Here is a 72,089-nt window from a genome sequence, read left to right as displayed (position 1 = left end):
GCGGCTCATATTCTCTCATTGGAGGGTAACTTGCTACAAGACTTCCTGGCAACTCAACAGGTGGACTCGGCTCTGCCTCACTCCATCACCACGCAACAATGGCGCCCACCTGAGTTTAACTACCACAAAGTTTGTTAGGACATATGTCACTTGTTTAGAACATATGTCATTCTTTTATGTAATTGGCTAATCTTTTGACAAAACGCACTTTAGTTGTAATTAGGTAGATTTAGGATGAGTTTTATGCTTCAAGAAACTGTGTTTCAAGATCAAGTGTAGAAGTCATCAAGTCTGTCCAAGAAACAAGCTGAGAAGTGCAAGTTCATTAAAGCTCGACAGCTAGCATGTGTTGAGGTTTAAAGAGCTGTTCTAACCCCGTGGCCCGACAACTGCTCGACAGCATCTCGACACCTCTATTTGTCGAGGTTTAAGAAAAACATATTTTAAGTTTTGTTTTGATTCCAATCCGTGGATGTGTCTTTGGGCTTTCTTTTCTCCTAACCCTAGACATATAAAATGATTATTTTAAGGGCCGTCAAAGTGTACACAAGTTGCACAAGCATTGAGAAATCATTGTTCAAGCAAATCGTGACTAGAGACAAAGTTCTTGCCCTAGTTCATCTCTCTTGTGAAGAAGCTGTTGTGTAATGTGCACCATAGGGTTTTGTAACCAAGCATCTTCTTGATCTTCATCGAGTGGTTGAATTGAAGAGTTTTGCAGCCAACAATCTTCTCTAGTTGGTGATTGAAGTCGCGTACTGGGATCCGCGCAATTGGTTAGTCACGTACTTGAGAGCCGTGCATTGAAAGGAGAAATTGTCACTACAGAACAAGTCCAATTGGATATTGGGATAAGAGTTCAACTATAGGTTGGTAAGGTACTTGAGATTCATTTACTTATAACCACTTGTTGTGATAATAGTGGAATTTCGGGAGTGGTGACCTTAAAATCACCTAGTGGGGTTTTTGCCGTGTAGGTTTTCCCCATTTGTAAACAAATCACCGTGTCATTTAATTTTCACTGCATACTTAGTTTAATCGGTGATTTGTTTGTGCTACCAGACAATTTGCATATTAATTTGATTAATTGATAACTTGGCTAATTAATCAGTTAATCCATCACAAGGGGTCAATACGTTTTTGGCCTATCAAGTGGTATTAGAGCAGGCACACTCTGATTAGAGTTAATCTTTGTGTGTGATCCATTGACCCCTGTTTGTCATGGATAGAGGTCAGTCTCTTATTATACCTTCATCGTTTGATGGTACTAACTATGCATACTGGAAAGTACGCATGAGAGCTTTCTTGTAGTCTCTAGATGAGAAGGTGTGGCAAGCTATGGAGATAGGCTGGACCAAGCCTAAAGAAGCACCGGCCGATTGGGATGATGCTAAGATCAAGGTGGCAAACTTCAACAGCAGAGCTTTGAATGCCTTATTCAGTGCGGTTACTAATGAGGAGTTCAAGAAGATATCATCCACTGAAACTACTAAGGAAGCATGGACCATCCTCCAGACAACCTATGAGGAAACAAAGGCTGTCAAAGATTCGAAGTTACAAAGGCTCACTACAAGCTTCGAAGAAATTAATATGGACGAGGATGAGTCGTTCGATGAATTCTATGCCAAACTCAAGGACATAGTGAACTCAGCCTTCAATCTTAGGGAAACTATTCCTGAACCCAAGATTGTGAGGAAAGTGCTCAGATCTCTGCCCAAGAGATTCCATGCCAAGATCATGGCAATAGAGGAATCAAAGGATATTGACAAGATTCCTCTGACAGAACTGGTTGGTAATCTACAAACCTACAAGCTAGGGTTGACAAGAATTGGCAAGTCGAGTAAAGGCAAGAGCATGGCACTGAAGGCCAAGAGCAGTGAGACAGATGAGTCATCAGACGATGAAGACTCTAAGATGAAGTCCTACATCACTAGGCAATTCAAGAAATTCATGAAAAATGACAATGGAAAAGGCTTCGACAAGGACCGTAGGCAATCCAGTTTTTCTCAGTTCAAGAGCCAAGATAAAGGGAAGAAGAATGCTAGGGATGGCGGTCAGTACACTGTTCCCGAAGGACCTAAGTGCTTTGGGTGTCAAGGTTTCGGTCACATGAAACAGGAGTGTCTCACATATCTCAAGAGCATTAGGAAAAGCAAGGCACTAGCTACTACTTTGAGCGACACTAAGCCTGAGGATGATTCCGACAACGAGGATGACGAAATTTTGAATGCCTTCACTGCCACTGTCAATCCTACTGAAGGGATTGTTGAAGATGTAGATGAAGAAGAGGAATTGGTGGAATCCAAGTTTGAAAAGATGGATGATCAAGATGATATCCATACAGCCTATAAGAAACTGTACAAGCTTTCTGAGAAGCATGAGAAACTCTATAGGCTGGCTACCAAGAAGCTCAGTGATGTGAAACTTGACCGTGAGGAGCTTTCCACTAAGTTTAATGAAGCCAATCAAACTATTGGAGCACTGAGATTCAAGAACAATTTATTGGCTGAGAAGACTAAGAAGCTTGAAGCAGAGTTGTTTCAAGTTAGAGCTCAATTGGAGAGGACATCAAGTGTGAAGCTGGATGAGATGCTCAACATTCAGAAATCTGCTTCTGATCGAACCGGTTTGGGGTATGAATTATCTTCTTCTAATATTGCTTCTGCTTGTACTACTTTTTCTGTTTCTCCTGCTAATAACATTAAAATTGAGAACAATGATGTTAAAACTGAATTAGCAAGTGATAACCTGGACAAGGGTAAATCCATCTTAGGAGCACCCCCTAAGCTTGAGAAAAAGGAAACTAAAAACCCTAGAACTAAAAATGCTAACTCTCAAAAGCCTAAACAAAAGAAGCAACATCTCTGTCATCATTGTGGTATTGTCGGTCATACTCGACAAAATTGCTATAAGTGGTTAGCCACTCAACAGAGCAATGGCATGATAGCATTTGGGAACCAGAATCAGCTTCAAACCTCTCTTGCTCCTCTTGGAGATCTTCTCAAAGCCCTCATGTTCCTTTCGAACTTGAACGGTTTCAATTCTTCCCCCTCATCACCGGTTCAAGGGTTTGCAAAAAGGAAAGGTTCTTCTAAGGTGTGGAAGGAAAAAGGGTTCCAAGTGATTTATTCACTTTTTCACTCTCTCCCCTTCTTGTTTTTATTTTTGCATTACTTGAGTGTTTTGCTTTACTATTTTGAGTCAGTCTAGTTTTATGCATTGTTTTGCTTTGTTTAACATGTTTTTGTTTGCTTACTTTCAGTTTTTGTTTTATTTTGTTTTTCAAATTAAAATAAATAATAATAATAAATTGAAAAATACAAAAACAGTGTGTGTTTGTGTACATTGGTTCTTGTGAACCTTAAAATGGTCATTGAAACAGAGTTTTCTAAACTTTGTATCTCTTGTTGCTTACATGAGCATTCTTATGCACAACTAAGCAAGTGAGCTTTGTGGCTCTTTGTTTGTGATGAGTAAGGTTAAGTGATCTCTTGTACTTAACACTTGTATTACTCTTTTTGACGGGTAGGACTAGAAAATCCTAAGAGAAATGCATAAATAACCATCTCACCACTGTTACCCGCCAATCATGAATTGACATCTGTATACTTTGGTATAGCAAAAGTGCAATGTCAATGACATATGTATACTTCAGCATAGCAAAAGTGCAATGTCAAAAGCTTAACATAATTGTGTATTTCTTCTCTCTCCTTTATATACCCATGCATGGTTTGCTTAATAAAAAGAAAATATGCAAAGAAAATAAAAGCAAAAAGAACAAAATACTTTAAATATGATTGCAAGCGTGTTTTCTATGAGATGTGAGAGTTATAGGATGTACCTCAAAGGTGATAGTCCCCATCAAATAGTTATGATTGTGTGTGAGTTAAAGTGATTTTCTCATATCTCAAATCATCATAACATAGAGACACATGTGCAGGTACAATGTGATTTGACCATCACAAGGTTTACATGTGTTGATGTGTACTCACTAAACTGTCTTAACTTGTGTTTGAAAGATAAAATTGGTTAGACTTGTTTAGTGTGTGTGTGTGTGTGTGTGTTTTGGGATCCATGTGCTTAAATTTGCTGTTGAAAGATGTTTTTGAGAGTCTAATATGTTGATTGGTTCATTGGTTGAGTTGCATACGTGATTGCATTCATGTCTGTGTTTTTCCCTTCTCAAAAAACTGCTTTTAAAAGCTGGCTCAACACCTCCTCAACACCTCTTCGATACCTGGCTATCTGTCGAGCTTCTTAGCTTTTTCTTATCGCAATCTCGACAGCTTCTTGGCACCTGGTGGATCGATCGAGCTTCTATTCTCATGTCTTTACTTTGTTCCTCGACACCTTCTCGATAGCTCTATCTATCGACGTTGTTTTTCTCGACACCTTCCTCGACAGATGACTCGACACCTCTCAATACCTGTATCTGTCGAGATTTACTGAACCTCTATTTAAAGGTTCTGTGTGATCCGGCTTCTCATTTCTCTCGATCTCTCTCTCAATAGATTTTTCTTTTCACCTTCCAAACCTCTCTCTCTCACTCCATACCTCTACCCAAGGTTTCTTCATTTTTTTCAAGCTTTCCTTCACTTGGTAAGCTTCTAATCTGCTTCATTTACATGCATTTCATGTTTTGAAACCTAGGTTTTGGGGTTCTTGAAAAATTTTGGGGTTTTTCAAAATTGATGAGTTTTTGTTGCAATTTTTGGGATGGGTTTTGTAGATTTGATCTTAAAAACTCCATGCATTGCATCGCATTCACATTTTAACAGTATTCTCATGCATTTAGATGTGTGCAAACTGTTTGTGTGCTGGTAGGTTTGGATTGGGCTGAGCCCATGATGCTTTTCATATTGCATGTCACATGTTCATGCATTTCCCATGCATACGTTCTCTCTTTTCAATATACTTGTTATATTTGAATTGTTTTGGGACTTTTCTGAGTGTTTCTTTCTTTTCCCTTCTCTTTCTGTTTACGTTAGTAGTGTCTATGGCACCAAAACGTAAGTCTGTTCCGTCCCAGAACCCTCTCCGTTTTAGGGCCTCTTCGATTTCTGATCCTACTCCCCCCATCTGTTCCGTTCCGTGATAAGGATGCCCAAAAGGACTTCTCGGAGAACTTTTCTAAACGAGGTGTTCATTCGAAACGCCAAGTTATTTTGGCGAACTTCACCGACACTGACCTTCCCGATGTCATTCACAAACGGGAATGAGAGTCACTGTGTGACATCCCAGTCACATGTCATTCCGTGCTAATCCAGGAGTTCTACTCCAACATGCATGGAATTGATACTTCAATACCTCTCTTTCACACTCGCGTTTGAGGTATGCGCATAGTAGTCACACCGGAGTTAGTATCCGATGTGCTTCATATTCCGAGGGTTGCGCATCCTGACTACCCCGGTTACGAGCGTCTACGGACTGTGTCCAAAGACGAGATGATCTCTGCCTTCTATGAGCGCCCAACTGTTTGAGGTGAGCGTCAGTTTACACCATGTTGGCCTTTTGCTAAAGGTCCTCGTTTCTTAAACATGGTGATGACTTTTGTGTTGTATCCTCTCTCTCATTACAACTCTATCACAGAGCATCGTGCTCATTTTCTGTTGTCTCTTCTTGAGGATCTTTCCATAGATTTTCCCTCACATTTTATCTTTTCTATCATAGATTTGTATAGGGATACGGCTACCGGTGATAAGCTCATATTTCCTTCCGCTATCATGAGGATTTTACGCCATTTTTCCATCCTTTTTCCCGTGTCCGACCCTTTTCATGTCATGTGTGCCATAGACGCCGCTATCGTAAAACGTAGTGAGGCACAGTTTAGGTTGCGACAGACGGTTTCAACAGCTCCTTCCTCCCGTTCGGCTCCATCTCGATCTGCTCGAGCCTGATCCGCTCCCTCCTCTTCTACGAGCAATGTGTCACTAGGAGACATCATGGCGCAGCTTTAGCGCATGGATGCTTGCCTAGATACGCTCTCTACGGAGTTGTATCAGGTGAATGTTCATATTGGTCGCATTGCTCGGCGACAAGCGACCATGGGTGGTTTTGCTCCTGAGGTTTCTCCTCTACCACCTCCTATGGCTGGTAATGACGATGATGTTTCAGATGATGATGATGGAGATGCTAGCTCTACCGATGAGATGTCTACTTGACACTCTACCCTTTGTTACTCATGACAAAAAAGGGGAGTAGTTTTGGGCTATGAGAGTAGTCATACTTAGGGGGAGAGCTTGTATAAGACATTTTTGATAGGGGGAGTGTTGTTGTTTTGAGGGATGTAGTGAGGATTACTTGTATCTTTTTCTTTTCTCTACTTTAGATACATTTTCTTCTTGTACCTAGGTCTTGTGACTATTTTTACATACATTGTGCTTACCTTTGATATATATGTGATGATGTATATTTTCTTCACCTATCTCTACATGTGTTGTTTCTTTTCTCTCTTTATACACATGTTTCTTTATTTGTATGCAATCTATTATTTCTGCTTCACACAAATATGCCTTGATGTGTTTTGTTTAAAGTGTTTCAGAAATACAGGTTGTCAAAGTCTTCCATGCCATGAACTCTCTTCTTGCAAAATTTTTCAAGAGTTTGGGTTAGGATAGATTTTATTGTATTTAACAAGTAAGTATAAGTTGAGTGATTTATGACTTCTCTCATATGTTCATTTGTTTGTTGTGGTTTTGTCACGGATTGCCAAAGGGGGAGATTGTTAGGACATATGTCACTTGTTTAGAACATATGTCATTCTTTTATGTAATTGGTTAATCCTTTGACAAAACGCACTTTACTTGTAATTGGGTAGATTTAGAATGAGTTTTATGCTTCAAGAAACTGTGTTTCAAGATCAAGTGTTGAAGTCATCAAGTCTGTCCAAGAAACAAGCTGAAAAGTGCAAGTTCATTAAAGCTCGACAGCTAGCATGTGTCGAGGTTTAAAGAGCTGTTCCAGCCCTGCGGCTCGACAACTGCTCGACAGCATCTCGACACTTCTATCTGTCGAGGTTTAAGAAAAACATATTTTAAGTTCTGTTTTGATTCCAATTCGTGGATGTGTCTTTGGGCTTTCTTTTCTCCTAACCCTAGACATATAAAAGGATTATTTTAAGGGCCGTCAAAGTTTACACAAGTTGCACAAGCATTGAGAAATCCTTGTTCAAGCAAATTGTGACTAGAGACAAAGTTCTTGCCCTAGTTCATCTCTCTTGTGAAGAAGTTGCTGTGTAATGTGCACCGTAGGGTTTTGTAACCAAGCATCTTCTTGATCTTCCTCCTATGGATGAATTGAAGAACTTTTCAGCCAACAATCTTCTCTAGTTAGTGATTGAAGTCGCGTATTGGGATCCGCGCAATTGGTTAGTCGCGCAATTGGTTAGTCACGTACTTGGCAGCCGTGCATTGAAAGGAGAAATTGTCACTACAAAACAAGTCCAATTGGGTATTGGGGTAAGGGTTCAACTGTAAGTTGGTAAGGTACTTGGGATTCCTTTACTTGTAACCGTTTGTTGTGATGATAGTGGAATTTCGGGAGTAGTGACCTTAAAATCACCCTGTGGAGTTTTTGCAGTGTAGGTTTTCCCCATTCGTAAACAAATCACCGTGTCATTTAATTTCCGCTGCATACTTAGTTTAATTGGTGATTTGTTTGTGCTACCATGCAATTTGCATGTTAATTTGATTAATTGATAACTTGGCTAATTAATCAATTAATCCATCACAAGGGGTCAATATGTTTTTGGCTTATCAATTTTCAACTTTGATGCTGCAATATTTAGGGACTCAAACTTGGCTGGAATTGGAGTAGTAGTTAGAGATTGGAGAGGTGAATTAGCTGGCGCATTATCTTCCTCCATGCTGCTGTCCCATGCAGTTGCTAATATAAAAGCCTTAGCGTGCGGCAAAGCTGTTGAATTTGCTACTGAAATTGGTATGCAAAGAGTAGTTTTTTGAAGGGGATTTCGCAATGGTTATCACTGCCTTAAACCATAATAGTGCTGGACTATCATCTTACGGAATCGTCATTGAAGATATCCGCATTGAAGCTCTAGTCTTTCAGTCCTCTGCTTTCAATCATATTAGTCGGTCTTGTAATTGTGTGGCTAATGCCTTAGCAAAAAAAGCTAAAGGCCTCAAAGGTGCTCAGGTGTGGCTTACTGACCCTCCTAAGGACATTGCTTCTTTATTGTTTTTTGATGTTCATTGAACTCTTGTTCATTCAACTCTTGAAATGAGCTAATTATAAAATTTTAGAGTGCCTATTAACTGTGATTATGGGGGTGGAGAGAGCCAGACACTACAAAAAACGCGTTTTTGGGCCGCGTTTTTTAGCTGCGTTTTCGTAAAACGCAGCTACAAGGGGTAGTTTGAACCGCGTTTATGAAAAACGCAGCTCCACCCCTGGACGTATACCCGCATTTACTAAACGCGGCTATAGACCCGCTCTGAAGTCGTGTTTTCGGGTGTTAGGGCTGCGTTTGGCTGGGTAGGAGGGTGGAGAAGAAGAAGAAGATTGGCTGGATTTGGAGGGTGGAGAGACTTGTTTAATGTTCCATCACTTATTTTTAGAAAGATGATGAGATGACTGTTAGTGTGTTTTTAACCATTGAATTTAATAAAAATCAATGGTCTAAAACATGTGTAACTCTTGCAAAGTTATATCAGGTGTAATTGGAAGTCTCTCTCTCTCTCTCTCTCTCTCTCTCTCTCTCTCTCTCTCTCTCTCTCTCTCTCTCTCTCTCTCTCTCTTTGTATTTATTTATTTATTTATATTCTTGTTGTTTTATATATGTGGACAAATGAGGCAAATATTCTGATTTATAGAACTTATTCAAAATTAATGAGAATTATAATCCTTTAAAACCCCTGCACCTTTTCATTTACCAATTAACAACTTTAATACAAACATCTTCTTAAAAAAAAACTTTAATTCAAATAAATAGCATAATTATTCGACAACAAAAAATTTTATTAATTGAATTAACTAGAACTCACTAATTCTTTTGGACTTAAATTATTCATTCCAATATGTAATATATATCCATACATATTTCTACTTAGGCTTATTTTCTTTTTTTTTCTTTTTTTTTAAGTCAAATTTTAAAAATTTAGTCCATTTAGTTTATTGGATTTGACGTTGTTATTGTATGGCCACTGTTATGAAAGATTCTTCTCTGGCCAGTTTTTAAGTGGGGATGCTTACCTGCTTTACGAAATAGAGGAGAGACTTCCCCTCCTTGTTTATACTATTATACACTTGCTTTAATCAGAAAAAGTTTTATCCTTTTCTATAAATAAAAAAAGTTTCATAAGACACAGACCCTGGTATTGAATAATAGGCATCCTAATAAAAGGAACGGTATGACTAAAGTTGGCTACCTCTTCTTGATTCTTATTCCTGGGTATGTTTGTCATTTTAGAATGAATGAAAGAGAACAGTGGCAGACAGTTGGTATTGATTTATGTAAAAGTGGAACAGTTTCCATTTTCGATTAAACATGGAATAATGGCTAATCAATTAGTCCAAATCTAACCAGATTCGTTATCAATTTTAAGGAATTTCAAAAATTATATAACCATACCACTACACAACTTTGGTGTGATGGTCACTCCACAAGTATAAGTGTTTGTGGGGTGTGGAGGGCAGGGGATGGAGTTCAAGTTTCTAGGATAGAGTTTCACACATATATACACTTAAATTAGGCTAGAGTAAAATTATATCTTGTATCAAAAAAAAATTATATAACCACCACACACCCTTGGTGCGATGGTCACTCCACAAATGTAAGTGCTTGTAGGGAGTGGGGACAAGAGCTGAAGTTCAGATCTCTTGGAAGAAGTTTCACTCACATATACACTTAAATTAGACTAAAGTAAAATTTATATCTTGTATAAAAAAAATTATATGAAAATAGTTGATAGGGATTAGTAACTTAAGGGGTTAAAGCTTAAGAGCATTCGGATCAGTCCCTTCATCAGTTAGCCAAATTTGGTCTCAAATGCTTTTTTAACTAGCTCAATTATAAATACTAAATACTCTTTACATTAGACGCAATATTTATTTATTTTACTCTATTTAAATATTATTTTTTCTCTAAAAATAAATGTATAAATAATTTTTTATCTCTTCCCCAATCCCTTTCACAGCAACGCCACCACCAATCCACCATCAAACAGTACCTCCATCAAACAAGATTAAACCACATACCCAGGTGGATCCAAAATTAACCCTAGTCAAACAAAACCATATGAGAAAAAAATCAAGCACAAAAACCAAAATTGAAAATCAAACCCAAATGAAGAAAACGTTAATAATTGAGAAACCAAGACAGGCCCAAATGAAGAAATTGTAACAAAACAAAAAAAAATACAATTTATAGTGGGAGGAGAAGGAGCTAGAGCAATTGTGGCCATGTCTGCCGATCTGTGCAAGAGAGAGTTATTGTAAATCCACCACCCAAGCCACCGTCAAGAACTTGTGACTTCAAATTATGATTTTAGTTGTTTTAAAAATTTGTATATAACAAGTTTAAGCCAAAAAAAAAAAAAAAAAAAGATACATGGTATGCAGAGCAAGGTTTTTTTTTTTTTTTTTTGATGAGGTATGCAGAGCAAGTTCGTAAACGTGGAAGAATTAAAATTGTCAGTAAACCAATTAATGCTAAGGGTCTATTTGGTTGGGAAAATAGAAAAATTGGAGAATATAGGAGATTTTAGTTTTCTCTTTTTTTATTTGGTTGGGATCAAAAAGTAGAAATATGTAAAACTCTTTTATTTAGTTAAAAAGAGAAATAAAATTATAAAAAATGTAGATTGTATAAATTTATTCTTTTACTCCTATGTTAATTATTAGATAAAAAATAAAAAGTAATACATTATTTTATTATTATTTTAAACTTGTGTATAAATGGCCACTTCATTTATATTATATTATATTTTATATATATATATATATATAAAAGAACCCAAAATAAACAAGTGGGAAAACAGGATAAACCCCCCCCCCCCCCAAATAGATGAAGAAAAAAAGAAAGATGAACACGCCTTGAGAGAGAGAGAGAGAGAGAGAGAGAGAGAATTGTTGAGAAGTAATAGAAGAAAAAGATAAAAATGAAAGAAATGACAAAGCCAAAAAAAAACAGCATGCTTCATGGGGGGCAATTTTGTCCAAGACGGGGGAATTTTTGTCCCACAAATTTTCTCTCTGGTTTTCGTTTCTCCTTATTTTCGGGAGATTTCATTTTTGTGAGTTCGGGAAGAAAACACTTGGCTAGTTGGCCCTATCAAATTTCTCTCGCATTTTCTTCCCTATTCGAACACACAAAAATGTCATTTTCTCCCAACTTTTCTTTCCTCTTCCATCCCTCCTAAAATCACCTCAACCAAACTGAGTTTAAAAGTTTTGTAAGTCAATTGATACTTTATAATATTTCCAATGAAGACATTCAAAATTTAAATCATTATACTCCAATTATTGATGTATAAAACAAATAGTAAACCAATATTAAAAAATAAAAAAAAAAAACCTCGGAAGTGGCATAATGGCGACGATAAATCTGTAGGTATATATTTGAGTAGTGGGGGCATTGAAAAATTTCATCGAATTTTTCACTCCACTGTCACGAGCTTTCATTTTACCTAGGCTCTATTACAATACAAAGGTGAGAGCGGAGAGAAATTTTTTATTGAAATTATGGGTATCTCCAGCAATTTTCGTTAAAAAAAATTCATGATTTTTTTTATTTATGAATCGATGTAAATCTAAAATTATGGGAAAATTTATGAAAATTTTGGGAACAAAATTAAAAGATCATTAGCCGTATGATGACTGATGAGTGATGACCCTACCAAGACACAAATGACACAATGCCCATTCTGTTTGAAGTTTGGAGCCCACTCACCCACGTGTGCTGCAGTCCCAAAAAACCAAACAATAGAGGGTTTGGAGAGAATACGGATAAAATCAGTGAGGACTCATCACTATCAGTTTTAACAAATTGAATGGGACAGATTCTCAAAAAAAAAAAAAAATTTGAATGGGACATTGTATTTTTTTTTTTTGGGTATGAATCTAGAAGAGCTGCTTATCTTCTAGGCAAATGTAGGGAACCCCTACCCCGACAATGAGACCACAAAAGGTGATCACAAGCATGTAGCATTACCCAATATATTTTAGTTTAGGATAACACTTTCCTCCACATTATCTTCAAAACCTTTTCATATCACTCAAAAACAAATCAAAATGAAATTGTTTTCTTAATGGATAATTAATGTTAGCCAAATAGAACAAAACAGTTTGATAAAATGAACTAGTCATATACTCTATTTGATCTTTCTTTGAGTCTAAGAAATTATCAAGTCCATTGAGAGGGTTGTTAAAATGAATAAGTAATCCTCCCAATAAATGAAACAATATCATCTATGCAAATGTGTGATTCAACTTCTTAATCAACAGAAATAAAAAATAAAAAATACAGAAAATATCATATTTTCATAAGTGGCAGCGTTTTATTGGTTGGAAGGATTAGAAATGACCACTTCAAAAATCCTATAGTAGTAGACTTAATAATTTCTCCTTATTTGAATTATTTGATTCCTATGGTTATGTCGTGAAATAATTGCTTTTAACCCTTTATCACTCCAAGGACAAGATTTTTTTGTTTAGCTAAAGCTTTAGCATTTGAAAAATTAACTTGGTGGACCCAAGTAGGGGACCTAATTGAAAGCTAATTTGAACTTTGAAATAGCCTATTCAGTAGAGCCTCCCCTACAATTTTAGACTTGTTGAAACCAACTGGTACCACTACAAAACATTGCACAATGTGAGTGGACGAAATTTCTTCTATGTCAAATTCCTCTCCATTGAAATGGCCAAACAATCACTGTAATTCAAACTTGCATCAAATGTTAAACTGATCAAGAATCATACAAGAGTATGGAAATTTTTTGGTCCATGTACCATGTGAAATGTGGTCCTTTCTTATAGAGGGCTGGACCAACTGACATAAGAGGTCACTATAGGTAAAGATTAAATGTGACTAATCGTATTGATTACGAAATGCTTGTAAGAATGTGGGTGGCCATGGGCACTATATACTTGACTTGTGTCCTAAAATTAAGCGGTCCAGGGGACTAGTGGGCTTGCTGTGGAACACATGAAATCCCCGTGATTTTCTTCCAATCACTCTCAAACTATTGAAAGAAACTGCGTATGTGATTTGGTTTATTGGGGGCAACATTTCTAAGTTGAATTTTTTGGAATTGTGTCATTCACGTAGGCAAAAGTTGGACCTTATAAAAACTATATTGTATTGCATTTTATTATAATGAAAGTATCAAACGTAACCCAAACAAATCACATAGGGAACATGTGTTTGTTAGTTTTTGTAACATTAATATATAATTTATAATCTTTCTGGGGTAGACATAGGAACACATTTGTTGTTGGTTGCTTTGTTTAGATTCTCTCTTTCTCTTGTCACGCACAAGCAATACATTTTTAAAAACATTACCAAAGATACGGTCTCGTAAACAATTGGATTTTAATTGCTTTTGTAAGTCCTTGTCTATGACTATGTGTACTAGTCCACAATGAACATGTTAATAACTTCCTCATAATATGAGTCATTTTTAAACATTTCTTTTTAACAAGATTGTCCAGATGTCTTCAAACACTAAATTATTCTTCTAATTTTGTCTAATTTTCTCATTTCATACACATGAGATATACCTAATTATTCTTATGGGTTTGTTTACTTTTCCCATTTTATACACATAAATTAATTATATAAAGAGAAATTCATTAGAGGTAAGTCGAGAAAGTGGTTGTCCAAAACTCTTCAAAGTTCAAACACCTAATTATTCTTTTGGTTTTGTTTAATTTTTCCATTTCATACATACAAGATTCACCTAATTATTTTTTTGGGTTAGTCTATTTTTTTATATTATACACAAGGAAATTATAAAGAGAAAAATCCATTAGAGGTGAGCCGGTGAGTCCAAAAATATTAACCATAAGTTTTTTAACACAATATCTTCATGAGATCCTAAGAACTATTAAACTAGCTCTTAAGAGGTTATTAGCAATTTATAACCAACGGTCAGATTGTGTAATTTATTTGACAAATAAATCTAAGAAAATACAAACGAATGCCCTTAAGACAATGATTAATAATCCATTTAAGGAAAGTTTTTATATGAAAAAAATAAAAACAATTAATTTTTTGACAATTTTTTTCATTTCCTATAAAAATTATGTCAAAACTTTCATAAAATAAATTGTCCATTATTACCTTAAAATACTCATTAGCATAACCCATAAATCTAATCAAAAGTCTTTGATAAAAAAATACCACCTACCAAAGAGATTTTTTTTTTTTAGGTATAAAACCATTGGGCATGTAGTCTAATCTGAATGTCAATCATGCCATTAATCTCCTGTTGATTACAATATGCAAATAGGAGTCGAAAAGTCACGCTTCATCAACCTAGGAGAGAAAGTCTTTAACCCAATCACTAGAGTAAGGCATGTCCAAGACTTTGGATACAAACCATGTTAAGTGGGTCGGACCCACCCGGCTCCCTTGGGTTTGACTATCAAGGCAGGAGCTATATTGGGGAAATCTGCTGTACAATCTAGATGTCTTCAATTAATTTGGTGGGCCCTTAGAGAGACACAGAAAGAAATGACAGTGCAGTTTCGCTCTTACATCGGGAGCGTGAAGAGAACGATAAAACTTTTTTTTTCCCTTTTTTTTTAAGTTTTGTTTTCTTGTCCTAAATTTAAGGCTTTGATTTTTTTTTTTTTGAGAAAGTTAAGGCTTTTATGTTGATTGTGTAATTAGTTGCTTATTTTCATTTAATTGAATTTATTTTAAAAATAAATTTGTATAAAGTTACATGAAAAAAAGGGGCCTTTGGAAAATTATATATAATTTGGTCGTTTAAAATAAATTGTATTTTAAGCCAAAAAAATTTATTTAATTTTCAAACCATTCTTTTTTTTTTTTGGAAGAATATATATAAGTTTTTTTTTGAGAAAGAGAATATATACAAGTTGGTTGTTAAAGAATGTTGAGATTTTTGTTTTTGTTTTAAATATTACTCACATTACTTGATTTAGATAAGGATTGCTTTGTCAAGAACATTATAGCTGTATTAACATTTTTTTAGTGTTTTAAATTTAGATCTTCAGGATTAAGATTTCCCTTCCCTAACTATTGAACTATAAAAAATAAAAATAAAAAATACTATTGCTCCTGTTATGACAATATAGACTTCTTAATGCTTTTAAATAAATTTACTATTTGACTTCCATTTAATGAGATTTTGTAAAAGCGTATGTTAGAAATTCATGTCTAAGAAGTAGTAAATTTCACTTTTTTATTTTGGAATACTAAGTATTTAACTCACACAAACATGGGGAGAGAGGAAAAGTAAAATGTCACATTGAATTTTAATGGTAAGAGTGAATGATTAATACTATAATATAATTGAACCGAAATTGATAGAGTTAAACTTTTGAGTTCAGTATTGTGATTCCTAACATGTTATATAAAGTCTTTACAAAAATTGGTTTCCAAAAAAACAAAAAAATAAATAAAAAAAAATTATAAATATATTTATCACGATGTTAATATCTAATTATAACAAACAAAGTTCCAACATTAAATTTATTGAAAGCATTTTCCTTTTGAGTTTTAACAAAGCTTTCTTAAAAAAAAAAAAAAAAAAAAATCATTTTAAGTTTACAATCAACAACTCAAAGGAGAGGAAACTAGAAATCCATGATGCAAAAATAGAATATTTTTTTAAGCCTTTCAACATAAAATTGGAAAATGGAATATAAACTTAGAGAGGGATATAAGAAGAGAAATCCTAACATAAAAGGCAAATGACAAAAAAAACAGTCCAACTTAAACAAAACACGATTATAGTGAATAAAGTGGCAGCTGTAAACTCAGAACAAAAGCACCTATAAAGTGATAACCTGTAGGGTCCTTCCGGAGTAAAATAGTGAAGGCCAAGTACGAAGAATAAAATAGTGAGTGTGCACAGTACGTGGGGTGAATGCGCGTGAGTAGCTTTAAACAGGATATTGTTGGGGGTTCAGAAAACAATGAGCAAAGCCAACAAGCAGGCAATTGGGTCGGCCAAAAGTGGAACACTGATACGGACTCTTGGCATTTCTTTCCAACACTATGTCCCACACTCGCCCAGCCCACCTTCCTATTCTCTATTCCTTGTCTCTCTTTTGCTCTCACTCACTCACTTCCATTTCATATGTACTATATATATTAAAACTCCCTTCCTATAAACAAACCCAGATCCCCTAAAAAACCCAATAGTCTTTTAGTTTTTGCTTTCACACATCTTTGTTAGTGTGTATTTTTTATTGGGTAATTCCTGTTTTCTAATTGTTGGAACTTCATGGAACTTCAACTGGGTCTCGCTCTTCCCACCAATCCTACTTCCGAGGCGTTTGATTTAAACTACTATGGTTTTGAGGCTAATAATAAGGAGGTAGATCGTGTTATTGGTCCATGCTATACTTCTAGCTATGAAGAAGATATTGATGACATCATCAACATCGACAACAACAAACGCAGTTTTGGCCAAGCCTTTGAGAATAGTACTAGAGATAGAGTTGTGCCTCGAACGCTTCCTTTGTTGCTTTGGAACAACAACAACCATCCAAGCGAGGAAGACGACCCTAAAGACCTCGAGAATCATCACTCTTTATTCGCTGCTAACAAGTATGTATATAATTGTATATTGGGTACTTTTTGTTTTTTTCTGTTTTGGTTTGATTAATTTAAATTGTTTTATAGGAATGTTGGAGATGGAGATGGAGATGGTGTTGTCGGGTGGCCACCAATTAAGTCATGGAGAAAGAGGCTTTGCCATGAGAACCAAGTTGTTAGAGCATGGAATAATCAAATGGTTGAGAATGGCTATGTTTGGGGAGGCAGAAGAGCATCAAACTCCATGTACGTGAAGGTGAAGATGGAAGGAGTTGTAATTGCAAGAAAAGTTGACTTAAGTCAGCATCATTCTTTTGAAACACTCACTGACACCTTAATGGACATGTTTAGGAAATGTAAGTTTGTATGTAAAAAAGTTATGTGTGTGGCACTGTGCGTTGAAAACGAGGAACAATGAGTGAAGCATCAAATTGACAAGTTTTTTTTTTTTGGGTTTTGTTCTAGGGTCGGAAGCTTGTGAGAAAAATTCGAACAATTATAAGCTCATTTATCAAGATAGGGAAGGAGATTGGCTCTTTGCTCAAGATGTACCTTGGAGGTTAGTGTTTGAATCCACAATCTGTATATATGTTAGCATAGATTTTAAAAAGACTCGAATTGGCGTCAAGAGAAGTCACTTTTGTTATATGAATTCAATTTTTCTTTTAATTGGTTATCGCACACTGTTTTTTACAATAGTTAATTCAAATTTTTTAAAGCAAAAATTGGAAGTAAGATGTGGACTTATTAACTAAAGAATTAGTGTTGATTTTTTTTTATAGGCTAGTGTGTTCAATTGATTGTATAAACAAGTCAACCAAAATAAGTAACATATGACAACTTATAAGAATGTTCCAATGTTAAAATTTTGTACGCGATGCTCACTAGTAGAGCAAAGGATGATTGCCATTTTTTTCCTGAGTGTGCATAGGTTGAGTTGAGAGAATTTTTTAACCTAACCCACTATGGTGGGTAAAAAAAATTCAACCTAACCCATCACATAAGTCCAATTTAATCCAATCCATCCCACATGGGTTGGATTGAACCCATGGGTTGAACAAATTATTATTATTATTATTATTATTATTATTATTATTATTATTATTAAATTGAGTAAAAAAAATATAAATATAAATATATTTAAAAAATCCAAAGATTAATATCAATATAACTCCTTAAAGGCAAATAACACTAATGACTAAACAACAATAGTAATTTACTAGGGTTTATATGAGCTAATTTACTTTTATATAGAATAGAAAGAGCTGGTTATTTTAAAAAATTTATTAATTATATAATATATTTCAAATATATATATATATATATATATATATATTAAATATATGAGTGGGTCGGGTTGGGTTTGGTGGGTTTGAAATTTTATGACCCAAACCCAACCTGATCCTCTATCAAAAAAAATTTTGTAACCCAACCCAACCCGACCGGGTCGGTTTTGACGGGTTGACTGCACACTCTATTAACCCTCTTAATAAGATATAATTTGTTTCAATTATAAAATTTTACTTTAAATTAAGGCCAAAATACAAAAATTTGTCCTGAAGTTTGGGTCAATCACAATAATAGGGATTTCAATTCTCCCGTATAAATCCTTGAGGTTTCCATCCCATCAAATTGACCACAAAGACTGGTTTTCGTTAACTCGATCTTATAGATAAAAAAATGACGTAACTATCACGTCACTACAGTAAGAAGACTAAAGAATTAATTTGTGTCACTTATTACATGATTTTACCATTCATACAAGTTAATGGAAGTTAATCTCAAAAATCAATTTAGTTGATATAAAAACTTTAGGAAGTTAAAAGGAAGAAATAAAACTTTGAGGGTGTTTTTGCAACTAACCCAAATCTTAGGGGGGTGTATATAAAAAAATTTATTAGTTTCGTAGCCTTTAATTTGAATGGCAAATAAATTCATAAATTGTAATTAATCCTACGAACGTACTTAAAATTCTCATCAGTTGTCATTGAATAGTAATTTTGAATTAAAGTTATTACATAAATTATAAATAAATAAAGAGACAAAGACTGGAGGATAATGACTCTTTTCTTAGTATTGTCATCAAACTGGAAGAACACAATTAATCATAGTTTATTTATAGCCAAAATGAGCATTTGACCCTTTTGTCTAAAAGATGTAGCAAAATGTCCATGTTCTGAAACTATTTAGCAAAATGTCCCTATTTTGAAACTCGATTTTAAAAAAATCAAGTTTCAATGAAAAACTCGATTCGATAAAAATGGAGTAATGTGAGAAATTTTACATGGAACTCAGAACTCGAGTTCCATTTTTTTTTTAAGTTTGATTTCACATAACTCGATTTTTTAAAAATCAAGTTTTTCATTGAAACTCTAAAAATCAAGTTTGAAACAAGAGCATTTTGCTAGATAGTTTCAAAACATAGGCATTTTGCTTGAAAATTATGATGAAAGTGATAAATGCTAATTTTGGCCATTTATTTATTGTTCCTGGCATGTACTTTTTATTAACTTCAGGAAATTTTGGGTTGGCAGGACTTTCATCCGGTCTGTGCAGCGTCTCAAATTGCTGAAGAGCAGTGGTTGATTCAACCGCGGTTATCCTACTCGGCCATTCTTACGTGTTTTAGTTCTATCTACATTTTTTGTTTTGTTTTTTGCTCTATCTATCATCGTAGACTCATATAGTCTCTATTTTATGAATTTTGGAAGAATGTGAATATAGTTTCTTTAGAAACATAACATCCTAACTAGCTGTATAACCTTATGGATATTCGACTAGGAAAAAAAAAAAAAGAATAACGTATGGAAAACCGTTTACCCACAACGGAAAAAAAAAATTTATTATAGATAGATTTTTTAGTTTTCTTTTTTCTTTTTTTCTTTCTGACCAATTATTATTTTACATTGCATAGAAGTGTTTTTCTTTGAAATGTCAACAAATAGCCGCATAATATTGTGCAAGTTTGGGGAATATTTGTATGTGTTTTCCTAATAACCACCAAGTATGGTCCAGTGGCTTGTCCACCACTGGATAAGACTCTAGAGTTCGACTGGGTTTACTCCCCAATTCAAATCCTAACAGCTGCAACACCTTGTGGCTAGAGGCAAGCTCCCACCGCGAACGAGAATTAGTCAAAGTACGTGTAAGCTAGCCCGAACATCTCGTGGGAAACCAAAAACAAAAAAAGTAAAACAATTCCTTAGGAGAGAATAGAAGAGTAAGCTTATAACATAATGTTTCTACTGGTTTCAAGTTTCAACACCATTTCAACAATCTCTAAAAACATACCGTTTTCACAAATAAATTTCTTCTTTTCTCTTGGTTAAAGGGTGCATAAAAATGACATAGACTACAGTACCTCTAGTATCCCAGCAATATATTGGCTTACAATAGATCGGAGGGAGATTCAAAACATATAAAGGAAACATCAAACATACATGCACAGATTTCTTTGTTAACAAGCAATAACGGTTGTATTTTTTGCAAGAGTGTATGAGGTTGCACAAGCTAAACTTGCTTATTAGTTAGGATGCACGGATACAACATAGGTACGACACTCTAAATGAAGTGTTTGTGCATCCTAGCTTTTTAGTTATTATATAACAACCTACAAATAAGAGATCATTAAACTAAATTTTTAGTTTGTTTAGAACCATCCTTGATCAAAGTGAATGTAGGTTAGCCATCCACTTCCATTATGGGATTGAAGATGCCAAGATCATAAGTTAAGGCCCAATTTGTCTCTTATGGCCCATAGTTCAGTTACTATACTAGATGTTGCTCCTATATTTCTCATGAATCCTCAATCCCTTTATGTTAGAGATATATTAGCCCATTAGCATAGGCCCAAGCTTAATTATACTTTGTGTACAAGCTAAGTCTCTTACTTGTACTAGAAGTCTATTAGTCTAGAGTTTAGTCTACTATATATACATATGTTATGAATCATTGTAACACAGGATTTGTACTACACTCTAATATATTTTTAATGTAGCTCTTTAGGGTTTCCTCTGTTTATATAGGCTGTCAGGTTTAACCACGTAATATTTGTGTGTTATTGTGTTCTATACTTTATGGCTTCCGTATCCATATTAGCACATTCAAGATGGTTAACAATTTGACTTCAAAATTGCCAATCAATCTAAGCAACCTATTCAAGTTTCTATTGGTTGAACCCAGGGACAGACTCAAGTGGGGGCCCAAGGGGGCCCGAGCCCCCTCTAGGTCCAAAATTTTTTTTTTTTTTTTATAGTTATTATATATTTTATTTTTGTAGTTGGGCCTCCTTCCAAAACCTTAGGCCCCTCTTCTCCCCAATCAGCCTAGTTAGCCTAACTCTAATAACAACTATCAAACCTAAAAGCTTAACAAAAACAATACAAATATTTACAATAGCGATTGTATTTTAGCAAAAAAACTATTTTACCACCAAAGAACTAAAAAATCATGTGTTATCGGAGAAGCCAAAACTAATTTTTTTACAACTACAGTAAATTGGTATAAATACCAGTAGCATGTTGCTAAAAATAAAATACAATATTCTATTAATATTATATCTCTTCCTTCAATTAAAAAACTCAAATTCTTTCTCTTCCTTTATTATTTTAATGATTTGTTTATATTATTTTGAATGAAGTGATAAAAAAAATAGAACATTTGACATTTGGTGTATTATAAATCGAGGTGGTAAAATATATAAAGTAGTTTTTTAAGGTGCTAAAAGTTAAAATTTTTAGCACTACCACTGTGAATACTCTAATTTCAACAACAACAAAAAAAGATCCTAGCAAGCCTAGTATTAAAAAGAAATATTATAATGTTTTTGTTTTTGTCTTTGTTGATAAATAATTTCATCTTAATGTATTTAGAAACAATAATTTTGTGTATTTATATTTTCTTAATACTATATGAATTTCTATTTAAAGTTTTTTTTTTCTTTATACTTCGACCTCCACTGACTTAAAATTATGAGTCTGTCCTGATTGAACTATTGTTATTGAGTTTTATATACTCAGCTAAATGTAATCCAACCAACCATCTTTTATCCAAAGTGAAGCAATTTCAAATGCCACTAATTGGTTGGTTTCATAGATTTTTTTTTTTTCCCCCCGCATTGAATGGAATGTCTTCCATTCCATGACAACAATAATTTTCTAAACGCAGCTTTCAAACCCTTTTTTTTTTTTTTTTAGTTTTTAAAAAATGTCATTAAACTCAACACCCAAACAAACCCTTCATTTTCAATTGCAATGAGGCGGGCGTGTTATGTTTTTGTCAGGTTCAAATTTCAAAGATTTCAACGTCAACAGATGAGTTATAAGCTGTAACCACATAATATTTGGTGACTAAAAAGTAGAGACCGACAGTCTGGGGATTGGTTCATAAAAAATTTATAAAAAAAAAAAAAAAAAAAAGACAGTCTGGGGATTTGAATACCAAGAGCTTGGGCAAGTTGGGCTGGCCCTTCTCTCCAGTTAACATCTCATACTTATGTCTTGTTCCATCCAAGTACAGAGCTAGGATATTGATTGAGTGGGGCTGAAGTATGAAAAAAAAAAAATTCATGAAATACGCTAATTCATTAAAATTTCATGAACCCCTATCAATCTTATTTTGCTTTTTATTTATTTATTTATTTTTTTTTAAAAGGTAAAAAAGAAATGGACTTCTTGATAGATTTGTTTTTATCATTTTTGGGCCAATTTTATTGTTATTTGGACTATTTTTGTTATTATTTGAGTTAAAGAGATTTATTGTTATTGGATCATCTTATGGTTCAATAGGCTAAGAATTATGTTTGGGAGCTAAGTTTAATTTTCTAAGGCCCATATTCTCAATCAATTTTATATATATATATATATATATATATATATATATATATACATTTTTACTATTATTTTTAAACCTTGTGGGGCCTTAGGCCAGTACATGGCTCCATCCCTGGTCCTATCTTCCATTCCACGTTAGAATAAGGGTGTGTTTGTTAGGGTGGATTTTAGAGATGAAAAGAAATGAGAAGGAAAAACTTTTTAAAAAATGTTTGTTTGAGAGGAAGAGAGGGGAAAATAATGGTGGAGCCTGGGTATTTCTTTCCAAACTTACCAAAAAAATTTATCCCCAAAATAGAGAGAAAACTTGATGGGGAAAATTTGATGGCTAAATGACAAAAATGCCCATGTGTAACTTGCACATAGGCTTCAATACTTTTTTTTTTTTTTCAATTCCAGTTTTAATAAGTGTTTCTTTTTGTTATATATTTTTTTTTCTTTTGCTTTCCTGAATGGTGCCTCCTCCTCCTCCTCTTCTTCTTCTTCTTCTTCTTCCCTGGCCGTGGGCATGATAGTGTTTGTTTTGTTTTTTTTTTTTTTAATTTTGTTTAAACGTGATTTTTTTGCTTGGACATGATTTTTATTTTTTAATAAATTTGGGTGATTGTTTTTTTTTTGGTTGTTTGACACTTCTTTATTTTAATTGGGCATCATTTTAACCAAGACATATGAGTAAATTTATACAAACTTACTTTTTCCGTCCCTCCACTTTTTTACTCTCAACCAAACAAAAGAAGGGATAAATTAAAATCTTTTCTATCCCCCACTTTTCTATCCTCCTACTTTTACATCCCTCTAACCAAATGAGCTCTAAAAATCTATCCCAAACTTCAATATAGATTCAATTTTATTATGACTAAGCTCATAATGAAAAAGAAATACTCTTGTACATTTTTTTTTCCAATATGTCATAAATAATTCACTTATTCTTGGCACATCAAGTTTATATTTAAATTCAACTAGCACATTTTCATGTTTTTAATAGATGAGATGTCTAAGGTTCAAATCTCTCATCCCATTGTAATCATCGAATTTTTTTTAAAGAAGTTCATATTTAAGTTAATAATTGCAAAATAAAATTGTTTTGACATGATTTTTATTTATTTTTTAGTAAATTTGGGTGATTGTATTTTTTTTTTTTTGGTTGTTGTCACTTTTTATTTTATTTTAATTGGGCATCATTTTTAACAAGAGCATATGAGTAAATTTATACAAACTCACTTTTTCGTCCCTCCACTTTTTCACTCCCAACCAAACAAAAAGAGAGAAATTAAAATATTTTCTATCTCACACTTTTACATCCTTCTAACCAAACGGATTCTAAAAATCTGTCCCAAACTTCAATATAGATTCAATTTTATTATGACTGAGTTCATATTGAAATAGAAATACTCTTGTACATTTATTTTCCAATATGTCATAAATAAATCACTTATTCTTGGCACATCAAGTTTATATTTAAATTTAACTAGCATGTTTTTGTGTTAGAGGAGACGTCTAAGGTTCAAATCTCTCATCTCATCATAAGTATAGAAGTTTTTTTTAAAAGAAGTTCATATTTAAGTTAATCATTGCAAATAAAATTGTAATGATCCTTTTCATTCTGTTTTTTGAGTAAAAAATTATTACCTAGTTTACGTTTGGCCAATTTCTCAATTCCCATAAATATGTTGAGGTTCCCTAGTAAATTGAATAAAATTTCATGGTGCTGCTGAGTGCTGACTGCTTAACCCAAAGCACCACAAAGGTAAAAATAGATTCTTAGAAAAATAAATTGCTATAATGGGATGTATGTTATAAAACACATGTTTACAAATACTTTCAGCAAGCATTTACACTTGTTGGAGAGCTAGTCGGAACGTTTACTATACAAGTTAGCAACAAAACTAGTGCTTTCAAAGAATAATGATCAACGTTCCAAAATTATTGAAATTGCTAGAAACATTTCACTACAGGATTATTTCGGTCACTTAAAGATTAGTATAAAAAGAAAAAAAAAAATCCTTTATATATATGGCCAGTAAAAATAAATTTTCTTTACTGTTTACTCAGCATGTGCTCCTCAATAGGCCCGTGTAAGTAACCCCTTTTTGGACTTGTTGGGACTTGGGTCTTTTCCTTAATTGAACTGGGTAATAAATGACTACATGGGCCTGATTCGAGGAAAGACTTCTGGGCTCTGGTGCTTACGTATGAAGACTTTGGAACAACCTTGACTCTGCTGACCAATTAGGCTGAGAAAAGAAAGACAAGTGGTGATTGATATTTCGCAAATTCATGGCCAGTTTGGTGTAGCATTTTTGTTTTTGTTTTCAAAACGTTATAAAAATAATTTTTTAAAATTAAATTTAAAATTAGTGTTCAAATATTACAGCAATTTTTACATTATATGTGTATGCCTCCCACTTTTAAGAATAATTTTTAAAATATTGAGAAATATATATATATATATATATATATATATATATATATATATATATATGATGTTTGGGAAACTATTTCTACTTTTGAGTTTTTTTTAAAAAAAATTACATAAAGGAATGTGTATTTTTTGTTTTTCTGGAAAATGATGTGCTTTATTCATCTATCTATTTATCTATATCTATACTATTTATAAGAAGATTCCCATCTTTGGACTGGACTTTTATGTAGTTCAAAAACATCCTCATTAATGAATAAAAATTTTTCTGAGAAATAAGGTCATAAATGTCAAATAACAAATTTCATTTTGAATTCAAAAAGAGAACTCTTAAAATTTAGGATTTTTTTAATAAAACACCCCAATTTTAAAAAATAAAATAAAAAATTAAGATAGCTCCTAACATTTAGCCTTCTTTCCCCTCACGTTTATCTTATTTTTCCTACCCAAAATTTTCTCTATATCACTACACCACTTTCAAGCACACGTTCAAAAAAAAAAAATTTATAGTTAGTACTTATCTCTAAAATTTATCATTTACCAAAAAATATAAATAAAAGAGTCTCTGAGCATGCGAAATGCACGTGCTTAGAGGCTAATTTTTAATAATGATAACGGATAAGTTTCAAATATGAAGCACGAGAATTTTTTTTTTTTTTTATAAAGATAAGCTTCTTAAATTAAGAGAGAGAAGAATTTGGGCAAATCTATGAGGTCCATTGTTTTCAATTTATTTACAACTATGCTATTACAACATTTTAGGGCTTGTTTGATAATTGTATATGAATATAATTTTTTTTTTTTTTTGGTAATCTATAAAATGGTGGGTCTTACTATTGAATTTATTATTTGGATAGTATTTTCTAAATATAATTTTCAAAAAACTGTATCATATTTTCCTGATTTAAAACAAGATTTTGTAAACAGCTAAGAGGGTGTTTTCAGGATACATAAAATGTTTTTAATGACAAAGTCGTAAATAAATTGAAAACAGTGAATCCCACATATTTTTCCAAACTCATTTATCTCTTAAATTAAGGAGTTTATCTTTATCACAAAAAGAATTTACACATTTCAAATTTGAAACTTATCATTGAAAAAAAAAACATGATTGGCTTTATTCCCTTATCATTATCCAAAAAAAAAAAAAAATCTATAAATTCTACAGGTTACTTTGTGTGTGTGTGTGTGTCTATACATATATATATACACACACACACATAAACACACTAGCCTTTGCGCACGCACGTGCTCAGAGGCTTTTTTTTATATTTTTTAGGTAAATGTTAATAATTTATGTAAGGTCGCAATTTGTACCTAAGCCCAACAGGAGGAATGGTAAATGCCCAAAGAGCCCAATACAATAAATTTATAGAGAGTGGGTCAGAAATCTTGTTTCTAATGAGCTTATCCGGTAACAACGATGGCCCAAGATCACAAAATGATAAGGATGGATGGGTTTATATGATGAAACTTCTCCTCAGACTTAAGCTGAGGAACGGATTCTTATATTTCTTCTCTCTTAAAGATTAATTACAGATATCCAGTCTATATTGTTTTCTCTTTCTACCTCTTGATCATCCCTTCTCCGGGACCTTCCTCCTTCTTATACTTCCTCCTCTCTTCCACTTTTGCTCTCCATGGGTAGATTTAGACTGCTCCCCCTGATACTTGTCCCATCAACCACTTCTTGAAGTCTTTAGATAATAGCTGTAAGGAATCACAGTTCAAATATCACTTCCTCATTAATACGGTCAAAGACTTAGGTACAGAGCATTCAATGCGGTGGTAGTAGTTTTCTCTGAGATATTTCCCAACTGTCCCTACTCTCTGTGCCCCCGTGAAATATATCTTCACCCATAGGACCTCTTAAAAGATCATTCTAGTCAACATGACGTACCACCTGACCCTTACTTCACTTATCCGAGGAGATACCCCTCCTCGGATTACTTCCATTAACCTCTTTCACAATAGCTTGCTCGTGGGCCTTTAAGTTTAACATCTCTAATACTATCAATCCATCCTCGGACAGGTAAACATCCTCGGACACAGCCCATGGCCCAAAAACGCATCTTGAGCCTTTTATCCCCACAATAGCCCCTAAAAACTCCATTTTTCTCACCCATCTGAGGAGAAAATTAGGGTTTTGATCCAACGTAACAACTTTCACACGCTTCTCCAATTTCTTCACGTGAGAATGTCATTTCCCCCTCCTGTAACTGTTTCTGACGCTTCGAAGCTCGCAATGCCCCTATTAAATGCTCCGGGCGGCGCCCTGTCCTCCACATTCAACTGTGCGATGCAAATCCAACGGTCAGAATTTCTCCTTTAATTTTGAGCGGGATAATTCCCACTTAATCCTGCCTCTTATACAAAATGTTTGGGAGATCACAATTTTCCCATTACTTCATAAACCAGTTAGCCCTTAAGAATCCCTTACTTTTCTAACTCTCAAGAAGTTTTCGAAGAGTCATCTGTTCTTTCTCTCGTAAGTTTTCACGCTCCTAGGTTCTTTTTCTCCTCGGCCTCTTACTCTTTTCCCCTTTTTCAAAATCTTCATTTCTATTTTGTTTAAATGGGTAGATTCAAAGACTTAGTAGACACTCCTGCTGGTATGGAGGGCTTTCGAGCCAAATACCACATCCCCCCGGGAGTTGGTTTGAGGTATTGTGCCCCGGACCAAATACTTACCCATAGGAAAGAAGGGGAAGTCATCATTCCCATAATCGCATTCATAGAAGGAGGAATGACGCTTCCCATGGGAGGCGTAACTCGAGACTACTTGTATAACTAGGTTGTGCCCGCACCAATGTGCCCCTAATGTATTTAGAATCTTAGGTAGTGTCGACATTCTTAATGAGCAGATGAGTTTGAGACTCACATGGCACGACGTTGTCCATATGTATGAGTGTCACTCATTTGCTGACTTAGGGTATTACCTCAAGTCTAAGTCTAGTGTTGTTAGGCTTGTATCATGTCTTCCCAAATCCAACAAGGGCATGAAGGACAACTACCTAATCACCTCCGGGAAGTGGCACGACAATCTTCACTGCCTAGTCCAAGAGGGAACACTAGGTGTGACTCCATATGGTTAGGCCCCTTAGCACAGGGTTTAGTTCTTTTAGTTTTATCATTCATATTTTTGTTGTATACTAGTTTCCTTTTGGTGGAGGATTTTATTGGTTTGACCATAATTTGCTCCTCGGATGTTTTTGCAGACAAGCAACATGTAGCACCCCGCTTAAGCCTAACCAACGTCAAAGACCTTAACAGAGTTTTAAGGTTTGAGGTGTTCGTGAGTGAAGACGAACAGCTGAGGGTAGTCTATCTCATCTTGGGCTTTGAACCACTGTCGACCATCTTCCAATACATAGGTAACGCAATCACAGTGGGTGATCGTAGGCACTGAAGAATAGACGTCTTTAAAGCAAGATTTCTTGCCTCACAAGACTTGCCCGACGAGCCGACGAGCCTCCTTCTTGCACGCCCAATAACAGCAATCCCCCTTCTTGTACATCTCGAAGTAGCAGCTTCCAAGGAGGAATCTACCTCTTCATGCTTGTCTCTCGAGGAAGAAATAGACCAATTTCAACTCGAGAAAGAAGAAGAGGAACGAATCAATCCAATTGACCTCTTAGACTCCGAGAGTGAACTCGATAGATCAATAGCCCATTTTCCTCCTTTGATAATCGCCGAGGTAGATAGCGAGGCTAAGGAAGAATCAATGACTTTGAGTCCGAGGAAGGGTTTAAAGGATCTAATGGTTGCTAGGCAGAAAAAGTCGTCATCCAAAGAGGCCCTAAAAACCCAACTTCCACCCACCCTTCCATCTACCCTTCCGCCTCCCACAACCACGACCAGCCTTCTCCCCATGGATAACTTGAAGAAGAAGAGGAAGAAGCAGGAACTAAAGGAGGGAAAGGTGGTCCTTCCAAAGGGGGCTAAGTAGCAAAAAATGGCAAAAGATAAACGGGTCGCCCCGCGGACCATAGGTTGAATTTAACCGCAACCGAGGCACTCTAGCAACGCGCTTGGGCTCCTCGACTAGAGTTGGATGGCACCGCCATCCCATGGGATTCTTCCATTAGAGAATTCCAAAGGGGGCATTTGGCCTACCTTACTGAGGCCTTGAAGCAACCCATTCTCTTGCCAAGAGACATGGATGCTCTGAAGAACGTGAGGCTGCAAAACCTCTTTATGTCGTTGAAGAGAGATCTTGGCATGGTAAGTTTTGCAATCGTTTATGTCAGATAAATTTTAAGGAATCCTTCTAATCTTTTATTCCCTTACTTGCTTTCTATTTCTCCTTTGCTAATTCCCCTGACATTTCTATGCAGGTTATCCAAGAAGTTTATATGGCCGAGGAGTGGGTCAAAGATGCTCGGAAAAAAACCCAGGCTGAGGTTCAACTCCATGCCCCAAACCATTAAAACCCTAGGAGCTGTGAAATAGGAGAAACAGGAGCTGGCCAAAAAATTGATCAGTGAGGAGAGGGAGCGTAGGAGTGCAAAGTTTGGCTTAAAAAGCGCAGAGCCCTAGGCTAAGGACCAGCGCAAGCAGCTTCATCTGAAGGAAATTGACCTGGCCACGCAACAGCAACTGGTTCTAGAGCTCAAGGCGGAATTGGAGAAAGCCAATGCCTCTACTCGGGCAACCGAGGAAGCTACAGAGGTCGAAAAACAAGCATCCTACAACCACGGAGTAGAAGAAATTGAAATTCGATTAGCCGAGGAGCTGGCCGATGTGTGTAGGGATTACTACAAGGAAACTTGGGAGAAAGCCCTTAACCTTGCAGGAGTCTCTTCCTCGGAGTAGAGGCAACCTGGGAAAGTGTACTTCCATCCTGACATTCGCGAAATCCCAGTTGCCCCCCCACCTTCCCTTGCTAATGCTCTAGAATCTTCTGGGCAGCCCCTTACTACGCAAGGCCTTCCTCCGCCCCTTGAAGCTTCCAAAGGATTCACCAATGCTGGTGATGAAGGCCAAAAGGGCGAGGTTGGCAAGGACAAAGGTAAGGGCAAGAGGACAAGCCCCCTTCCGAGACCAAAGATGCTGCCAAGGCCAAAGACGATGCTAAGGCCAAAGATGCTGCTAAAGCCAAGGACGAAGCCAAGGCTAAGGATGCTGCAACGGCCAAGGATGCTGTGAAAGACAAAGATGATGCAACCAGAGTGAAGAAAGTAGAGGCCAAATCCAAAGAAGACCATCCCCCTCCAGCCAAAGAAGACCCTGCTTCTACAGCCAAAGCTTAGCTCCTAGGATTTTACTTCTTTTGTAATTTTCTCTCTTTATATATTTTCCCTGATGATGGCATTTTGCCACTATGTAGTCATGTTTTTATAAGCATAACTGCCTCTTACTGAGAGTTAAGCAAACGAAAATTACAATTTCTTTGTTCATGATAGTTACGTTTATATCCTTTCTTTATGTAATTTTTATCTTTCTTAGTACTTAACTAGAGGAGCAATGAGACATTGTCCACAAATAATACTTTTCTCGTGTCCAAATCCCTAATATTTGATAGTGGCTCGGCCTCAACCCATTTAGTGAAGTAATCTATGCCGACCAGCAAAAATCTCTTATTCCCTGCTGCCATGGGAAAGGGTCCTCCTATATCCAAGCTCCATTGAGCAAAAGGCCAAGGACTGGATAGAGGATTGAGGAATCCCCCTAGTTGATGAATGTTGGGAGCAAACCTCTGACATTGATCACACTTCTTTACATACTCCAATGCTTCTTTATGCATATTAGTTCACCAATATCCTTGGGTAAGGGCTCTGTGAGACAAGGATCTTCTTCCTGTATGACTTCCACATATCCCCTAATGCAATTTTTCTAGAAGTAGTTCTGTTGCTTCAGGGTGTATACACAGTAGATATGGTCCAGAAAAATAGCCCTTGTATAACTTTTGATCCTCGAACAGCCAAAACCGAGGAGCCTACCTACGTACTTTGTCAGCCTCAGATTTTTCCGCAGGTAAGATATTCTCCTTAAGATACAGCACAACGGGGTCCATCCAATTAGGTCCCACTTTAATCTAATGAACACGAACTATATCTACATTCATCTTAGTAGGCACACACAAATCCTCCACTAAAATAACCCGAGGCAAACTCTATGCTGAGGACGTTGTTAGGGTGGCTAGAGAGTTAGCATGAGTATTCCTATTCCTGGATAGTTGCACTAAGGTAAAAGATTCAAAATTTGATCGCAAACATATAACTTGATTTAAATACTCTTGCATCCTCGGATCTCTAGCTTCTAGCTCCTTTTTTACCTGACCTACAACCAATCTTGAATCCAAGAACATCTCCACAACTTTCCCTCCCATCTTCTGAACCATGGTCATTCCTACCAAGAGAGCTTCATGCTCAGCTTCATTATTTCTGGCCAAGAAACCCATTCTCAAAGATTTCTCAATGACGATCTTTTCTGGAGATATTATAACTAGCCCCACTCCTGATCCCCTTTGATTTGCTGCACCATTCACGAACACCTTCCACGATAGAGACTCCTTCAAGGATATCATGCCAACTGATTTTTCATCCATGTTTGATTTTTTCATATTTTCTTCTAATGATGGTTCAGCGAACTCGGCCACTAAGTCAGCGAGAACCTAGCCTTTCACAGAGGTGCGTGGCATATACTTGATATCAAAAGCCCTCAGAATTGTTTCCCACTTGGCAATCCTTTCTGTATAATCAGCACTCCAAAGTATAGACCTAAGTGGGAGTTGGGTTAAGATCACAGCTGTGTGAGACTGGAAGTAATGGGGAAGTTTTCGTGTGGCATGCATCATTGCCAAAATGGCTTTTTCCAGCGGTAAGTAGCAAATCTCAACTTCATGCAATGAATTACTTACATAATAGATGGGTCTCTAAACACCGTTGTCAACCCTTATCAGTACCAAGCTGATAGCATGGGAAACCACAGCAATATAAGCAAACAATACCTCATCTATCTCAAGCCTAAACGTAATAGGTGGCTGAGAAAGTTATTCTTTAAGCTGTTGAAAAGCCAAAGTGCACTCCTCAGTCCATTCAAATCTCTTCCACTTATTCAGCAACTAGAAAAAAGGCCTACATCTGTCCGCGGACTGAGAAATAAACCGATTTATGGCAGCCATCATTCCTGTCAATCTCTGAATTTCCTTAGGATTACAAGGTGGCTGCAAGCTGTATTCAAATCAGTAAAGTCTATACATACTTGTCACTTGCCATTCTTCTTCTTAACCACCACTTTATTGGCCAACCAATCAGGATAAAATACCTCTTTGATAGCTCCTGCCTGCTTGAGCTTAATTACTTCTTCTTTGACAGCTTCAAAATGTTCTTTCGATGATTGCTGAGGTGGTTGTTTCCTTGGTACCACAGCGGGGTTGACATTCAAATGATGACAAATGAAGCTCGGATCTACCCCAGGGGCCTCATAAGCATTCCAAGCAAAAACATTAAGGTTTCTTTTAAGGAACTTCATCAATTCCTCCTTCTCTTGAGGAGGCAGCTGAGTGCCAACTTGAAAATACTTCTCTTTATCCATGCCTATAGAAACTCATTCTAAAGCTTCACATTCTGCTTCTACCGATAGACCCCCTGACAACACCGGCTCCTTTAATTGCTACAAACCATGCTTATTTGATGCCGAGGACCCACCCTTAGCCTGATGTCTAACTGCAGCCACCATACACTGCCTCGCTATAGATTGGCTTCTGATTAACTCTTCAACCTGGTCCTCAGATGGATATTTCACCTTCAAATGCAAAGTGGAAGGGACAGCCCCCATGGCATGAAGCCAGGGTCTCGCCACAATGGCTGTGTATGGAGAATATGCATCCACCACTATGAAGTTGACCTCTACAACTTCTGACCCCGTTTGTACTGGCAACCTGACTTGCCCCATTGGTATAACCATCTTCCCATCGAAACCTACTAGAGGTGAATCGTAACTAGTCAAATCCTCTGGTTTTAACCCTAACCTTTTATACAAGTCGGGGTACATAATTTCCACCCCACTACCTTGATCCACCATCACACGCCTCACGTCATACCCCCTATCCTGAGCGTGACCACCTGAGCATCATCGTGTGGTTGTATAGTTCGAAACTTATCATTTTTCGAGAAACTCAATGCTAGTTATAGTGCAACCTTAGCCCTCTTTAGCTCATGATTAGAGTTCTCGGGTAGTGGTTGAGCCACAATCATTACCCGGGATGGACAAGAACCCATCCTCCCAAGAGCCGCAAAAATGACATTAATGGTGCTCAATGGAGGCCTTAAAGAGGTGTTCCCTTAAGTACCTGAGCCTGTATGACCGACCTGCCCATTGGGCCTATATAGGAACTGTTGCAACCTTCCATCTTCAACCAACTGCTCCAAATGATACCACAAATTTCTGCAATTCTCGGTGGTGTGTCCTCACTCCTAGTGATACTAACAATGAAGATTCTGGTTATGTCTGGTGGGGTCTCCACTCATCTTGTTAGGCCATTTGAAGTATGACTTATTCTTAATCTTCTTTAGAATTTGATGAACTGGCTCTCGGAACACTGTATTGACGGCTTATGGCATAATAGTAGCCCCAGTTTGCCTGATGAAATCTTGCCGAGGACGATTATCGTTATATTTGTCTGACTTGAAGTCTCTCCTATCCTAAGAGATCATCTTCGCTTTTCCTTTACCTAACTGCTAGTCCTCCTCAACTCGTTTATATTTATCAATTCGGTCCATGAGCTGGTGCATCCTACTAATTGGTTTCCCAGTTAACGACTTCCTCAAACCATGCTCTGTCGATAAAATGACCTTGAAAGTTCTGATGGCCACATCATCAAAGTCCCCATTAATCTCATTGAACATCTCCCAGTACCTGTCTGTATATGTCTTTAAGGTTTCACCCTCTCGCATAGTCATAGACAATAACGAATCCAAAGGCCGAAGGACTCTACTGCATGTAATAAAGCGAGATCCAAACGCCCGGGTAAGTTCTTTAAAGGAACCAATGGACCCTAATCCCAAGCCATCAAACTACCTCATTGTGACAGGCCCCAAGCTGGATGGGAAAACCTTGCACATCAAAGCCTCATTCTTGGAGTGCACAGCCATTCTCTGGTTGAAATGGCTTACGTGCACCATAGGGTCAGTTCGACCATTATACATGGTGAACGTTGGCTGAGTGAAATACCGAGGAAGTTTTCCCCCTTCGATCTTACGTGTAAAGGGTGATTTGGAAATTTGATTCAGCACCCAACTTATAGCATCTGTTCCCAGACCCCTGCTGGATGAATCCCTATTCCTGCAATTATAGGAGTTACTCTCTTCATATGAGTAAGACTCACTAAGGGGAGTTCTTAATCTAGGCCTGTAGCTGCCCTCCTCATTCTCACCAGAAGAAGAGTAAAAAATGGATGAAGCTCGTCACCGTCGTTCGTAACGTAATTGTCTCCTTAAACAGTCAATTTCCAACTGCATGGCCTGGGTATTATCCTTATGGGAGACTTTGCTTCCACCTCGTGATTGACTCTGCTCGTATGGGTGGTATGGACGCTTCCCTCCCAGTCCCCACCTCGTTCAAGATTGAGAAAGTCATCTTGACGCTGGGACCCCTTGGACTCCACCTAGTGTGGACTTGAATTTGCCATAACCAGAACTCAGACTCACTAATAACCAAAGATTCCCACAGACAGCACCAATTGTAAGGTCGCAATTTGTACCGAAGCCAAACAAGAGGAAAGGTAAAGGCCCAAAAAGTCCAATACAATAAATTTATAAATAGTGGGTCAGAAATCTTGTTTCTAATGAGCTTATTCGGTAACATTGATGGCCCAAGATCACCAAATGATAAGGATGGATGGGTTTATATGGTGAAACTTCTCCTCAGATTTAAGTCGAGGAACGAATTCTTACATTTCTTCTCTCTTAAAGATTAATTACAGATATCAATCTACAATGTTTTATCAATCTACAATGTTTTCTCTTTCTACCTCTCGATCACCCCTTCTTCGGGATCTTCCTCCTTCTTATACTTCCTCCTCTCTTCCACTTTTTCTCTCCATGTGTAGATTTAGACTGCTCCCCCTGATACTTGTCCCATCAGCCTCTTCTTGAAGTTTTTAGGTAATAGTTGTAAGGCTAAAAATCACTGTTCAGATACCACTTCCTCATTAATGTGACCAGAGACTTAGATACAGAGCATTCAATGCGATGGTAGCAGCTTTCTCTAAGATATTTTCCAACTGTCCCTACTCTCTGTGCTCCCGTGAAACATATCTTCACCCACAAGACCTCTTAAAACATCATTCTAGTCAACATGACGTACCACCTGACCCTTACTTCACTTATCTGAGGAGATACCCCTCCTCGGATTACTTCCATTAACCTCTTTCGCAACAGCTTGCTCATGGGCCTTTAAGTTTAACATCCCTATTACTATCAATTCGTCCTCGGACGGGTAAACATCCTCGGACATAGCCCAGGGCCCAAAAACGCATCTTGGGCCTTTTATTCCCACAATTTAAATCTATCATAATTTTGAATTTTTTTATGTTTTAAACAAATAAAAAAAAATAAACTTTAGAGATAAGCAGTAACTGTAATTTTTTTTGAACGTGACGGAAAAAAAATCTTAAATTTGAAGAGTTTTCTTTTGAATTCAAAATGAATTTGTTATTTAACATTTATGACCCTATTTCTAAATGAAGTTACCCTTCATTAATGAGAGTATTTTTGAACCACATAAAAGTCCAGTTGAAAGAGAAGAATCCTCTTATATATATATATATATATATATATATATATATATATATATATATATATATAGTGTGTGTGTGTATGTGTGTCAATATATAAATATATATATATATATATATATATATATTAAATCTCGAATATAGAAATGGTATTCCAAAAAATTATTTGTTGTTTTTAGTATTTTGAAAATTGATCTTAAAAATGGGAGCCAAACACATAAAATATAAAAATTATTATCTGAAAACTAGTTTCAAGTTCAATTTTTTGAAAATTGTTTATATTCTGTTTTGAAAACAAAAACAAAAATCCTCCTACCAATCAGACCCTTATGTATCTTGAAAACATCATCCGGACGAATAGGAAACAATTTTCTAAAAACGGTATTTAGAAAACATCAACCAAACAATAGATTTGAGTGTAAGACTCACCATTTTCTAGTTTTTAAAACAAAAAATTGTACTTAAATTCTTTCCCAAACCGGCCTCATAAACTTTCACTATTTTTATTTTTTTGGGTAAACAGAAGAAAAGGTGATGATTTTACTTTTTAGTAAGAGCTATTGTACTGTTATGTGAATTGTTAGAGTTATATACTTATGTTACTTTTTTTTTTCTTTGAGTGGGTTAGAGCTACAAACATGGCCACCACTAAGAATACTACTATTATAACTTTGATTTTATTAGGAGTAAGAAAACTAACCACTCTCTAATATTGATTTTTTTTTTCCTTCTGAATTCTAATATATTGATTTATTGCCTAATGTTATATACGTCAATATTGTTCATAGGCCAAAGAACAAATTATTCTAAACCCAAACTTACGCCAAAGAAAACAGACATCTTTTGACCACTAATTCTAATTAGGATTTTAGATTTTTTTTTAAAAATTTGTGTAAAAATTTATGAGGCAATAATGTAAGATTGTGGTGTAAGGCCGGAAAAGGAATCACAGGAAGTGGAAGTGAAAAAGGCACTGTTGCACTCTACTTATAAGTTTTCCTGAATGTATCACTCATGGATGATGGATTCCTAAACCAAAAAAACTTGGGAAACTGTGAGCTATTACTAAGCCCAACAAGGCAGATATTCTCGTAATGGATGCACTCTCTCATTTATTGAATCATTTGAGTCTTTGAGGACATATTTTTGACCAACTCTCACGGATTTAGAAAGGGTAGGGGCCAATTATTTTATTTCTTGAAGTCCAGAGTTGAGGTCCAGTTGATAGACTAATAAAATCAAACGTAGTAAAGTGCTTCGACAACATAGATCATGGGCTAAATTATATAGCAAAATACAATTAGTATTATGTTTGGTTTTTGCTTATTTCTGGTAGTTTATTTGTGTAGTGCATATTAAAAGATACTATATAATTTTTGGTAACTTTTATATTAAATGTGTAACAAAAAGCTAAACACTAGTTTATGAATATAAAAAAGCTCAAAGTTATATCATTTTTGAAAAAGTTGAAATAAAAGGTAAAATGCAAAAAAAGTTTTAAGCAAAAGCCAAACGCATTCTAGATGGTTACAATATCCTGTATATCTTTTTTTTTTTTTTTAATAAATCGATAGAACTTAGAAGTACTTGAATTGTGACTGTCTCTATTGAAAACACTAAAAAGTATCAACTTAGTATTGTAAGGCTCTTTACTACAATATTCAATGTTAAAACTTCATAGCACTGACGTTACTATTTTGTTTAATTAAATTTGGCTTATTTATTTTGGTAAAAAAAACAAAGGCTTATTCCACAAGTAGAATTATGATCATTCTAAGGTAAGATCTTCCATAAATTGATGATGATGATCCAAGAATCAATAAAAATTTCATGATTGTAATATGTTTGTTAATTAATTATTAATAGGGTATTAAGTAGGAGTAATTGTAAATTGTCTTATGTGGCTGGAAGTCTTTACAAATGTTCAAAGCAAATGACTCGTAAGTCATTCATAAGGTCATCAACTGAGTTATTGACTACCAGCGACAAAAAAGAAGTTAACCCGTAACTCAAACTGACTTTTAGTTATATCCTTAAATGAGTTTCTTGACTTTCTTCTATTGAAAAACAAAAAACTAATGACCCTCCTAGTCCTGAGAGTAAGTTTATTATCATAATTATTTTTACAACTTTATTCACAACTTATTTATAACTCGCAAGTGGTAGAATAAAAATAGTAAATCTATATGAGTTCACAATTTTACCACTCATAAATCGTCACGTAAATAAGTTATGACAAAATTGTGAAAATAGTTGTAATCCCATACTTACTCTCAAGAATGAAGAGGACCATGGGATATCATAAATTATTAATAAAAAAATCCACTTTAAACATAATAATTTTTTTTGCTGAGAAAGAACCCGAGGACTTCAAACATAATATTAATTATTCATATAACCCACTTGATTATTATAAAAACATTGGTGATGAGGGCCATGTGGTGTGAATATGTGATGTGTACGAAAAAGAAATGAAGGTCAACAAGCATGAAGCAACACGAACTCGAATATACGATGATCTCTTTTTATTAATTAGAACTCACTAACGTTTTTGGCCACAAAAAAAAAGCTCACTAACGTTAAAACTTTAAACCTATCGCCTCTCTACAGTACACTAAGATACAACTAAACATACCCCAATTAATGACAAACACGTCACTCTCAACACGACAAAAAAGAAGAAGACGACAACAATGTAATCATCCGCGCTTGACGCCTGTTTGATCTTCATTGGTTTGAATTGCAAAAACCTTAGCATTGCAACTGCAGAGATTCATATCACCCCCACCCCCGTTGTTCACTCTTCACTTCTCTCTTCCCCCGAATTTCTCTCATCTCTGTTTATCTCTCTCTCTCTCTCTCTTTATCCTATTCTAAGTTTAACACCCACTCTGTCTCTCTCTTTCTCTCTCTCTATGTCTGGTTGTGTATCTCTGTGTTTGTGTGGAGCTGGCGGGAATGCATTCAGGGCCAATCACTAGGCCTCTGCACCTTCAAAAAGGTATGTATATATATATATATATAAAAACAAAACAAAACCATTTTCACTGCGTAATTTTCGGTACCCTTTTTGGTATTTATTGAAGTATGGCTTGCATTTATGGTTGCACAATTTTACGTTTTGATTCTGTGTTTCCAAGTTTCAAATTCATTTCTTGTTTGTTCCTACCCCCAGTTTCCATTTGGGGGATTACATGTTGTAATAATTGTTAATAATGATTTTTAAAAAAAAATTATTAGGCATTAAATACATCTTGATCAATGTTTAGATACCTTCCAAAGATATTAAATTTATTATTATTATTATTATTTTAATTTTAGAAATTGGATGTATATGCCTTGCACTTTGAGCTTAATTATTATTCTTTAAGCCTATCAACAACAACAACAAAAAACCATGCATTAAGCCATTTGTAACAAATTTGAGATTCATATGTTCAATTTTACGTTGACATTGCGTGACACATTTCTGAATAGAACCAATTCCAGCTTGTCCTATTGGTTATCCAAATCACAGTGGTTCTTTTGTGTGTGTGTGTGTGTGTTACTGGGGGGGTGTTTATTGAATTAAACCCATATTTAGATTATATGGAAATATATATATATAATACTATAAGCTAAAGGCTTTTATGTTTCTTCCTAAACTCTTTAAGCAAGATTAGATTCTGAGTTAATTTAACAATTCCCATAGGAAGAGCTTGCATATTCTTTTATTTTAAAAGATAATTTTGATAATCATAAGAAGTTAAGAACCATTCACAATTTTATCTGGGGTTTAAACACACTGTTATTACAATTTTTTTTGTTCTTGAAAATTGTTGTTTTCCTAGCCAACAATGGTACTTTTTAGACTTCAAACCATGTTGTCCTATTATTGCATGTGTTAGGATTTGGCTGGATTGTCTTTTCACTTAGGAAGCACTCTAAAGGAAGAACTTTGTTTAATCTAAAGGACAGAGAAAACTATTGCTAAAGAGAGAGTTTTATCCATAATGGTATAAGGTCTTCAGTTTCTAGAAGTGTTGTGGTGCTTTTTTTTTTTTTTCAAAAGAAAAATCCTCCAAATTTTTAGTAACCATGTTGAGTCAAATATTTCCCTTTTTAATTAGTGGCATTTATTTGGTTGTTGCTTCAGATGCATTCTGGTTTTGAATATTAGGTAACATGTTATGGAAATTTATACAGCTCCTTTTGCTCCTATCACGTATCATTAATTGGGTCGCTAAGAATCACCTCTGCATGAAAAGTTTGAGTTGATGTTAAAGTTCATGTAAATCTGTGTAATACACTCTGCTCCTGTCCTGTATCATTACTTGGGTCGCTAAGAATCACCTCTGCATGGAAAGTTTCAGTTTATATTAAAGTTCATATAAATCTATGTAATACACTTTGTTCCTGTCCTGTATCATTACTTGGGTCACTAAGAATCAGCTCTGCATGGAAAGTTTGAATACTTGATATTTAAGTTCGTGTAAATCTATGTAATTTACTTTGCTCCTGTCCTGTATCATTACTTGGGTCGCTAAGAATCACCTCTGCATGGAAAGTTTGAGTTGATATTAAAGTTCATGTAAATCTATATAATACACTCAGTGAGTATGGCTATTGAAGGAGTGTCTTCTCCTTTTCCTCTTCCTTTTGGTTTCTGGATTAATCAACTTGCATAAAATACATTGTTGTATTCAATAAAGTTCTTGTAAACCCCAGTACTTTTGAAGTTATATAACTACTATGAACAAAAAAATTCAATATATATTATATGGAAATGTATATGACTGTAACTGTAAGCTAAAGTCTTTTATGTTTCATTTTAAACTCTTTAAGCAAGTTTAACATTTCCCATAAGAAGAGCTTGCCTATTCTTTTATTTTAAAAGATACTTTTGTTAACTATAAGAACCATACACAATTTTATCTGGGGTTTAAACACTTTGTTATTACAATTGTTTGTTTCCTAGCCAACAATGGTATTTTTTATAATTTAAGCCATGTTTTCTTATTAAGGAATGGGTTAGGATTTGGTAGGATTTGTCTTTTCTCTTATGTAGCACTCTACTTGAGTGTCCTATAAGGGGTGCATGGCCACATATGTGCAATCCTCTGTACCCAAACATAAAGATGGGAATCAACTTTGAAGGATTTTTTGTTAATAAAATAGACAGCAAAATATTTGTGTGTGTGTGAGAGAGAGAGAGAGAGAGAGAGATAATCCATAATGATATGAGGTCTTCAGTTTCTAGAAATGTTTTGATGCTTTGAAAAAAAAAACCCTTCCAAAGCTTTGTTAACCATGCCAAGTCAAATATTTCCTTTTATACAGCTCTTTCTGTTTCTTTCTGATTACTGGGTTCACTAAGAATCACATCCACATAGAAATTTTGGGTTGATGTATGGCTATTGAAGGAGTGTCTTCCTTTTACTCTTCTTTTTGGTTTCAGGATTAATCAACTTGCATAAAATACTTTGTTGTATTCATGATTGAACTTCGATGTAGTCATGTATATCTGATAGGATTGCTGCTTGTGTTTCAGGGGTAACTTTTTATCTCTTATGAAGATTATTCCTCACTGGTAATAAGCGGTTCAATTAGCTTGGTCACCATGAGTCAATCATATGGTTCAGGTTGGTTGGGAATAATACCTCATATTAATCTTTAATACAGCACTTATCTTTGCAGTTGTGAGAAGCAGATTGAAAGTTTGGTCTTTATGAGTATTTTTATTCAATTAATCTAAAAAAGGGATGGTTCTGATAATGCCAATTGTGCAATCGTCACTTTTGATAATTTGAATCATGATTTTAGAGATTCCCTTAACTCCGCCTGTATCTATACGTAGTGTCATGTATTTTGTTCACAGCCAATCCCAAGCCTGGAAGGAGGAAGGTTGTGATGGGTTGAGGGCTAGCATAAAGTTTAGTCACTATGAATGTATCAACTATTATGAATTTTAGAGACTTCCTTGAGTGGGATGTGTATATTCTCTTTTGATTTTATCAATGACGTCTTTTGATTTTTATTGTATTTTGGTGTCTCATTAATAATCTCTTCATTTGTTATGATTACCTTTATTGTTTTTACATCTATCGGCAATGATGTTTGGTGTAAGTGATGTTTCCAATGGTATATGCAATCATCTAATTCTGAAAAATTATCCTATTAACAATTGAGAGATACAACATGCTACAAATCTAATTCGAGAACAAGGGTGCTGACATAATCTTAAACTTTTAAAAAGTAATCATAATATTAAGTGCATATGCTAGTAGGAAAGTATGACTGAAATTCATGAATAGCCTAGGTAAAAAAAGATTTAAGACTTTGCATACTTGGATGCAAGTTGAGGATAATTTAAACCAGCGACATGGAAAAGATTTTGTTTGTTATCTAATGCAGTCAGTTGCAGGAAATAGGGTAGAGCCTAGAATTAGGCTGTGTTTGTTTCGGCTGAAAATGGATTTGGGAAAATATTTTACACCCTGCCGTGTGTTTGGTTGCGCTTGGAAAATTTGGTCAAACGGAAAATCTTAAACTTTGACCGTAAAATAAGCCCTTTGACCCGGAAAATCATTTACACATCTCTTTTACCTTCAAATGATTTCTAAACTCAGACACCTGAAGAGAGAGAGGGAGAGAGAGAGAGAGAAAGAGCAAGAAGAGAGAGTAGAGAGAGTGAGCTAGAAGCACACACAACCCCAGATCACACCACTGCCCCAACCCCAGATCGCACCGGTCTCGTCGCACCCTAACACCGCTGAGATTGCGCCACTGAGGTCGCACCCCAGATCGCATCGCCAAGATCATGCCTCCACCGCCGCCGCCGCCGCCGCCCTCTAGATCGAACTCTCGTCATCTCACTCTTGGCGCCCCACACACAAATGCCGGTCCGAGGTCCCCCCTCACGCCGGCGAAGCCCATCTCACCTCCAACATCTCCGATCCGTTGCTCCCACGTCGCCGGTGAAACACTTCTCTCAAACCCACCCTCTACAATGCCTAATCCACCCAAGACCGATCTCGTTCTCAACCCACCCAAGACCGATCTCGTTGCCGCCACTGAAGACCGATCTCGTTGACCCGATCTCCATCTCTTTCCCGATCTATCTCTCTTTCCCTCAATCTCTCACTCTTTCTTCCTCCCTCTCTCTCAGTTTGATCGAGTTTAGCTTATGAATGAATGGAGCTAATGGATTTTTGTTTTGTTAACTATATATACTAAAATTTTCTATTATAAAATTTGTTTGGAAGTTGAGAAAATGGCTGAGAAAATGTGAGAAGCTAGTAGAAAATAACATTTTTAGAATGCAACCAAACACCTACATTTTTTAAAACAATTTTCATAATGCAGCTAAACACTTGAAAATATTTTCCTTTCCCAAAGATATTTTCACCTGAAAATATTTTACACTTAGAAAATATTTTAGATTCAACCAAACACAGCCTTAGATGAAAAAAAAAAACTAGTAAAAATGAGCATTTGGTGTTTACCCTAATTTGCAGTGTGTAATTGCACAAACTTTCAGTTGGTACATAATTATATCTTTGCCCATCTAGAATAATATGTTAAAGTCATAGCACCAACACTACCTTCTATTGTATTGTTCAAGGCTGAGCCTTGATGCATTGAGTGCTGTTGTAAGGTGTTAGGTCAATTAGAAGTTAAGATTTTCCTAGGTTGCTTTGGTTATCTGGCAGATCAGGTAGTCAGGATGAGATTGCTTCATGATCTCAGCATCCAATAAGTCAGCCATGTGCTCAATTGTTACTGATTAGAATAGACTTGTGATTAGTTATTAGACAGGTTTATATATATATATATATATATATATATATATATATATATATATATATATATATTACTTATTAGACAGTTTGGGGCTGTTAGTAACAAACTGTAAGTTATGGCTGTTATACTCAAGCAGCCTTGCTTTAATAGAATCTCCTCAGTGTACAAAGAACTCTTAAAAAAATGATAATCAAGTTCCCTTCTTTTTCTCTATACTCTCTAATCCTTCTCTCTAATTCTTAGGAGGCCTGGCTACCTCAAATCAGCCATTTCTATACATAACCACACGCTTAACACTACCTTCTACACTAATCTGAAAATGTTCTTAACATAAAGAGCGCAAGGTTGAGAAGGATTTTCTTTGAATAGATAGTTCTAGCTTGCTGAACCATGTGCATTCAGGTTGGTGTATTATTTTTGCAATCAATAAAGTCAAGCTGGAACTTTCTAAAGTTAAAATAAGAATTACAGTATCTGTTCTCCATGGGAAAGGGAAGAATCAATGTAATGAATATCACTAATAAATTAATAGACCTCAGGTCATCAAAAATGAAACAGTCATTCGCTTCTGGTGGCAAAATTGTTTATTCATCTTCTCATGGGCAAGGAGATTTAAGATCTATCTGGATTCCCCAAAAATGAACAATATCTATCATTAGATGAAGCTAAAGCTTCATATCACCATACTTGTTTAAGCATATATGATATAAAGAATAACCAAAATGTTCTACCATTTCGTAGAGGTTCCTGTTCAGCTTTGCTCTTAGAATGTTATTTCATATATGTTAAACCCATATAAACCCAAAATTTGGATCCCTCGCCTTGGGTCTGGGGATATGGAAATAGGCTGGGGATGGACTTGATTTCAGGTTCCAATCCTACCAAAAAAATAAATATGCAAATCAAGTTGTATGTTATCCCAAACAAACATGCATGCTCATGCAAAAAAAAAAAAAAAAAAACAGAAAATGCATGTAGAGATACCAGAGGACCATTGGGTAGGGAGTGATGCATCTAAATGTTGGTCAGCGGTTTACAGATTTCTGGATTGCCTATTACTAATAAATGAGAAAAAATGGTCTTCCTTGTAGACAGAGGTCTCATTTGAATGAAAAGATGAGGCATTTTAAGCAATGTATTAATCGATTATTATACCAATTTCAAATGAAACACACAATGGCCAGTAAGCTTTATGCAGGATCTTAATCATTTGGCTGTCTAGGATGCAGGAATATCAATTTGATGTAAATATTCAGTCCATCTTGGGGAAGGGATTACTTCTGCTTAGATGATTGAACATGATTACGCTAAAAAGTTCATTCTGTAATCTTTAGGCATTTTCCTCTTTATTTACATTTCCTAATGCTGATTACAAACTGTCTAACATAGATGTTGTTTTTATACAGGTGACCAAGGTTGGAAGAGCCTTGATTTTTCTTTTAGTTGAGTACTTCTTTTCCAAATTATTCCCCTTCAAAGCATGGCATCACGACCTCTCCGTCTCACCTACCGACGACTGCCACCTAGGTTCCTTTTCATCATACTCCTGATACTTATTCCTGTTTGTATGGTTGGAATTTTCACTTACGGCCAGAAAATATTGTATTTTTTCCGACCACTTTGGGACAATCCTCCACCACCCTTCAAACGCCTTTCACACTATTATGCTGAAAATGTATCAATGGACCACCTTTGCCGCCTCCATGGCTGGTCTGTACGCTCTGAACCCCGCCAAATTTATGATGCCATCATCTTCAGCAATGAGCTGGACATACTGGAGATCAGGTGGCGTGAGCTTCATTCCTTAGTCACAAAATTTGTCATCCTTGAGTCCAATACCACTTTCACCGGCATCCCCAAACCTCTCTTCTTTGCTTCAAATCGGGCCCAGTTTGCTTTTGCTGAGGGGAAGATTGTCCATGATGTATTCTCTGGCCGAATTGCAGCTCATGGATCACGTGATGACCCATTTGCACTTGAGTCTAAGCAACGTGCTGCTATGAATGGATTACTTCGGCTTGCAGGGATATCCAATGGTGACATTCTCATCATGTCAGATACTGATGAGATACCAAGCTCACATACTGTGAAACTACTGCAATGGTGTGATGGGATTCCACCAGTAATGCATCTTGAGTTCAGGCACTACATGTACTCATTCGAGTTCCCCGTGGACTACAGCAGCTGGCGTGCCACAGCCCACGTCTTTCACCCACGCACCCTCTACCGGCATTCACGCCAAACTGATCTAATATTGTCTGATGCAGGATGGCATTGTAGCTTTTGTTTTCGGCATATTCAGGAGTTTGTGTTTAAGATGACTGCTTATAGCCATGCAGATCGTGTGAAGCGGAGGGATTTTTTAGACCATTCAAGAATCCAGAACATCATTTGCCGGGGAGATGATCTCTTTGATATGCTACCTGAAGAATACACCTTTCAGGAATTGTTTAAAAAGATGGGGCCAATCCCTAGTTCATGTTCTGCGGTTCATCTTCCTTCTTACTTGATAGAGAATGCAGATAACTATAGGTTCCTTCTCCCAGGAGGCTGTTTAAGATCACCAGAATGAAGATTTTTGGCCAGCCCAAAAATAAAAGGATTATAAAGTATAGTATGAAACTTTAGGTTTCCACTGCTCTTTTTTTTCATAAAAAGAGGTTTCAGTGCCTGAAAGCTGCCAGAGATGTGAAAATTGTAGCGTTCACTCCTTTTTGTTGTGTTCTTATAAATGCTCTTTGATAATCTACCATTTGCTTGTTGAAAATTGTAAAGTTAATCATTTTAAAGTTATATTCAAGTGGTTTTTTTTTTTTTTACAGGAATCACATCCTTTCAATTTCTTCAACAGAATCAACACTAAACTTGTGTATGCTTATTTTATTAGGTATACTTTTCTGTAGTTTCACTTTTTAAGATGTTCCTAGATGGGATACACTCAAAATTTTCTTTGGTCTTTTCTTACAACATTATCAGTTTTTGCTCAGGTATGCTAATTGCTAAGTGTCAAGGTTTAGGCATTAGTGCATTTTGGATAGCATCAGTGTTGCTTGAAATTGAAAGCTTATAAGCCCTTGCAGGTGAAAGAGAGACATTTTGAACGGCATGCACAATCCAAATCATCAATTGTGAAGAAGAAAATGAGACACGACACCAGTTTTATTAGGCAATCTAAATGTATCCAGAATGGAATTACGCCTGACCCACCTGCTTTGAGGGAGCAAAATCTGTCTGAGCCAACAACATTGAACCTGCTCGAGCTAACAACTTGTGTGAAAAAAAATTGGGAAGGGAAAAAAATGATTCTATTGTATCACAATTGCTAGTAGGGCATGCTCAACTGTCATCGGTGATGTGATCAATGGTTAGTGGTCAATTAGGAATGCTACAGTCAAACTAGGGATTTATATCTTCACCACTCACAACTTGTAACGTGATGAATTGCGGTAAAAGTTATGAAACTTTTTGTGGCACTAGCATTATTTTCAAATTGTTTTACAACAATTTTTCATTCAAACCGTTATTATAGCAAATTTTAACTAGTTTTCATTTGGACCCAACATTATCATCACTTTTTTTAAGGATTTAAAAAAAAAAAAAAATTCTTCTAGTGTTTGATAGATCTTTTTTATTTTTATTTTTCTAATAAAATGTTGTATTGTGCAAAATCTGAAGACAAGTCAGCTTAGGATAGATCATAAATTTGGAACGCCGACCGATCTTGATCTTCTGAGAAGAGTTCAAGGGAGAGCATACCTGTCGCGACCATATTCGAGCTTTCCCTCTCTTCATATTTCAATAAGCCTAGTTATTTCTGCCTTCTCCTTGAGCCTCTGACATTCGAGTCTTCTTCTAAATGGGTTCATCATTTAGCCTCTAGTGGTCAACTAAGGCAGTTCAAATTATAGTCTTTTGATTGTATTCAAGTAATGGAGACTTTATTTCCATGGCTCCTTTTAATCTTGTACATTTTGTTATTTGAGGGCCTGCACCTAATAGGCTACTACCACTATGGGCGCTACTTGCTACTTCATTATATTTGTTGTTGACTTTTCTCATTACAAATGGACATTACAACATAGGTTGGATTTTTTTTTTTGACTAAGCATAGGTTGGATTTTCACAAAGTTTACATTTTTTTTTTTTTTTGGGTTAAAAGGAAACTTCATTCAGAAACTAACCGGCCTCTAAAACAGAGGATACAATGCAATCATACATCATTCCAGCCGAATCAAGGTTGAGAAGGAGAGCTACATCAGAAGGGGGTTCAAGCAAAATGATAAAATCTTGACTAAGGAGCGCACCTCATCTAGCAAGGGCATCGGCACATTTATTCGTCTCTCTATAACAATGTTTAATCCTAACTGGGGGAATGTCTTTCAAAAACTTCCTCCAATCAGCCACTAAAACGTCGATACCATTAGGATGATCCAGCTCCTTCTTCATAAGATCCACAACCAATTTTGAGTCAAGCTCAATTTCAACCGCTGGAATTTTAAGAGTAAGACACAAGCATATGCCATCACGAAGGGCCCAAAGTTCTGCAGCAACACTTGTTGTATATAGCTTATCAAGACTTTTATGACATAGTTCACTCTCAAATTCTCTTGTATCGTTGAAGAGTCCATTTATCTTGAAATCTTGTAACAAAATAGTATCTCAAATTATTCCACAACTTTTATTATAATTCTAACATGGAAATTATGAGCGGTTGTTTATCATTTACACATAGATTTACCATTTTTTTTCTTCATCACTCACACTCCGCCACATTATAGTTGTGACAAGAAAATTGTGTAATAATATGTGTTATTAGATATTTTCACTCAATAAATCTCCTTTCGAATTTCTTTATGGAAGCCCTCATTGTTATGCCTTCCTCAGAGTAAATGGATGTCTCTTTTGTCTTTCTCTAACCCTATGAGCACAAACAATAAGTTAGAATTCGCGCTTTCATTTGTGCTATTTATCTAGGTTATGGCATCAAACACAAGGGATATCACTGCTAAGATCCTATATCAAGGCAACTTCATATTTCATGTCATGTGGATTTTTGAAAGTGTAAAATGTTCACTAGCTTTTTCAGTTTTCTTTCTCCTACTGCAAGCTACACTCCTCTCTTCACTAAAACTTGCCTTCACTTATACCATGATTCTTTCGTTAATTAATTAACTATTTAGCTAAAATAATTTTATCCAATCCTTTTAAGTTGTAATGACCTAAGGAAAAACGCTAGTCATATCTGTGCTATACTTCAAAAAACTAGTAACAATTGAGGCTCCTTGTAGTTGTTAATAAAGCCTAAATCTACCCAGTAAATACCTGATGTGGGACTCATCACATATTCATACACATCACACAATCAATCAAATTCCTTTTGAAGTATAGTGCAGATGTGACTAGCGTTTTTCCTTGGGTCATTACATATGGTATTAGAGCCAGGTTGGTAACCTTATGTGGACTCAGAGACATTACCCCATAAAGTGGGCCCTACCGAGGACATTAGAGATTTAAGTAGGGGAGATTGTGATGCTCCAATTTGATTAATTGTGTGATGTGTGTGGATGTGTGATGAGTCCCACATCAGACATTTACCGGGTAGATCTGGGCTTTATTAACAACTACAAGAAGCCTCAATTGTGACTAGTCCTTTTGAGGTTTAGCGCAGATATGGCTAGCGTTTTTTCTTGGGTCGTTCTATATGGTATCAGAGCCGGTCCGGTAATCCTGTGTGGGCTCAAAGACACTACCTCACAAAGTGAGCCCTAATGAGGACATTAGGAATTTAAGCGGGGGAGATTTTAATGCCCCAATTTGATTAATTATGTGATGTGTGTGGGTGTGTGATGAGTCTCATATCAAGTATTTACTGGGTAGATCTGGGTTTTATTAACAACTACAATGAGCCTCAATTGTGACTAGTCCTTTTGAGATTTAGCGCAGATGTGGCTAGCGCTTTTTCTTGAGTTGTTATATATGGTATTAGAGCCGATCCGGTAACCCTGTGTGGGCTTAGAGATACTACCTCACAAAGTGAGCCCTAATGAGGACGTTAATGATTTAAGTGGGGGAGATTGTAATGCCCCAATCTGATTAATTGTGTGATGAGTTCCACATCGGGTATTTACTAGGTAAATCTGGGTTTTATTAACAACTATAAGGAACCTTAATTGTGACTAGTCCTTTTCAGATATAGCGCAGATGTAGCTAGCGATTTTCCTTGGGTCGTTATATATGGTATCAGAGCCAGCCCGGTAATCCCGTGTGGACTCAAAGACACTACCTCACAAAGTGGGCCCTAACGAGGACGTTAAGGATTTAAGTGGGGCAGATTGTGATGCCCCAATTTGATTAATTGTGTGATGTGTGTGGGTGTGTGATGAGTTCCACATCGGGCATTTACTGGGTAGATCTGAGCTTTATTAATAACTACAAAGAGCCTCAATTGTGACTAGTCTTTTTGAGGTTTAGCGCAGATATGGCTAGCGCTTTTTCTTCAATCGTTATATATGGTATCAGAGCCGGCTCGGTAACCCCGTGTGGGCTCAGAGACACTACCTCACAAAGTGGGCCCTAATGAGGACGTTAAGGATTTAAGTGGGGGAGATTGTAATACCCCAATTTGATTAATTGTGTGATGAGTCCCACATCGGGTATTTACTAGGTAGATCTGGACTTTATTAACAACTACAAGGAACCTCAATTGTGACTAATCCTTTTGAGATATAGCGCAGATGTGACTAGCACTTTTCCTTGGGTCGTTATATATGGTATCAGAGCCGGCCCGGTAACCCCGTGTGGACTCAGAGACACTACCTCACAAAGTGGGCCCTAACGAGGACGTTAGGGATTTAAGTAGGGTAAATTGTGATACCCTAATTTGATTACTTGTGTGATGTGTGTGGGTGTGTGATGAGTCTCACATCGGACATTTATTGGGTACATCTGAGCTTTATTAACAACTACAAAAAATCTCAATTGCGACTAGTTCTTTTGAGGTATAGCACAGATGTGGCTAACGCTTTTTCTTGGGTTGTTACATAAGTAATTATAGATTGGACAACCAAGTGCAAATAGCATATTCATCTACATTTTTATTTTTATCTTTTTCTCCTAAAAATCTTTTTTCTTTTTTAACTTTTAGATTTTAAAAAGTTATATAAAATCAAAAAGATATTTTATATCAAACGGGTAATCAAGTGTTAAGTTTTAGTCTCCTTCAAAACAAAAAATAAAAATGAAAAAAATGTTAAGGCGTTGAAAGTAATGCACAGACTTATTGGCATTTGGCAAAGATCACACATTGAAGTCACGTACTAAAATACTAATTACAAATCCATTACTGTATGAGAGATTTGCTAAAACTGAATTTCTCATTCTGTAACTTAATGATACACGGCCTTATATACAAATCACAGTAACTAACTTAGCAACTGCAACAAACTCTTAACAAAGCAACTAAACAACTAAAAGCTCACATGTGCAGTCACGTGCTTCACTAAACAATATACAAACCAGAAAACTATATGCAGTATAAGCTATATACAATTTATAACTAAACTACAAGTAGCTTAGCCAAGTACACTGAACTGCTCTGCCTTCTGCTCTGCCTCTTCATGCCTTGAATCTTGATGCTGCTGCTTTGATCTGTGTTATACTGACAATTTGAAATTTCTAGTGGAAACTCAGCCTAATCAGCTGATCAGGGCTGGAACTAAAAAAAGGCAGCTTAAGATTGTATTTGGCAGGTCAAAAGCCTTGTAAATCAAATGTTGTTGGCACATTTTGGTGTTTTTAATAAAAACATTCGGAGTTCAAATTGCCTCTCGCCCATTGTAATTATTGAATTATAAAAAATAAAAAAATAAAAAGATTATATATGGGAAGGGATTAGTTTGCTCTAATTCTTGCAGCAGTCATCATAGATTATATATGGCAATTGAGAATCGAGATTTTCCTCAAGAATGGCACTGTTTGTCTGTCAGAGATCTCACAATCTCACTCAAAATCCACTATATACCAGTTCCAATTCCAAAACCATTATAGAAAATTCCAATATGCAGTCCATCACAGTGGCTAAAGCAATGGCTAATTGTCTATTTTATGGGGTCTCCACGTTTTTAAGTCAGAGGGGCTTCCTATAAGATCATTATTGAGGGTGACTCTAAGAGTCTGTCAATGACCAAAACAGTCCTTCATGGGACCTAGAGGTCTTGGTAAATGTTCTTAGAGCTCTAAAAGTCAGTCTTTTGCAAGCTGTTTGAACGCATAGGTCAGTCTTTTGCAAGCTGCTTGAACGCATAGATCTACTAATAAGTGTGCACCTGGCATGGCTTTAAAAGCCAGCTTCTTTTACTATTTAGCTTTTTTTTGTTATTATTTATAAGTTTCATTGTACTTTTTGGTACTATTTATGGGTCTAATGTACTATTTTAACTACCTTTTAAATTTATCTATAATACTTTTAACATAAAGTTTTTAATTTCAACTAAATAAGCTAAGAACAGACACTGAGGTGTTCACTTTCTAGACAAATGAACTGTCAAAGCAAAATTTTTTTGGCGTTGTCTTGTCTACCCTTTTCTTTCCCTCCTCGTTTATGTCAAGTTTCAAGAAAAGACTTGTTCATTTTGATGTTTATTGGTATTATGTCCTTCTCATGCACTTCCTAATCAAATATCATATGTAAATTAAAAATATATATAATGTGAACCTAAATTTAAATATTAGGATAGATAGGTAAATGAAAGACTAAATATTTTAACTTACATAATAAATGCATGTGCTTTGTTTGTTTCAATGAAAAACTTTATGCGAAAATAATTTTTTGCATTTTTTTTTTGTGTTTATTATTATATAAAAAATGGGTCAAAAGAAAATTATTTCTGAACTTGTCAAATTTAACTTAGCAGGAGATAGAGTTATTTTTCACTAAAATTCAAGAAAACATATCTATCTTATGCAAAGTTAAATTAGGAAAATAACTCTATTTTATGCAAAACTAAATAAAGAAAGTCAAAATATAGTTTTTTAACTTATTTTAAGGTCTATAACAAACATAAGAAAACGAGATAATTTTTTTAGAAATACTTTTTAGAAAATGATTCATTTTTCAAAAAATGTCAATGTCAAAACAAACAAAGCATAGTGTAAGTTCAATTTTTTTTTTTATAAAAGGTCGTCCTCTTTATACAAAAATATTTTAGCCATTTGCCACATAAAAAAGATTGATATTTGAGTCATTTGAGACAACTATCACTTATATGGTTCAGTTTTTATTATATAGTATATGATATTTCTATTTCATCAAAACAATCTCATTGCTTGAGTGAATTAGGGGCCGTTTGGTATGGAATTTTGAGCAACAATTTTTAGTTTTTAAACAACATTGCATTTATTTTCACACACTTTTTCACCTACACGTATTTCCAAAAAATACAAACAACATTACTAGAATAACATTACCAAACAGACCTTTAATTTAACTTTTGTCTAGTTAACTTTATGGTATTGTTTACAACTGTTTGGGCAGGGGAAATGGAGGAAAAGAATGGAATTAAAATGAATTTTTGAAAATATTATTTCCATTCTATTTGTTTGGACTTTGGAGTTTTAGCAAAGGTGAATGGAAAATTTGGAAGTTTATAAGTAGAACTGAACATATATTTCTCACCTCAAAATTTTAAATTTTCATTTTCTTCAAAATTGAGAGAAATTAGAAGAAATTGAACGTAGTTTAATGACGTCTTGACTGAGATGCCCATAATGCCCTCTATCTTAAAAATTCCCTATAGCACCACTTTCCTATTAATTGCCTCACTTTACTTGATTTTTTTATTATACCTTATTATTAACAACAGCGATAATATAGTAAGTAGTCTCGTCACACACGCTAAATTTTCAATTCATGACCGAATTTTTTTATAACACATTTCATATAGTTCACGCATCACAAAAGGTCATAGAGTTATCAATTCATAATATACATAGTTAAGAAAGTACGATACACAATATAATTCACTTGAGAAAGTAGTATATAAATTATGTTCAAAGATTTACCAATTTTAACAGGAAAAATGCTTGGCCATTGAGAAGAATTCAGAACTATATAGTGGGAAGTTATAAGGAGATTTATTAGGTAGTTTTTTTTTTTAATTTTAATTTTGTTGAATTTATGTGGGATTGGAGGTTTTTTTTTTTTTTTTTAGAAACATGTGAGAAGTTTGTCTTTGTCTTAGACTCTAGTGGGAAGTTAGAGGGATATTTAACCAGTAGTTTTTTGTTTTTAAATATTGTTAAATTATGGCTTTTCCCTTCTTCTTTTTTTTAGGCATAAAGAACTGTCTAATTAGAATTTGGATATTTTTGAAAATTTCTGAATTGATAACTAACTCATAAATCCTCTTAATATATAAAGATAATATAACAAATAACAATATTTACAAGTTAAAAAAATTATTAAAAAATTTATTTATTTCCATTCCTTCTCATTGTATTCTAAACAAAATTATTTACATTCCATTCTTTTTCAATCATTTTATTTTAAAACAATCAGACAAGATAGCCTAATTCCCATTCCACTCCTTGCACTAATTCCATTATATATATTCTATTTCTTTATAATTTACTCCTTTCATATTTCATCCTAATCTTTTATCAAATTTTAACAATAGAAAAAATATATTATATTAATTCATAACATAATAAAGTCCACCGCTGCAACTATAATATTTTTGTTTATTTTAATTAGGAAAATGCTAGAACCACGACTTTTGCGACAACTTACTCACATGACAAGTTATGAGTTGTGAACTCACCACTTTTACTTCACCACTCACGACTCACTATGTTGAGCAAGTTGTGGTCTTAACATTATTATTTAATTAATAACAAAAAAATTTTTTTTTAGAGAGTTTCAACATCTGGTGTCCGCTCCTGATAATAACTTTTTATCATCAGGCCAAGAGGGTTTCTGGTGTAGGTGAGAATCGAACCTCATATCGCTTATTCAACCATCAAAGACTTTATCAATTGAGTTAACTGTTAGACAATCTCTCTACTTCATAAGTAATGCTACAGTCATAAACTATTTTACATCATTTTTACAAATTGTTGTTAAGACCACTTCTTATTGGTTTTTATGGGGCCCAATACTAACATTATTCTTTTACTTACCAATAAGAGAATAATCACTTATCATATTAGCCATTTGTATTTTTTTTTTTTTTTTTTTTTTTTTTGTAAAAAAATTGGTATTTTTAGCATTTTCCCTGCTTCATTAATGGTGATCTCATCCCTATTCAACTTGTAAAAAAAAGTTTGTATCTTTTGCATTTTTTCCTACTTCAATAATGGTGATCTCGTCCCTATCCAATTACTAACAAGAGTAATAAGTAATAACAGTGCCCTCATGGACACACGTACTCAAGTCATCGTTCATCATCTCTACATTTTTACTGGCAATGTCAACAAAATTCTTTTCTCAAGTCCATTGAACGCTCATTCAAGCGTAGTGCCAGGAAATAATAGAATCCACAACTCTGACAACAGCAACAACAATTATAGTACATACCTTTGAAATGAAGTGTTCCACTTCTTTTAAATGAAATGCAAATCAACGAAACTCTTAAAAGGCATATTTTAAAAAAGAATTTAGTTTTCCGTTCTTTTTTCTTTTCTTTTTTCTTTTTTTAAATCTACTTAGGTTGATGCTAGCTCACTGATTTACAAGTTATCACTACACTTCTACACGGTTTATAAATATGCAAGTTAGTAAATATAGGAAGTTTTTTTCTCTTACACTATATATGTGATGTTCCAGATTTGATTAGATATTGATTGAGTGTGTGTTGTATTGATGTGTGATAAGTCTCTCATCGTTCATATACTGAGTTAATTTGAGATTAATTAACAATTATAATGAACAACTATTATAGCCATTGGAAAACAAATTCTCCCCTGTTATACTTGGCCTTTTCCACTAGGGGTGAAAGAATTGTTGAGATCGGAATACACATGCAAGGTATTGTGGCAAAAAATTGTTGCAACAAGGACTATCTTATCCAGTGGCTTTCAGTCCCCATTTGTGGGGTCTGATCGTGACCCAGCTATCACATTTGTTGCTCTTTTTACTCTATCTACTTATCTTGCCCAAAGTGATCAATAAAACTCCGCCCTCCACTTTTTACCATTAGGATCGGGTAAGAAAGAACCTGCAAGAGATGTTCCACTTCAACCTTATCCAACTATAGGTGACCAACCAATAATTCAAAGTAATTGGCCTTAAAACGAAGAGTTAGATTGGACAAAGGAGAATCCCATGTCTTCTTCTATTTTGTTCTTAAATGGACGTTCCACGTTATACATTGCATTTGCACCTAATAATCTTATCCTTTAGCATGTACCCTTTTTACCCTAAAAAAAAGCTTGAATTGTTTTACATAAAAAGTTTAGCCCCAAACCGGTTTGAAGTTATTTTCCTCCAACCCATTATGTGATACAAGAGATCTTGTATCTGTAGTTTTAATCACATAACTTTTTTTAAGAGTTATGTGATTTGTTTAAATAATACACATGGATAGTTTCATATATCGTCATATAATAAATCAGAGGAATAGCTCCAAATCAATTTAAAGATTTTTTTTTTTTTACCATTCATTTTCTTAATATGGTTCTTGATGATATGGTAGCAATAGCACTTAGGCTCCGCTTGGGAGTTCATAAGGGAAGAGAATGGAATGGAATGGAATGATCATAAGGGAATGGAAAGAAATGGAATGGAATGGAATGTATTTAAGTAAGGGAAGGGAATGGAATGGAATGGAATTAAGTAACCTTGATTGGATGTTTTAAAATAAAGGAATGGAAATGAATGAAAATGAATGAAATGTAAGTAATATTGTTTAGGAGTAACATGGAGGGAATAGAATGGAATTATTTTATGACAATATTACTATTAGACCCCTATTTTAAAATAAAGGGTTGAATATATAGGGGTATTTTGGAATTTTTAGTAAAAAATTCATTAAATCTAATTTCATTCCCTCCCATTTCTCTCAATTTAGGGGGGAATAAAAATTTGAGGTTTTAAGGGAATAGAGAAGAATGAGTGTTCCCTCCTATCCATTCCATTCCCTCCCACTTAAACTCCCAAACAAGGGAATGAACTTTCCATTCCCTCCATTAAACTCCCAAATAAAGGAAGGGAAGAATATTCTAAAATTATTCTTTTCATTCCATTCTATTCCCTCCTCCCAAGCGGAGCCTTAATAAAATATGGCATTGTGGCTGTACTTGCTTGTGCAAATTAATTAGGGCAAATTTTAAATATGGTACATTAGATGTAGTACATAATATTTTCTAATCACATTCAAAGCAACTATGTATTCAAAATTCCAAATTTAATTGGATATAAGGAGATAAATTGTACTGAAATTGGCAGTTACCACTTAGAAGGAACTGAAAATAAAATATAAAATCTACTGGCTTGAGAAAAAATATAATAAAATTTGGGCAAATGTTAACAAGCACTTTCGGTGCTTGTCAATGTTGTACTAATGTGGGTCTCATTTAATAAAAAAATTGAAAAAAAAAAAAGACATAAAATTGACCCCACAACTTATTTTAATATTTTTTTCTCTCTATAAAGTTGGTTCCACAACCTAAAAAGCTGCAAAAATATGACATAAAACTGCAATAAAACTATTAAAAATATATATATATAAAAAAGTACAAAGGGCTGCAGTTACCAAGCACCGTAAGTCCATTAACACAACCCATAAAATTTTAATAAATAAAAAAGGGTTTGGTTTGTCTCTAGTACTTTTTAAAAATAAATCTCCTTTTGTAATGAGAGACTACCACATCACACACTAACTAAATAAAATGTAGATATTAAAACTCACTATCACTTGTCGAGAAATTATTGAGTACTCCCAGAGTACCATAGATACATACTCCCTTCTCACATGAATGGTGGATCTTTAATTAAATTCATGGTAGGACCCACCATTCATGTGAAAAGAGAAAGTACGCATTTATAGTACGCTGAGAGTACCTAATAATTTTCCATCACTTGTCATTGTATATTTAAAACAAAATGACATGTCCAGTTAAAAAAGTATTTTAGGTAAGTCAAACTCATAAATATATATATATATATATATATAGATCATGTCGTCTTCAATAGTCAGGATCTATGATGAAGATTTGTCATAGTTATCCCAGGGAATCAAAATTAATTCTCCTTAAAGAGTATGCAAGCAAAAAAAAATTCTGTTTATAATAATGAGCGGGGGGAAAATGTTGCTATATGTGGGAAGTCAGCCAACTCTGGATAACATCTATTTTCAGAGCAATAAAGTATAGGGCCAAAATTTTTATTATCTTTTTCACAACTTATGAAGTAACATTTTAATTGGTACTAGTAAAAATAAAGTTAGTAATAAACTTGGAAAGTGACGTTTTTTAAATTACAATTTACCACTTCAGCAATTGTGTACCTAAATTCTTAGGTACTCCGAAGAATAGTACTCCCTCCTCTCACATTTATGGTGGAGTCCGCTTATTAAATTCATGGTGAGATCCACCATGAATGTGAGATAAGGGAGCATTATTTCACTATACTCTGGAACTACCTAAGAATTTTTCGTGATAGTCAAGTAAATTCGTAGGTTTGTTTTGTCTCCACCTTGTTTTGAACTAGCCAAATTTTTATAATACCCACGATCAAAGCATTTGCGTTTGAAGTTACTTTTCACAAATAAAAAATAATACTTACATGCATAAGCATAGCTAGTGCTGCACAAATCTGGTTCTGGGTACTTATCCAAAGGATGCTTATTGTTTTGCACAACCTGATTTCAGATGCAGCTTTTTTTGTCCTCAAATTATATGTTACAGTCATTGGTTGTGCGTCTTGCAAGCTAGATACCCTCTTGCAAAAATAAATCATAACATAAGCATAAGACAAACTTTTTTTTTTCTTTTGGAGTGAGGTAGGGGTTTCTTTTAAACCATTAAAATTATACTTTTTTTTCACAATTATTGATATAATTTGTTGTGATTAGTGCTCAATAAAAATTGTGTTTGTGACAAATCCAAATAAAAGTAATGTCATTTCAATCATAAGTTTATAATATATTATATCAACAATTATAAAAAAAAATGTTGTATCCCTATATTTCTTATAATTTAATCTTACAACTTTCATTACTCCATGGTCCATAGTGGAAAGATTGAATAAAATATGTCGCTGTAACTCAACCTCTTCTTCTCTCCGGTAACTGCGGCTTAGAAATGACTTTTGACAATAAAAACAAAGATAAAATGTGACAATGACACTAAAATAGTGTGTAGAATTTATTCTTTCTCGTTTGAGGGCATGACCCAATTATTAAAGAACAAATGGAGGGCGGAGAATTTAACTCACATGCATGTTCACATGACATGAGCATAGACTCTTGAGGCAAGTAAAAAAGCACTTAAAAATAAAATGATGTTTCGGGAAGGGTATAAACATAATGACTAATCAAAGTGGCTTACCAAAAAGAAAAAGAAAAAGAAAAAGAAAAATCAAAGTAAGACTTTTGAGTTTCAAAAGATGAAACATAGTGGTTGAAGAAACAGACTTCTTTATTTGGAATTATTTCTTTTACGGGGGAAAACCCATTTGATCAACTTGAGTCAAGTTCAAATCAACCATGCATTACCAGTCAAATCAAATCAAAATAATCATTGACAAGTAACAACTAACAAGAAAACGCGTGTATATTTATATGGAGTCAGTTAATAAGAAAGTTTTTATAAAAAATTTATAAAAAAAAAAACTATAAAAATAGTAGATATTTTTTCATAAAGAGTTTTTTAAAATGATTTAGTAAAACCCAAATTAGTATATATATATATATATATATATATAAAAGAGAATGAGGAGAACGAATTTGAACCTCAACATCTCCATTTGAAACAATGAATAATGCTAATAAGAGAACATTAGTTTTTTGGAAAAAGACTTCAATTGGAGAAAGACATGAACTTCAACAACAAAAAAAAAAAATTGTTAAGAAGTGTTTACTTATGAGTTACCATGTATATTTTTTGAAAAAGAAAAATATTTGTCGTTACTAAGAATCTTGCACTACACATTCAAGAGTTAGAACTTAGACCCTTTTGAATGTGTATCATGTTGTAAGTCTTTCAAAATTTTCATTTACTCTATCGTTGTGTGTGTTTATCTATCAAAAATAAGACTGACTCTTCCTTTTAACAAGTTAGGCAATTGTATAAGCCCCGTAATTGTAGTATTATAGTATGGTACTATACTTATATCACAATCCAAAATAAAATTGATTCACACCCATTAATTTTTTTAATTGAGTAAGTGGTCTACGTTTACACGGACAACACAATTCATTAATATCAAACCATTCTTTTTTTCTTTTTCTTTTTTCTCTTGCCCTTTTGCATGGACATTTAATAAGATAAGCTCATTCTCAAAAAAAAGAAAAAAAAAAGATAAGCTTATTTCTTTTTTCTTTTTTTATATATTATGTTTTATATATATAATTGTTTTTTTTTAAACTTATATATATAATTGTTATGAAAAGTAATATTATATTATTAATTTGCTTTTAAGTGTACCCATATCCTCGGTATTAGCTGATTCTATAATTTCTATTGTCAAATTTTTTATTCATATATTAATACCTTATAAAATATTATAAACAATTTAAATAAAAATCTAGCCAAAAAAACTTGTCTCGCTTAAAGGTATCAACCGGTCCTGCACATGTAAATCATAGTCTTTATCATTGACCATATGTATATACAACAAATTAACTATGTGACTATATATATGTATGTTACAGCTTGGTTTAAGATGAAGATGCAAAGGCAATTTGGTATCAAAATTCAAAAAAGAAAACTCTCTGCCTGCTGATTGGAGAACACGTGAATAAAACAACAAAAGAAAAAAAGAAGAAAAAGAAAAGATTGTTGTGTTGTGTTGTGTTTTGTACCACATATTCACTGAAGCATCCAGGAAAACTCCATCGAAAGTGACATTATTGAAGTGAAATTGCATCTTATTTGCTTTTCTGCCTTTTCAGTGCGTAAGGGTCCCTTTGGAAAAGGGAGTTATGTCTTGGATGCCAAAGCCTAAAGTGCATCATTTGAATTTTTTTTTCTTTAAATCATATTATTATTACAAAGAAAAGTCAATAACCAATAATTTTCTTCATTTTAGGCTGATTAAATTATGTAACAAAAGTAGCTTCCAGTTAGCTTAAGCTACTACTGATAAAGTTTATTATTCTTAAATAACAGATAGAGTTCAAACTTATTTATATAAAAAACCGATTAATGTTTTGATATGATAACAAAAAAATGTTATGTCTATAATATTTTCACAACAAATCTTATATAACAAGTTGTTATAGGTTATTATTGGTGAGTAAAAAAGTAATTTTAGTGGTAGATTTAAATTAAAACTAATAACAACTTACCACCAATGATTTATTGTTTAAGTATTGTAAAAATGTTGTAAACGTAACATTTAAAAAAAAATCATAAAAAAAAAAAGTTAGTTAAGCAAACTTCAAAGTGGGTAATGTCCTTGTTTCAAAAGTTTTTTAAAAAAAAAAAGTGGGTAATGTCCAATTAGTTGACGTATATAATATGGCAAGCGTATGGAATAAGTTCCGTAATGAATATTTGCAAAGTAGAATGTTTTTATTTCTTTTTTTTTTTTTTAGGGTGAGTAATGAAGATTGAAGAATCAAGAATGTCATTTGTATTTTCTATAAAACCATGCATCTTGTATTTTTTTTTTTTCTTCTAGCTTTTACTTGTGCGTGTCACAGATTCACGATGTTTCGTTGGTTGTGGAAAGAACCAAGCCAACTCCGCAGTTGTGTTTTAAATCTTTACCTTCTCTCTTGTTTCTTTTCAGATTATCTTTTCACCCTCAAAATATGGGGTGTCTATTAACAAATTAGGTTGATACGCTTTATATGTTAGTGGATCTTAACGTGTAAGTATACCTAATAATTTTCTCCATTTTCCGAGTGCCATTTTGTGCGGACAAATTAATAACATATGGAGTGCAACAAAGAAACAATAAGAAATTAATCAAAAAGATTGATTATTGCTTAATCACGTCTTTATTTGCAGAGGAAAGGAAACAACCATAAGTTTCCAAACATGGAGCAATTATATGGTCAATGAGAATTTTAAAATGCTTTAAAAAAAAAAAATTATTGATAATCCCCTCATGTGTGAATTATTACTTTTTTGTGGCTTGAGACCTCTTTATGAGTCACAAACAAGTCTTGCTAACTCCTCCTTGCCTATATGTTTATTCCTTCATATATGCTTCCTTTACGATGTTATAATATACATAGACACCACTTAACCTAAAAGCTTAAATTTATGAGTTTAGTCTCAATTATGTTATATAAACTACTTAATTGTTATTAGCTAAGGACCTTGTAGCTGAATTGGTACTTCCCCATGCATAAAGTGTTTGGGGGTCTAGGGAGGAAATGATTCGAGTTGCAGGGTTTGTAGCATACTATAATTATCTCTCTCAAAAAAAAAAAAAAATACACTCACTATTAGTGTCATTTTATGTGAGATTTCACTCGCATGTGTAACCCAATACCTAGAAGACTCATGGCAAAAACTTAAAAATGTGTTAAATACAATAATGAAATGTCTAATTCATTGCGCGTCAATAAATTAATAAATAAATAACAAACATGTCATATATTTTCCCTTATAATACAAATTCTATTGGTTCTCCAAAATCCTTGAAGTTTGAACTCATGATCACTTGGTTTTTTAGGGTTGGCAACAAGGTGAGGTGCGGTTAGATTATGGGTGTCCTATTACTCCTTCGTCCTTTTTTATGTTGGAAAAATCTACACAGAAACAGAACAAGGCATTCAAATTTTATCATCCCTAATGAGATGGTTATGATGCTAATGAGGGCGACATAGATGGAAGAATTAAAAATATAAATAAAAAGCAATGAGGGCAATAAAGAAGATAGATAAGTATTTCAAATGATGGTAACAAAATATGTGACTATCTTGTTCTCTTTTTAGAGCAAGGAAAAAAAACATGGGGAGACAATATGGAAGTGACCAGATTAAGATAAGCTTAATCAAGCTGAGGTATAGAATAAAGACATTTTATCACTCCTAAATTTGTATGTCTCAATATTAATGACAAAATATGTCATGAGCTACTAAAAATTCTAAAATCATTCACCTCCCAAATTTTGCCCATATCAAATCCTATCCTAGAAGTCATGGTTATGGTTACACTAAGTGGATATTCTCCTAATTGTCTTGTGTAATACGTACCTTTAATTATATTTTTACTATTAAATAAGTAATTTATTCTTATAAACTTTTGTTTTTAATTGTTTGTTCTTATCACTTTATCAGCTTTCATTTAGGTTAAGGCTATTAATTGTTCTTATAAACTCTTTTTAAATTATTTATTCTTATCTTTTTCAATTAGTGGAGTTTAGTGTTAAAATTCTAAACAATGAACAAGGCTTTGTTTCGGGTTAATTTGCCTTCCTTAATAAGGGGCGAAAAGTGATCACCTTTTATAGCTTTCGAGACACAAAATTATAGACAACCTTTTGTGATGTTTGTGGAGAGAGAGATGCGGATGGTTTTTAATTTTTATATTAGAAGCGATAAGGGAAGCTAATTATTTCATATTCTTATGCCCTTCTCTTATGATGCCTTTTTTTTTTAGGAAACTTAAACTTATTATGGTTGATTAAAAATCCTAATTTACCACCGCCCATCTTTGCATGTGATAATACTTGTGGGGAGAAGGAGTAAAGATCGAAATTCAAATCTCTAAGAGAAAGTTTCAGACACATACATTTAATTTAGACTAAAATATAATTTCTATCTTATATTAAAAAAATAAATTCCTGATTACTATTTGAAATTCTTAATCTTAGGAACTTTCTTTGACTATTAACTTATTAACTTTTTATTAACAATTTTCTTGATATTTTATATATCTTTTAATTTTATTTTTTTTATATAGTGTAATCCTTAGTAGAGTTTAGAGTGTTAGTTCAATTACCATGTGAGTTAACTCCATTTCCAATTGTTTTTGATAATTTGTATAATATATATATATATATATATTAATTATTGAGATTATGTGGGATTGAGTTATGTCTACTTCAATTGTTTTTTTATTATTTTTAAATATAGAATTCAAAATTTTTTCATGTAAGCAAATATAAATGTCATTATAAGATAGCTAATACTTTATGTGAGAGTTATGAGATTATGTAGTATTTATTTGTTATTTAGTTATTATTTTCTAATATTTATATTTTATAAGTTTACGATTAAAACCATGCGAGCTTTCGATTAATATATTGTTATTTCTAATTGACGGTCAAAATGTGAATAAAGATAGATCACTTGATTTTTCTCAAAAAAAAAAAAAAAAGATCTCTTGATTAGTTGTAATTCGCAATCATTGTGGATGAAAACTTCAATGATTCAACTTTGTCAGCTTAGAGATGCATAGTTTCTCTGTTTAGATCTGTATATGAATAATGAAATCCTCTTAGATCCCCACTAATTGCAAAAGCATATCTTTTTCTTTTCTTTTCTTTTCTTTTCCTTTTTTTTTTTTAGGTTTCCCCGCTTTCACTGCACAGGAGGATAGTATACAAAGTCGTATAGAATGGACCTTTCATGATGTGTACGCGTTACATTTCAATTTTGATGTGATACTTGCATGAAACGTGTTTGAGCAAACTTCCACATATTCTACTTTACTTGGATTCTTGTAAAAGTAAGAGAAATTTTCTCCTACTTCTTTTTATAGTTAGTTAAGTGCTTCATAGTACAATAAATACAAACTCTCCATCTTACTTGAGAATGAATCTCACTAATTAAATTCATGATAAAATTTACAATAATACATACTCTCCTTCTTACATAAGATTGAAAGTAGGAAGAATTAAAATATCTTTATTATGAAGTTCTTAAAATCATGTTTATTTATTATAAAATTGGTAGATTGGTAAACTTTAAATATAAATTAAGTTATTTTTTGCCTAGAGCATTGTAACATATATTAGCTGCATTTTTGGCTCAATGAAATCATTCATTCTTCCTACTAAAAAAGAAGGAAAAAATTTATATTTAAATGATTGAAGAAAAATAATTGATTTTAGTGAGGATGGAAAAATGTCTTTGTATCGATCTAATCAACCTTACATTTTCCCGTGTATATAAAAATATCTTCCCTCCAAGTACTCTCACTATTCTATTGTCTCTTATGTCTCTCACTCTCGTCAACACATACGTCATCCTTTTTGTTTCACCATAACTCAGTCTTATTCTATGTTTAATCTATACAAGTTTTCTGCTCTCTAAAAAACGGATAAAACAGAGACACGTATCTATAATCTGGTCTCAAATAACCGGTTTTCATCCTTATATTTTATAATAAATTGATATGATTTAATGAATTCCATAGTGGGATAAATTTAAAGAGTTTTGTTAGCAAGTTTTTTTTATTTATTTTTTTATATGCTATATTATATTAAAAAATTTTGATATCACTTTTATGAAAAATATAAAAAGTCGTAAGAAAAAATGGTTGATTTTTTCTCTTTTCATAAAATATTTTATGAAAACCCAACCGTTCGTTCACCCTCCCATGATTATAAGGCCAAAGTGTCATTTCACCCTAGATTATTATTAGTAAATTGTTCTCACCCCTAGATCATTAATGATGCTATTTGGATGGAAGGTAATCCGTAAGACGGTGGTGGGTACTATGAAGTTCCACGTGTCACGCTCAAAACCAAAAAAAAAAATAAAAATTTGCAAATTGCAAGTAGTTTGAAAGTCAAAACAAAACTTATGGCAAAAACGTAAAATAATAAAGGAAAACACCAAAGTGGTCTATTCAGCAAAAAAAAAAAAAACAGAAAGTGGTCTTATAATGAAGTGTTTCCCATGTGATCACTACCCGCTCCTTCATAGATAATTACAAAATGATCTGATTAGAACCGTTTATAATGTCCTGCGTCACATAGATTTGACGTGCGGTTGTTTCCGCCACGAGAAAATGACGTGTGACACAGAGACTCTCATCAGAGAGACTACTTTTAAAATATCCTTTCACGATATTTTGAGACGATAATTAACAATTTTTTTATTATGAAACTTTTTTTTTTTAATTTTTAATTTTTGGTGTAGAATGGTCTCTCTACCACTTTTATCTGATTTAACAGACGTCTGTCACACGTTTGTACGATAAGCAAAAAAGTACCGCAGTCTGCCGGGCAAGTGCTATTTTAAGTTTTTAAACCCTACGCGCACAAGTAGACAAGGGTATTAGTACTCGCTCTCTGCGTGAGGCGCTTGTCATCCAGCCTGCATTGAAGTGTGTGACTTGCCTGAAAAACATTTTTTCCCCACATCTATGATGTGATAGATTGCAATAAATAAAAATGAGTGAATCTTTCTAAAAATGATAGATAGTAATTTATATTCTACCAAAAAAATAGTTGTAAAAATAGTATGGTAGATATTATGATCCTAGTGACTTGAATATTTTCAAAAAAGGGTTTACTAAGATATACTCTAAGAGCATATATTATGTGACGTTTGGTATGAAAAAATTTACATTATTTTTGGTATTCAAATTTTTAAAAATATGATTATTTATAATCAAAATGTCTAGGAAGGTAGATATTTATATGTTTGGTTTCATTGAGAATCTTTTAAGATTTTTAAAAAAGTGAAATGATAATACTTGGTTTATTTTTAAGAATTTTAAATGAATTATTTATTTTTCTCATTCTATCCTTAGATTTGAATGTGAACTACCAAGTCTTTTAAAAAAAATCTTCCTCTAAATAAATAATGAAAAAAATATAAATTATTAATAATTTGTTGAGCAACACGCACACAACAACAAAAGTGAATACCTGGCAATAAATCATCACGCGAGTTAGAGGAGATAACTACAAATTAGTTTAGAGGTAAACTTTGTCTATGTATATATATATATATTAAAGCTCCTAGCTAGTCTCTTACAAACATCACGTGAGTTAGAGGAGATAACTACAAACTAGTTTAAAGGTAAAATTTGTTTAAAATATATATATATATATTAAAGCTCCTAACTAGTCTCCTGCAAACAAACAAAAAGTGAATACTTAAAATTTATTTATTTTTAATAATTGCTGTTATATACAATAAAATTCATAGAATTCCTACTATTACTCTTTATTTTATCTTCCAATGTGAGATTAAAAAAAAGTTTAAATGAATAAAGCACAAATACCTGTGAGTTTTGCTCAAAGCCCAAAACTCAAAAGGGGTGGGGCTATTAAAGAAGTTTTCTACCCAGAATGGTTGGTGCACACAGTCGTAGTGAAAAAGAAAAGCGGAAAGTGGAGAGTATGTGTGGACTTTACAGACCTGAACAAAACCTGTCCAAAAGACTCGTTCCCGATGCCTCGCATTGATCAGCTAGTGGATGCTACGGTCGAGTATTCTCGGATGAGTTTTTTAGATGCCTTCTAGGATTATCACCAAATACCATTGGCGTTGGGTGATCAGGAGAAAACTGCCTTCATCACTCCTACGGGGAATTATCACTATAAAGTGATGCCATTCGGTTTGGAAAGTGCAGAGGCTACTTACCAAAGGATGATGACCAGAATATTCGAATCGCAACTTGGAAAGACCATTGAGGTATATGTGGATGATATGGTAGTGAAGAGTAAGACAGTACCTATGCATGTGAAAGATTTGGACGACGCCTTTCAAACACTTAGGAAGTACAAGCTGCGCCTTAACGCCTCAAAGTGTTCTTTTGGGGTGGGCTCCGAAAAGTTCCTAGGCTACATGGTGACTCATAGAGGAATAGAGGTGAATCCGGCACAGGTTAGAGCCATTCAAGGCTTGTGACCACCTCGAAATCCAAAGGAAGTTCAAAAATTGACCTGGATGACTGTTGCTCTCAGCAGATTTATCTCTCGGTCCGCTGACAAGTGTAGACCTTTTTTCCAACTGTTAAATAAATGGAAAGGATTCCAATGGTCCGAGGAGTGCGCTTTAGCTTTTCAGCAACTTAAGGAATATCTTTCCCGGCCACCCATTATGTCTCGGCCGAAGGTCGATGAAATCCTGTTTGCATACCTAGCTGTAGCTATCCATGCAGTCAACCTGGTTCTGATAAGGGACGACAGTGAGGTACAAAGACTAGTTTATTATGTCAGCAAATCTTTGAATGAAGCTGAGGTGCGTTATTTGCCTTTGGAGAAGGCAATTCTGGCTGTAGTCCATGTCACACGAAAGCTTCCTCACTATTTTTAGTCCCATACCGTCGTGGTTTTGACTCAACTGCCTCTCAAGTCAGTATTACGAAGTGCTGACTACTCGGGGAGGGTAGCCAAGTGGGGAACTATTCTGGGAGCTTCCAATATCAAGTATATGTCACGCACCTCGGTGAAGGGCCAGGTTCTCGCTGATTTGGTGGTAGAATTCGCCGAACCATCGTTAGAAGAAAATGCGAAGGAATCGCACATGGATAAAAAATCAGTTGGCATGATCACGGGCAAAGGACCTTCAATTTGGAAAGCATATGTTGATGGGGCAACAAACTAGAGGAAGTCTGGCGTTGGACTTGTTTTGGTATCTCCTGAGGGAATTATCTTTGAGAAATCATTGAGATTAGCGTTCTCGGCCACTAATAATGAGGCTGAGTACGAAACTATCTTGGTCGGTATGAATATGGTACGGAGAATGGGGGAAAGACAGTTCATATGTCCTCGGATTCTCAATTAGTTATGGGCCAAGTGACTAGGACCATGGAGGCTAGGGATCCAAGAATGCAAGAGTACCTAACTCAGGTAAAATGTTTACAATCCGAGTTTGATTCTTTCATCCTTTCGCATGCTTCTAGAAGTAGAAACACGCATGCAAACTCATTGGCCACTTTGGCGACGTCCTCGGCTCAGTGTTTGCCTAAGATTATCCTCGTCGAAAACTTGTTGAAACCAACTTTAACCACCACAGGTGCCATCCATATCCATCTGATAAGGCCTGAACCTAGCTGGATTGACCCCATGGTTTCTTTTCTAAAAAGCGATGTTCTGCCCGAGGAGAAGTCTGAAGCAGATAAAATTCGTCGAAAAGCGCCTCGGTTCTGGTTGTCCAAGGATCAGAAGTTGTATAAACGCTCCTTTTCCGGACCATACCTGCTGTGTGTACATCCTGAAGTGACGGAGGCACTTTTGGAAGAATTGCACGAGGGAATTTATAGGAGCCATACTAGGGGGAGATCCTTAGCCTATAAGGCTTTGACTCAGGGATATTGGTGGCCCAATATGCAAAGAGAAGCTCAAGACTATGCAAGAAAGTGTGACCAATATCAAATGTTTTCTCCCAATATTCATCAGCCTGGGGGAGTCCTTAATCCTTTGTCTAGTCCTTGACCATTCGCTCAATGGGGATTGGGTATAGTTGGGCATTTTCCAAGGGTTGTGGGAAACAAAAGGTGGCTACTCGTGGGAACTGATTACTTCACCAAGTGGGTCGAAGCTAAGCCTTTATCAAATATTAGGGTTGTGGACTCCAAGAAATTTATCTAGAAGAACATTATCACTAGATTCGGGGTACCTCACACACTTATTTCAAATAATGGCGTGCAATTTGATAGTAAAGCTTTTAGGAAATATTGTAATGACTTGGGCATCACAAATAGATACTTCACCCCAGCTTATCCTCAAGGAAATAGGCAAGCCGATGCCGTTAACAAAGTTATAGTCAGTAGACTTAAGAAGAGGCTGGATGATGCAAAGGGTAGATCGGTAGAGGAGTTGTCACACGTTTTGTGGACATATCGAACTACGCCACGAAGATCCACTGGAGAAACACCATTCTCCATAACTTACGGGGCCAAGGCGGTGATACCTTTAGAATCTGGGTTTTTCACATTAAGGACGAGTTCTTTCAGCCCGGGAAATAATGATGGCCTCCTAGGAAAAAGACTGGATCTGGTTGAGGAACAGCGAGAGGCCGTCATGGTCCAAATGGCTTATTATTAGCAGAAGCTTAAACGAGAATATGATACTTATGTGAAGCTGAGGCCACTAGCGCTTGGGGATTTGGTGTTGAGGAAAGTCGTGGGTACTGCCAAAAATCCAGCATGGGGAAAGCTAGCACCAAATTGGAAAGGATCATATCGGATCATCTTTATAGCGGGCATAGGGTCATATCGCTTAGCTGATCTAGATGAAAAAATTGTACAACGCCCATGGAATGTAAACAACCTACGAAGGTATTATTATTATTAAAAAGTATTTTTGTCGTTCGTTGTTCAAATTATCATTATACAGTTCGATTTATTTATTGCTACTCATAAGTATCAAATAGAAACTTGGTCATGCATGGTCCTCGGACCACATGCCTTGTGGAAATTGATACCCTATTGTTTGTTAAACAGAACCATAGGTATGTCGGGTCCTCAGACCTTCTACTTTGGGGAAATTAACATTTCAATTTACTATTTTTAAGTATCAAACAGAAACTTTGTCATGCATGGTCCTCGGACCACATGCCTTACGAAAATTGATACCCTATTATTTGTTAAACAGAACTTTAGTTATGTCGGGTCCTCAGACCTTCTACTTTGGGGAAATTAACATTTCAATTTACTATTTCTAAGTATCAAATAGAAATTTGGTCATGCATGGTCCTCGGACCACATGCCTTGCGGAAATTGATATCCTATTGTTTGTTAAACAGAACCTTAGTTATGTCGAGTCCTCAGACCTTCTACTTTGGGGAAATTAACATTTCAATTTACTATTTCTAAGTATCAAACAGAAACTTGGTCATGCATGGTCCTCGGACTACATGCCTTGTGGAAATTGGTATCTTATTGTTTGTTAAACAGAACCTTAGTTATGTCGGGTCCTCGAACCCTCTACTTTGGGAACATTAGCAGAAACCATACCACATTAGTGTTGATGTGTTGATGAGCCACAGTAAGTTTGATGGATTGCTTTATGCCCTAAACTGAATCCTAAATTAAATTTTTGATTATGTATTGTTGTATTATATATATTATGGTTTTGAGGCATGATTTATAAGTATACGCCAAGTGTATGTACTTTTATTTAAAGTTACGGCTAATTGAAATGTTGTAAAGACTTTACTATGTATTAGGAGGTGGAGTTAATTGTTCCATTCATTCAATTCTGTGCTAAAAAGAAACGAATTAGTATTTTTGTACTAAAGGTTGGAAGTCAGATGAAGATCAAACCAGTCAAAGTTTCTCATTAATTTCTTTTAAGATGTACATTCGAAACAAAAGCCTTAATACAAAAATTGCTACATAAGAAAGGGGGAAGGAGTCCTAACTAGCCTAAGCCTTAAGCCTTAGAAGGGGGGTCCTGCTCAGAAGTCCTGGCAGCCTCTTTTGGTTTGCGGTCCTCCTCTGTTCGTTTCAGCTCTGCTTCGAATGAGGTCTGGACTTGTTTCCCTTTATCTCTTGCCACTGGTGAAGGGACATTGGGCTCGGAATTCTGGCTCGTAGGCTCCTCGGCTCCATCGCCTTGCTCCTTCTCTTTGTGAGAACCCTCAGGTTTTTTAGGAGTTGGAATGGGCTCTGGAATCATGGATGGGTGCGTTGAAGGCGCCGTCTCGGGGGTAGGTGCGACAGGAGGAAGTTCTTTGAGCACCTGGATGTCCTGGGGAAGCCAAATGCTTTCAGGCTTCCTCAATTCGGAGGTTGTGGGAATCCCTGCCACATTTAGGGTTTTCGCCCACACTTGTTGGCAGTACTCCCGGCACAGCTCGGTGAACTCTTCTGTCAGTTGGTTTTTTGTCGCCTCCACCCCTTCCTTGTAAGCAGCCTTCTTCGCGGCCTCCATGCTGTCCTTGAAGGTATGAGCCTCTTCCCTCATCTTGGCAAGCTCCTTCTTCAGGTCAGAGTTTTCTTGCTGGGCTTTGGACAAGTCCTCGTCCTTCTGACGCAGAAGCTTGCGTTGCCCGGGTCCTCATCGTCTTCAAGCTGGCCTTAGCACCGTCCCTCTCCCTCTTCTGCTCTGCCAGCTGCATGGTTAGGTTCTCATTTTGCGCAAGAGCTTAGCCTAGGGACTTCTCGGTCTCCTGCCTGACCTCCAATTCAGCTGCAGCTTTCTTCCGACAGTCTTCCACCCACTTCTTGGCAGCGAAGACTTCTTGAATGACCTGTGTTGAAATATTAAAATAGATGCATTATTAGTAAAGCAAATTCAAAGTACATGAGAACGGTTTTTTCGTTAAAGTGTAGTGAAAGCAGTAAAGTGGGGGTAAGACCGAGACGCTCAACAAAGCTAAGTCCCTTTTGAGAGAAAGAAAAAGATGCAGTTGGTTCATCTTGTCCAAGGCGTCCATATCCTTGGGCAGAAGAAGGGGCCGTTCCAAAGCCTCAGCCAGGTGGTGAGCGTGACCTTGTTGGAACGCCTTAATGCTGGATTGGCAAGAGATTGGTGCCCCATCC

The 72,089-nt window shown here is 34.9% G+C and overlaps 2 protein-coding genes across 4 annotated transcripts; both read left to right on the top strand.

Moving 5' to 3' along the window:
- The first annotated feature begins 16,319 nt into the window (after nucleotides 1–16,319).
- LOC142644568 (auxin-responsive protein IAA28-like) lies at nucleotides 16,320–19,619 on the top strand. The gene is made up of 4 exons (XM_075819154.1): nucleotides 16,320–16,762; nucleotides 16,838–17,106; nucleotides 17,216–17,309; nucleotides 19,285–19,619. Exons 1-4 carry the CDS (start codon nucleotides 16,437–16,439, stop codon nucleotides 19,334–19,336), a joined length of 741 nt encoding a protein of 246 aa, XP_075675269.1. The 5' UTR covers nucleotides 16,320–16,436; the 3' UTR covers nucleotides 19,337–19,619.
- Nucleotides 19,620–38,443: 18,824 nt separating this feature from the next.
- LOC142637996 (uncharacterized) lies at nucleotides 38,444–46,953 on the top strand. Of its 3 annotated transcripts, XR_012844954.1 has the most exons (5): nucleotides 38,444–38,742; nucleotides 41,272–41,362; nucleotides 44,930–46,220; nucleotides 46,346–46,410; nucleotides 46,604–46,953. XR_012844954.1 is itself a non-coding variant. In XM_075811985.1 (3 exons), exon 3 carries the CDS (start codon nucleotides 45,004–45,006, stop codon nucleotides 46,093–46,095), a length of 1,092 nt encoding a protein of 363 aa, XP_075668100.1. In that variant the 5' UTR covers nucleotides 38,444–38,742; nucleotides 41,272–41,362; nucleotides 44,930–45,003; the 3' UTR covers nucleotides 46,096–46,340. The 3 variants fall into 3 exon arrangements, 1 of the variants encoding a protein (XP_075668100.1); XR_012844953.1 differs by lacking the exon at nucleotides 46,604–46,953 and having other exon boundaries at nucleotides 46,346–46,474; XM_075811985.1 differs by lacking the exons at nucleotides 46,346–46,410; nucleotides 46,604–46,953 and having other exon boundaries at nucleotides 44,930–46,340.
- Nucleotides 46,954–72,089: the final 25,136 nt, after the last annotated feature.

Source organism: Castanea sativa, chromosome 1, assembly GCF_040712315.1.
Source record: "Castanea sativa cultivar Marrone di Chiusa Pesio chromosome 1, ASM4071231v1".
NCBI lineage: Eukaryota > Viridiplantae > Streptophyta > Magnoliopsida > Fagales > Fagaceae > Castanea > Castanea sativa.
The sequence above is the reverse complement of the archived record's forward strand: the minus strand, read 5'-3'. Positions and strand labels throughout refer to the sequence as shown.

Excerpts from the sequence above, each read along its gene's own strand:
- LOC142644568 (XM_075819154.1), top strand. The coding sequence starts at position 16,437 with ATGGAACTTCAACTGGGTCTCGCTCTTCCCACCAATCCTACTTCCGAG. Across the intron at positions 16,763-16,837 it reads TCTTTATTCGCTGCTAACAA|GAATGTTGGAGATGGAGATG; the intron begins GTATGTATATAA and ends ATTGTTTTATAG. Across the intron at positions 17,310-19,284 it reads GCTCAAGATGTACCTTGGAG|GACTTTCATCCGGTCTGTGC; the intron begins GTTAGTGTTTGA and ends TTGGGTTGGCAG.
- LOC142637996 (XM_075811985.1), top strand. The coding sequence starts at position 45,004 with ATGGCATCACGACCTCTCCGTCTCACCTACCGACGACTGCCACCTAGG.